Source organism: Acomys minous (assembly GCF_964271855.1).
Source record: "Acomys minous genome assembly, chromosome: 8".
In the NCBI taxonomy this organism is placed as follows: Eukaryota; Metazoa; Chordata; class Mammalia; order Rodentia; family Muridae; genus Acomys; species Acomys minous.
In genome coordinates this window covers 85,675,191-85,747,279 of record NC_140489.1, presented here as the reverse complement: position 1 = coordinate 85,747,279, position 72,089 = coordinate 85,675,191, and the positions used below count along the sequence as shown (strand labels likewise).

General features: G+C 42.2%; 2 long non-coding RNA genes across 3 annotated transcripts; one reads left to right on the top strand and one right to left on the bottom strand.

Annotated features, from left to right (window-relative positions):
* Window positions 1-28,996: 28,996 nt before the first annotated feature.
* LOC311603367 lies at window positions 28,997-46,453 on the bottom strand. The gene is made up of 4 exons (XR_014781072.1): window positions 46,286-46,453; window positions 43,714-44,021; window positions 31,606-31,789; window positions 28,997-29,257 (listed from the first exon to the last, which is right to left on the bottom strand). It is a non-coding gene; the product is annotated as an uncharacterized lncRNA (long non-coding RNA).
* On the top strand, window positions 44,023-62,283 carry LOC311603368. Of its 2 annotated transcripts, none has more exons than XR_014781073.1 (3): window positions 44,023-44,178; window positions 58,609-58,778; window positions 61,309-62,283. It is a non-coding gene; the product is annotated as an uncharacterized lncRNA (long non-coding RNA). The 2 variants fall into 2 exon arrangements; XR_014781074.1 differs by lacking the exon at window positions 44,023-44,178 and adding an exon at window positions 48,674-48,824.
* The last annotated feature ends 9,806 nt before the right edge of the window (window positions 62,284-72,089 follow it).

Genomic DNA, 72,089 nt, shown 5'->3' with positions numbered 1-72,089 from the left:
GTACAATCCTTGATTTAGTCTCCAAGCACTCATATTTCTGTCCACTGACGTTACAGCACAGAAAACAATTTTCTCCCTGTGGCTACTGTGGTTCTCCGAGCCATAAAGTCTCCAAAGGTTAGAGGAATGGGAAGCTATTGAAGAGCCCTGAGCAAGGCTTGGTCAGATAATTAACTTCCCAGAACACAGGGAGCTTGCTGGCACTGCTTGGAGCCTCACAGCCTAATTGCAACTTGACTTTGCATTCTCTTGATTTTTTTTCTCTGCTTCTTTTCTCCCTTTCACCTGCTTCACTTCCTTCTAAACATTTCTTTTATCAATTATTATTATTTATTTTTTTGCCTTTCTTCTTTTCTTTCCAAGTTCGAGTCTTTTTGTAGCTGCCTGGTAGTCCTGTAAGTCTCCTGGTCACAATAGGTCGTGGAGGTCTTGTTTTCCTTGCATTTCTGGGTGACTAGAAGAAAAGTGCTTTAGAAAAACACCTTGCTCTTTTAACTCAGGAAGCAAGTCCTTTACACTTTATGTTATCCTCAGAGTGCCTGAAAGTAGAGATTTATTTTTTAAATGTTTTTTTTAAAAACCATTTTAACTCCCTAAACAGAAGGCTGTTTTTTGTTTGTTTGCTTGTTTGTTTGTCTTTATGAAAATTGGCTTTCACATGAGATGAAAGCTTCTTTGGGGACTTAAATTGTTGGGGGTCATCACATGGTCCTGTCTTTGGTGTGCTCACCCTTATAACATTATGTGGGGAAGTTCCCACACGTCACACAGCGAGACACTCATAGAGATAGCTATCCCAGGGATTGGTTGCACCTCAAACTGGAATTCTGCCTTTGGTCATGTGACTTACTCTCCTCATCAAGGCTCTTTTGACCCCAAGAAGACACTTCCGACCCAAGCTGAGGAGTTTGGGCTGGCAGAGGGAAGAAAAAGCCATGTCTGGGAGTTTGAGGAATATACGCTATCTAAAAGCTTTCCCCCCTTTGTTGAAGTTACTTTTAACCAAAATGTCACTCTTAAAAGCTTGTTTCAATTATCAATCTGTCATCGGGTCTAAACTTCTGGTCCCAGATGCCTTTTCAGACAAAACAAAGATGAACACATTTGCTCAGGACTGAGGTGGAGTTCAAGGGAGAAAAAAAAAAATCAAACCGATGGAGTACAATGCCTCAAACCTGAGGCTTAAAGACACATTTCTGAAGGAAATCCATAAGTTCTACTAAAACAGTCTCATGTTTGTACATTTGGGGATTTTCTAGGATTCTCAATGGCCCAGCCTGTCATATCTATGCCACAGAAGGAGGAGAAGCTGACGAGGGGAAGATATTTCAAGCAACATCCCCCTGATTTTTAAACCAAGGTTAACAAGTTCACATAGCAAATGCTGTAGAAAGGCACTGCTATGCAATGAAACCCTTATTTGGTCCTGAAAATCTCCCCATTAGTACTAAGTTTAAAATGTCACAAGGTCAGTTTCAGAACAACCGAGACACTGTCGTCTCTCAGTAAGAACAGAGCTTTGATTTGAGAATGACTCAAATCTTATCATAATCATCAACCCACCTGTGTTTACTCTCTCTTAATTTCTAACCTCTCTGTCTGCAAAGGACAGATATGTGTGATTTAAAAATGCCATTTTTTCCAGATAGAAAAGCAATCATTTTGGAAAGTGTGCTGTGTGTGTGTGCGCGCGCAAGCGCGCACAAGGGGAAAAACTTTTTGTTGATGAAAAACTTCATGATTTAGTCATAGACTGCAGCTCTGAGCTGTGACTTCATGTTGGTTCTCAAAGTTCCTAAACTAACAAATTCTTTACATTTGCTCTTCCCAAAAGATACTTCTTAGAACACTTTGTTCATTGGGTGTCTGATGAGTTAGCTGTATTTGATATTATTATTTGTTGTCCATTTGCCTTCCCTTCCTTCCTTCCTCCCTCCTTTCCTTCTTCCTTCCTTCCTTCCTTTCTTCCTTCTTTCCTTCCATCCTTCTCTTTAGGGAACAGCTTTTCCCTCCTAGAAAATGTAATGTTGGAAGCAGATTCTATGAGGAGGAGACAGAGCATGTAATGACGCTGCAGTCCCTGGATATAAAATCGGCCAAAGCATCCGTAAGGACGTAGCTGACAAGCTTGAATATTAAAGGACATAGATGGGAAATGAGATATCAAACCGTATTTGCTTCCTCTTAAGCATTATCATTGAAGACCCATTTACTAAGGAAATGCTGATAAAGAAAGAACACAAAATAGGGTTTCCCAAGATAGGGCTATGAGTGATCATTAAAAAACATTTAGATTTCACATTTAGGAACATTAGAAAATGTTTTTCAAGAAACAATTGCCATGGGTTAAAAGAAGCTATGTATGCAGAGGCATGTATGCTGTCTCTACCTCACACCAGAGTCCTCCCTTCGGCCCTGGTCACAGTGTTCTTTATTCAAAGTCTGAAACTCAAACTCCTTGTCAAGCTCCACTCATCCAGTCTGAGAGCAAGCCTCACATTCCTCTCTCAGATTCACTTTCAATTCAGGTCAAATCAAAAGCCCAGATAACATAACCAAGTAGTCCATCAAAGCCCATAGACGCAGTCTCGGTCACACACCTATGAAGTCATGTGCTGGGCCATGAACTATCAGAAAACACAACAGACACACGGGCCACTGAGACTTCATGGGACATCTGATGGCTTGGAAACCAGCTGCCTGTTGGGAAGGACCTAGCGTTGTTCAAGACTAATCAAATCTAAAAAGGGTTTTAGGACTGTCAACTCCAATGGTTAGTAGGGAAATTTTCTGAGCAGTCATTGCTACCAAAGTGTCTGCAGTGAGGATGGAGAAGTGAACTACCTGGGGATACTGACCAGATGCCAACCATAGACTTTGCACCGCACTGAGCCCATCGTTTTCCTCTGGCCGAATGAGAGGCTTGTGTTTGGTGGTAGAGTCATATGATTCTCCTACCCACATATATGGTGCAGCTCAGTGACATAAAACTTGTTGTTAACTAGAGCTTTCAGGATTCTGCATGGGAGAAAGAAGAAAGCCCCTCCCCCACTGAGAAATCCCTGCTTTTAGAACTAGCTATAGAGGCTAAGTCATAGTCTAGCCTGTCTTCTTCTTTAGTGTGTATTGTATAGCCTTGAGCATGTTGGAAAAAGAAGGCTTGCAAATCATCTGTGAAGTGAATACAGGAAAGACAGCCTTTGTTCATCCTGGCCACTGTTGCCTCCTGACGTTTCAGCTTCTTCCTTCCCCCTTCAAAAGATAACTTTGTGTGGCTTTTTAGCATCCAGTTATTATTTTTTTTTATCAATTTCCATACTCCCAAAAGGATGTGAATATAACCTCCTCTGTTACAGAAATAAGTTCACCGGTTATTCAGCAGTTAGAAGACTGAGCATGTCTTGGTTATGATCTTATTGCTGTACTAAAATCAACTTAAAGGGAAAAGGAGTTATTTTGGCTCATGGTTTCAGAGGGACACAGTCAGGTATTGCAGCACAGACGTGGCAGCGGGCCGAAAGGCAGAAGCAGGAACAGAAACTGGCTGTTCCCACACTCAGGAAGTACAGAATAAACAAGGGGTGAGGCAGAGCTTTGAAACCTGGAGGCCCTCTTCCAGCGACCTACTTCTTTTTGTGAAGGTGTCTGCCTTCTGAGCTCTCAACAACCTTACCAAACAACTCCACCAGCTGGGGACCAGGTGTTCTAACACAGGAGCCTATGAGAGACACCTCATACTCATCCCATAACAAAGTATGATGTCTAATTTGGGCCAATAACACAAATTGGACATTTTCTGTTTCTGATGGTGGCTCTTGCTATCTTCAGAACACCTAGAGGTGAGCACTTCTATTTACTCCTTAGCTATTCAAAGAGAAAAGGGTGCCAGTGGGACTGCAGGACACAGCCAAAAGAATGGGGCACCAATGGCCCCTTCCTGCTGCAAGTCAGAGAGAGCATGCCCTTTCTCCTGAGGTAAGCTTTGTTGGCTAATAGTCTTTTTAACAATGTGGTCTAAAGAAGGAGGTGATCTTGCTGAAACTATGAGAAGGCCTGCATGGAGACTGAGTAAGAGCAGAAGAGAGAGCCCTCCTGTCAGGAAGAGATAAGGACAGCCCAACATCTACAGCCCTTCATCCAGTGCAAAGACAGGCAGGAGGCAGGATCAGTGGAAATGCAGCCTCTTAAGTGACTCTGGATTAAAATAAGCACAACTGGATGCTTTTGAAATCAAATACTTTTCAATCTGATATTACATCATGTCACTTTTGGGGGCCAAAATTACATTATTTGGAGGAACAGGATACATTTCTTTATGTTATCTTAATTTGGCAAAATAAAAACTTTTAAGGTTTTGCCAGTTAGCTCTGGGTTTTAGAGTTGAGGTGTGGTTGTTGTTTCTTTGGATTCCCTGGCTCTCAGTGCTTTGTTGTTGTTGTTGTTAAGGTCAATATTTTGTACTGAATGTGAATAGTGTGGACTTGGTTGGAATATGATCACAAGCATTTGTTCAAATATCGATGGAGATATCTTCAGATTCAACTAACATTTAAATCAGTGGGCCTCATCCAAGCAGCTGAAGGTCCTAAGAGAAAAGATCAGTAGTGCCTCTGAGAAAGAGGAAGCTTTGACACCAAATTGTCCTTGGATTCAAGCAGTAACATCAAGCTCTGTAGGGACTTTCAATGTGACATTCTCTCCAGTTAGTGTCTCTCTGGCTGCTCCCTATCTCCAACTCCCTCTCTCTCTCTCTCTCTCTCTCTCTCTCTCTCTCTCTCTCTCTCTCTCTCTCCCCACCCCATCCCTCTCTCCCTGCCTCCCTCCCTCCCTCCCCAACTCTGTCTTTCTCTCATCTCTCCCTCCCTCCTTTCCCTCTCTCTCTCTCTCTCTCTCTCTCTCTCTCTCTCTCTCTCTCTCTCTCTCTCTCTCTCTCTCTCTCAACAGGGCTATTGAAATCATGAGAACTCACGAGAGCAGCATGCCTTGCTGGAGGTCCCAGCTTTAGGCAGCCCTGATGGAAAGCTCCCTCTTTGTAATTACTATTTATTGATCCCGAGGAGTCCTTTGCCACTCTTGTCACTTTTTGGGCTTCCTTATATAATCTGTTTTCTTCCTACAGCACTGTGTTAGCAGTGTGGTAGATCCAATCTACTTCTGACAAATCCTTGTTTGGGTATGAGTATAACGTTCATTAGTAGATGAGCAAAGTAGATATTCTTTCCTGGATCGATGGGTCTCATCCAATCAGCAGAAAACAAAGGGAGTGATATCTTCCTGCTAGGGTGCCTTCAAATGAGATACTAGCATTTTTCTGTCACCAGAACTGGACATATCCTTAGTGTGATGGTTACTGTTGATAGTCAACTTGACAAAATTGGAATTCACATAGGAAACAAGTGTCAGAGGGATTCTGTACAATAGGTTAGCCTCTGGGTGTGCCAGTGAGGCAGTGTCTCACTTACATAAGGTAGATCAAGCCTAACAGAAGGCAGCATCATTGTCACTCCTTGGGCTTGGGTCTCAGACTATAATAAGGAGAGGCAGGTGGAGATGAATATGCTTCCCATGTGCAGGAGTGAAGTGCCTGAGTGCCTTGTGCTCCTGCTGCAGTAACTTCCTATACCCGCAAACTGTGAGCCAAAGTGAACCTTTCTCCCTTGAGTTGCTCTCTATGCTCTGTGATTTATTACAGAATCAGGAAGAGGAGCCGCTACATTCAATGTGAAATACCCTTGGATGGCCCTCCAGTCCCTCCTGCTTACTGTCTCACCCTAGGGGCCTCCATTAGGGACAGCTGGCAACTCCTCAGGACAAACAAAACAAAACAACATTTTATTCCTGCTTATCTTCTACTAGTTCTGTTTCTGTGGAGAACCCTAACATAGGTCCATCAGTGTGCAAAACAGCACATAACCTACAACAGAAACAGAGACATGGTTCACGGTTTCATGGAAGTCTCCAAGGGGTGATGCACACAGTGTAATGTGAGAGGAAGGTGAAGACAAGACATTGCTTGATAGAAGAGAAAGGAGGAGGAGATTGAGCTTCAGCCTCAAGGCAACCATCATCTGAGGAATGAAAAAGGAATTAATGTCCAGCTGTGACACTTCCTGTGTGAGAAACCTCACAGTATGCCACCACAGAGGTGCATTGCTCTAATCATGAGAACCTTCCTGGAACATCCCCAAGCCTAGTCCTTGTCCTTGTACTTCCAGTAGATTGTGCTTGAGATGTATCTTTAAAAAAAAAAGATTTTATTTATTTATTGTATATGAGTGCTCTATTTGCATGTAGAACTGTATGCCAGAAGAGGGCATTATATCACATTATAGATGGTTGTTAGCTACCATGTGGTTGCTAGGAATTGAACTCAGGACCTCTGGAAGAGTAGAGAGTGCTCTTAGCTTCTGAGCCATCTCTCCAGACCCAGATTTTTTTAAGTGAATTAATTTCTTTGCTTTATATCTCAATTGTAGCCCCCTCCCTCTTCTTCCTAGTTCCACCCTCCCTCTTCCCCGTATCCTCCCTCCCATACCCCTCAGAAAAGAGGATCCTCCCACCTACCCATCCCAGCATATTAGTCACATCAGGACTGAGCTCATCCTCTACCACCCTGGCCTGGCCAGGCAGCCATTCCATGGGGAAGTGATTGAAAGCATGCAATAAAGTCCAGGTCAGTCAGAGACAGCTCCTGCTTCCCTTACTAGGGGACCCACATGAAGATTGAGCTGCACACTGGGTACAACTGTGTAGGGGGCCTAGGTCCAGTGCATACGTGGTCCTTGGTATTTCAGCCTCTCCAAGGCCACCCTGAGCCCGGGTTATTTGGCTCAGTTGGTCTTCTTGTGGAGCTCCTGTTCCCTCTCTGGGTCCCTCTATCCTTCCTCCCATTCTTCCACAGGCTCTGTGCATTCTGCTTAATGCTTGACCACGAGTCTCAGCATCTGTTTTAATCATTTGCTAGGTGGGTCCTCTCAGAGGACAGCTATGCTAGGCTCCTATCTGCAAGCATAGCAGAGTGTCATTTAATAGTGTCAGGGTTGGCTCTCTTGCATGGTGTGTCCAGGCATTGGTTGGACATTCCCTCAATATCTGCTCTTTATTTATCTCTGCACATGTTTCAGTCAGGGTAAATTTTGGGTCAAAGGTTTTGTGGGTGGGTTGGTGTTCCCCTATTTCTACTAGGAGTCTTTCCTGGTTAGAAAGTGGCCTCTTCAGTTTCCATGTTTACCCCTAGTACTGGTTTCAGCTACAGTCACTCTCATATTCTCCCAAGAGCCTTCCCTCTTATAAGTCTCTAGTCAAGAGACCTCCATGTTTCAAGCCACAGTTTCTCTTCTATCTGCTAGCTCTGTGTTCTCCTGCCCCTTCCATTAGATCCCTACCCTCACTTCCTGCAGCACTCCCTCTTTTATCTTGTTCCCTTTCTTCAAACACTTCCTCTCTCTATTCTATTTCTCCTTCTCAGTGAGATTCATGCATCTTCCCTTGGGCCCTCCTTGTTATTTAGCTTCTTTGGGTCTGTACATTAGTACGTTTATCTTGTACTTTATGGCTAATATCCACTTATAAGTGAGTACCGACTGTGCGTGTCTTTCTGGGTCTGGGTTACCTCACTCAGGATGATCTTTTCTAGTTCTATCCATTTGCCTGCAAATGTCATTATTTCCTTGTTTTTAATAGCTGAGTCCTATTCTATTGTACCACTGTTTGTTTATCCATTATTCTGTTGAGGGACATCTGGGTTGCTTCCAGTTTCTGGCTATTACAAATAAAGCTCATAGGAACATAGTTGAGCAAATGAACTTGTTGTGTGATGGGGCATCTTTTGGGTATATGAAAAGGAGAGGTATAGCTGGGTCTTAAGGTAGAGATATTTCCAATTTTCAGAGAACCCTCCAGATTGATTTCCAAAGTGTTTGTACAAATTTGCCCTCCCATCAGCAGTGGAGGAGTGTTCCCCTTTCTCCACATCCATGCCAGTATGTGTTGTCACTTGAATTTTTGATAGTTATAAGATATATCTCAGATTGGTTTTGATTTACATTTCCCTGATGACTAAGGATATTGAGAATTTCTTTAAGTGCTTCTCTGCCATCTAAGATTTCTCTGTTGAGACTTTTCTATTTAGCTCGATACTCCATTTTTAAATTTGATTATTTGGTTTGTTGGTATTTAATTCCTTGAGTTTTTAAAATGTATTTTTGATATTAGCCCTTTGTCGGATATAGGGTTGGTAAAGATCTTTCCCCAATCCATAGGCAGCCATTTTGTTCTGTTGACAGTGTCCTTTACCTTACAGTAGCTTTTTAGTTTCATGAGGTCCCATTTATTAATTGTTGGTCTTAGAGCCTGAGTTGTTGGTGTTCTGTTCAGGAAATTATATCCTGTGCCAATGAGTTCAAAATTCTTTCCCACTTTCTTTCTCTTCTAATAAATTTTGTATATCTGGTGTTATGTTGAGGTCTTTGATCCACTCCACTTGGACTTAAGTTTTGTGCACAGTGATAGATACGGATCTATTTGCATTTTCCTATATGTAGACATCCAGTTATACCAGCACCATTTTTTAAAGATGCTATCTTTTTTTTTTTTACATTGTATGGTTTCAGCTTCTTTGTCAAAAATCAAGTGTCTTTAGGTGTGTGGGTTTATTTCTGGGCCTTCAATTCAATTCCATTGATTGACCAGTCTGTTTCTATGCCAGTACCATGCAGTTTTATTACTATTGCTCTGTAGTAAGACTTGAAATCAGGGATGGAGATACCTCCAGATTTTTTTTATTGTACAGGATTGTTGTAGATATTCTGGGTTTTTTGTTTTTTCCATATGAAGTTGAAAATGGTTCTTTCAAAGCCTATAAAGAATTGTACTGCTATTTTTATGGGAATTGCATTTAATCTATAGACTGCTTTTGGTAAGATGGCCATTTTTACTATGTTAATCTTACCTATCCATGAGCATGGGACATCTTTCCATATTCTGATATCTTCCTCAACTTGAAGTTTCTTCAGAGACTTGAAGTTCTTCTCATATAGGTCTTTGACTTGTTTGGTTAGAGTTACAACAAGATACTTTATATTATTTGTGGCTATTATGAAGGCTGTTTTTCCTCAATTTCTTTCTCAGCCTGTCACTTATATACAGGAGGGCTACTGATTTTTTTTAGTTAATTTTGTATTCAGCCAGTTTTCTGAAGGTGTTCATCAGCTGTAGGAATTCTCTGGTAGAACTTTTTGGGTTACTTATGCTTACTATCCTATTAGCACATGTGCAGTAGCAATACCTTGACTTCTTCCTTTCCAATTTGTATCCCCTTGATCTCCTTTTGTTGTCTTATTGCTATAACTAGGACTTCAATCACTGTTTTGAAGAGATATGGAGAGAGTAGGCAGACTTATATTGTCTCTGATTTCAGTGGAATTGCTTTAGGTTTCCATTTAATTTGCTGTTGGCTATTGGCTTGATGTATAGTGTCTTTATTGTGTTTGCATATGTGGCTTATATCTCTGATCTCTCAAGACTTTAAACAGGAACGGGTGTTGGATTTTGTCAAAAGCTTTTTTCAGAATCTAGTGAGATGATCATGTGGTTTTTTTCTTTCATTTGTTTATATGGTGGATTACGTTGATGGATTTTTATATGCTGAAACATCCCTGCACAACTGGGATGAAGCCTACTTGATTGTGGTGGATGATATTTTGATGTGTTCTTGGAGTGGGTTTGCAAGTATTTTGCTGAGTCTTTTTTGTGCCAATGTTCATAAGGGAAAATGGTCTGAAATTCTTTTTCTTTGTGTGGTTTAGGTATCAGAGTGACTGTGGCCTCATAGAATGAGTTTGTCAATGTTCTCTCTGTCTCTATTTTGTGGAATGGTTTTAGGAGTATTGGTATTAGGTTTTCTTCAAAAGTCTGGTAGAATTCTTCACTGAAACTGCCTGACACTGGGCTTATTTTGGTTGGGAGACTTTTAATGACTACTTCTATTTCCTTAAGAGTTATAGTTCTATTTAAATTATTTACCTAATCTTGATTTAACGTTGGTAAGTGGTATCTGTCAAGATCACTTCCCCTTGCTTGGGAGGCCTTGTGGCACACAGAAGAAGAGGAAACAGGATGTCCTCTCTGGGTGAGACCTGATAGGCTGTGGTCATACGGTGGGGGAGGAGGTCTCCTTCTGTCAGAGGCCTAGTGGAGGATAATAGGGCAGAAGAGGGAGGGAGGGTAGGAATGGGAAGATACAAGTGAGAGGATGACAGTTGGCATGTAATCTGAATGGATTACAATAAATAAAACACAAGCAAAAAAAGAAATCATTTCATTTAAATTTTCCAATTTTGTGACATATAGGCTTTTGAAGTGTGACCTAATGATTCTTCAGATTCTTTGATTTTCTCAAAGAACAAGCTCTTGTTTTATTGATCTTTGTACTGTCCTCTTTGTTTCTATTTCAATGATTCCAGCCCTGAGTTTGTTTCCTGCCTTCTTCTTCTCTTGGGTGGTTTTTCTTGTTTTTGTTCTAGAGCTTTCAGGTATGCTTTTAAATTACCTGTAGGGACCTCCCCAATTTCTTTATGAAGGCACTTAGTACTATGAACTTTCCTCTTAGCACTGTTTTAATTGTGTCCCATAAGTTTGGGTATGTTGTGCTTTCATTTTCATAGAATTCTAGAACGTCTTTAATTTCTTTCTTTATTACTTCTCTGACCCAGTAGTCAATGAGTAGAGAATTGTTCAATTTCCATGAATGATTTCCATTTGTAGGCATGCTGTTGTTTCTGTTGTTGAAGTTCAGCCTTAATCCACACTAGTCTGATAGAATACAAGGTGTTATTTCAATTTTCTTGTATCTATTGAGCCTTGCTTTGTGGAGAAGTATGTGGTTAGTTTTGGAGAAGGTTCTATGAGGTGCTATTACTTTTGTTATTTCTCTGTTTAATGTCTGTCTCAATGATTTCTCCGTTGGTGAGAGAGGGGTATTGAAATCTCCTCCTGCTAATGTGTGGGGTCCAATTTGTGATTTAAGCTTTAGTAACGTTCCTTTTATAAATATGGGTGTTCAGAATTGGGATATTATCTTGGTGGATTTTTTCCTTTGATAAGTATGAAGTGCCCTTCCCTATATATTTTGATTTATTTTGGTTGAAACTCTGTTATTAGATATTAGAATAGCTACCAGTTTGGTTCTTGTGTCCATTTGCTTAGAAAACCTTTTTTTCAGACCTTTATTGTGAGGCAAAGTTTATCTTTGTTGTTGATGTGTGTGTCTTGTGTACAACAGAATGATGGATCCTGTTTTTGCAACTGTTCTGTTAGGCTATCTTTTTATTGGAGAATTGAGGCCATTGATGTTGAGAGATATTAATGACCAAAGTTTGTTGATTCCTGTAATTTTGATGGAGGTGGTGGTGGTGGTAGTGGTGGTGGTGTGTGTGCGTGTTTCCCTTTTTTTCTTTTGCTGGTACCGAGTTATTTATTTCCTGTGTTTTCTTGGACATAGTTACCCTCATTATGATGGGGTTTTCATTCTAGTATTTTTGGTAGGGTTGTATTTGTTGATAGAAATTGTTTAAATTTGGCTTTGTCTTGGAATGTCTTGTTTTCTCCATCTATGGTTATTGAGAGGTTTGTTGGGTATGGTAGTCTGGCCTGACATCTGTGGTCTCTTAGGGTTTCAAGACATATGCCCAGACCCTTCTGGCTTTTAGAGTCTCTGGTGAGAAGTAGGTGTAATTCTGATAGGTCTCCCTTTTTATGTTACTTGACTCTTTTCCCTTGCAGCTTTTAATATTATATCTTTGTTCTGTAGATTTAATGTTTTGATTATTATGTGGCAGGAGGGTTTTCTTTTCTGGTCTAGTCTAATTGGTGTTTTGTGTGCTTCATGTATGTATATAGGTATCTCTTTAAGTTGTGGAAATTTTCTTCTATGATTTTGATGAAAATATTTTCTGGTCCTTGGAACTGGGACTCTTCACTTTTTTTCTATTCCTATTATTTGTAGCTTAGGTTCTTACATAGTATCCCAGATTTCCTGGAAGTTTTGTGTCAGGAATTTTTTTTTTTAGCTTTAACATTTTCATTGAGTGATGTATCAATTTCTTTTATTGTATCTTCTACACCTGATAGTCTGTCTTCTATCTCTTGGATTTTGTTAGACATATTTGCATCTGTTATTCCTGTTCTTCCCTAGATTCTCAATTGTGCTTTCTTTATTGCTTCTAGTGCTATTTTCAGGTCTTGAACAGTTTTGCTCATTTCCTTTACATATTTTATTGTGGTTTCCTGTATTTATTTAAGGGATTTGTTCATTTCTTCTTTAAAGGCTTCTGTCATTTTCTTAAGACAAGAATTAAAGTTGTTTTATTGTTCTTCACTTAAGATATCCTGGGCTTGTTGTTGAACTATCCTTGGGTTCTGGTGTTGACATAATATATAGGCTCTTGTTATTTGTGTTCTTGCACCAGCCTTTAGCCATCCGGTTGTCTTTGTTATTGGCTGATGGTCAATGGGTGCCCCCAGCTTCTGGGAATGCATGCAGGGGTGATGTCTAGTAGATGGAGTGGTCAAGGGGCCAGGCATAGCTCACCTCTGCTGTCTTTGATTTGAGGCCTGATGGGCCCTGGGGGCTCTATGCCTCTTTCTTCTTCAGGTGGCCACTTAGGGCTTCCAGTAATCAGGGGGTACTAGAATGGGAATAGAGTATATCAGTGAAGGGGGTGGGGTCTCTCTGTTCCTAGATTTGCCAGGACAAAAGGGCAGGCTGGTAATTGTGGTTGATGGTGTCTTGCCTGGTAGTCCCTGGTGGCCACTGACTTGATTTGCCCAGATGGCAGCCAAGGTCGTCCAAGGATTGAGGTCCTGGACAGAAGAGAATAGTGTGTACAGGGGATGGGGCAAATCTCTCTGCTGCTATGCTTGCTGGGAGGACAGAGCAGGCTGGGATCTGTGGTCTTACCTGGTAGTTCTGGGGTCCACTGGCCTCCAAGAATGTAGATAGGGGTGAGGTGCAGTAGATGGAGGGTGCAGGGAACTGGGCATAACTCATTGCCACTGTGTTTGTTGTGATTCAAGCAGGGGGCTGACTTGTAGAGATATACCTGTCTTCCCCAGGTATCTGCAGTGGGATGCTGGACCCAGTGAAATAGGGTACATAGGGGATGGGGTGAGTCTCCCAGATCTTGAGATGTATCTTTGAATAAATTCCCGATTTCTTCTGAGACTTCCCGTCTGCACCGGAGACTGGAAATGAAAATGTATTATAGGATTAAGGTGACTAGTAAGTCAGATTGGTTTTTTTTTTAAATGTCTAGCACATTCAGCAATTATGTAAATGTTAGATTATTCCACTTCCCTGGTGTTCCTTCTGGAATCAGATGATAGAACAATTCTACCCTGATCTGAGTGCCTGAGATATAACTATGTTTGAGTGCTTACTTTTTCCCCCATCTGGCCTTGTTACAGTCCATGCTATGAAAGGGCTTGTTTTTTAACTGTCAAACTCAGCAAAGTCCTTACCTAATACTATATTTTTTACTCAAAAAAAAATTAAAAGCTTCAAACTTCCTCTGTTTATTTGATGCCAGAGAAGAGTTCTTATTTTTTAAGTCTGACAAATTTCTTTATTTTTATGTTTTTAATTTTAGAAAAATATTTTAATTTCTTTTTAAAATTGGAGCTATCAGTGGTTTTGCAAGTCCTGGGTCCCTTAATTATCTTATTTTTAGAAAAATTTGAAATGATCATGAACAAATAAAACCTAGCAAAATCATCAAATTCCCCTATTGCATGCATACACACAGCACGGCCTATATGAATTCTGTTATCCCCACTTCCCTTAGGGGACTGAAGTATCAACAAGTAAGTGGAATCCAATGAAGAACCTTATAGATGGCTTCTTCTTTATCCCAGCATGCTCTTTATGAAGCAGGGGCACCTGTATCACTCAGCATCAATCTGAAGATGCCAGTATGTCATGGGGACCAAGCTGCCTTCACCTAGACTGTGCTCTGGGGTCACCTGACCGCCTTCCATCCAGGGAGAACAGTGTGCATCGTGCTTCCTCTGCAGTGAGGCCTGGTCGGTCAGTGCTGTGGACAGTTTATGCTTTGACTCTGCCGCTATGCTAAGAAGTAGTTGGTTGGGAAGACGAAGGAGGAAGGAACGAAGGGAAAGAAAAGGTTGAAGAAGGAAAACTTCAAAGGTTTTGAACAAACAATGGGTGGTTTCTGGGTCACTGTTCGTAAGGGAGCCCAGTCAACTCTTTTACAGTGCCTATATTTCCCAGAGTGGTATGAGGTTGCTTTGAGATGCTCTGCGGTTGGAGTGCGTGGGTTCATAAGGCCTTGTATGTTAGCCGAGCTCCCAAGGGTGTGCTGCCCTTCACACAGCAGAGACGAAGAGAAATTAGATGTAGCTGTTTTCATCTGCCCACCAGACTGCTCCAGAACATGACAACAAGAAAGCTCTTCACTGGTCTTCTAACTTCCTCTGTGAATATATATGGCTTTTGGGTGTAAACCTTTTTAAGATTTACTTATTTTTTATTTTTTACATATGGGGTGTGAACTTTTTAAATTGAATTGTGCCCTTGGTCAGTTCTTGGAAAAAAGAGTCTTAAAATTGAGCCTTGTTATTTAGCAATTTAAAACACGCAGGCAAAGATGGATTTCAATACTATGCAGAGCTCTATTCATCAATTTCCCAAGCTCGAATTATAGTTCAATGAAATATATAACTTAACAAATAGTGTCCCAGTTTGCTTCTGTGATGAACACCATGACAAAAAAATCAACTAGGGGAAGAAAGGCTATATTTCATCTTACTAGCTACAGTCTGTCATTGAGGGAGGTCTGGCCATGAGTTTGGACAGAAGCCATAGAGGAATGCTGTTTGCCAGCTTGCTCACTGGTTCATGCTTAACTAGCTTTCTTATATAGGTTAAGCTTTCCTGCCTAGGAATGGTGCTTCCCACGGTGAGCTGAGACACACCCACCCCATCAATCTTCTCCAAAAAAAGAATCCCTCACATGGCTACATGCCAATCTGATGGAGGCAATTTCTCTATTAAACTTCCCTTTTCCTAAATGCTTTTAGATTGTCAACTTGCCAGTAACTCTAACCAGGACAGATGCATATATACACACTGCATATATATGCTATGTGTATAATAAATATATGACTGTGTGTGGGTGTGTAAAGCTGCCCCACTAGGAAATGTTAACACCTTACTTTTTCACTGAGGTTTCCAAATCATAAAACTTATATCAGTATCATTTTCAATGTCACCTTTAGAGTTTCTTTTAATTTTCACCCTTCATGGGAGAAAGGGCAGCGTTAAGTGCTTATACACCATGAATTCCCATCTGAATTTCTAAGAGGCTCTTTTACAGATGGAGCAGCATTGGAAGCTATCAGCACATTTTACAGGTGACCACTGCAGGTCTGTGCTATTCTACTTTTTGATTAGTTTTCAGATAATAGATGTATGTGCCATACTAGTGACCACTAAACAAAGCCAGTTGTCAGAAGTGTGAGGGACAATGACATCAGCTAAAACCTCTTGCTGCCCCCCTCTCCCACCATCCTAGTGCACTGATTTGGACTAGCCCTTCTTTTTTTCTACTCTGAAAATCACATTTCAATGAGCACCAGCACCCACCTCTCACAGCTGCTGCCTCTATTTAAGACAGAGTTTTTTTCCCTACAGACACAGCTCTCCCTGGTCTTCTTTTGCTGGTTTTTTAAAGCCTGCCCACGGTTTTCACAGGCAGAATGGGCTTTTCATCATCAGAGAGCTGTGTAACCCCAGATGTCAGTCTGTACTCACTGGTCTATAGTCTTGGGAGTGGACATTCTATCCCATGTTATAGAAGTCCCTTGGCTCCAATTTCTAGTGTAGAACTATGCATTCAAGACTTTATTTGACTTAAAGATTTTAACCTTTCACTCCCATTTTTATAGCAAAAACATTGAAAAGAAGAAACCCACGAGCACACTCTATAGTCCAGGGCCAGCTGAGATCGTATCTTTTTCTTTCTTTCTTTCTTTCTTTCTTTCTTTCTTTCTTTTTTCTTTTTTCTTTTTTTTTCCTTCCCCCCCCCCCCCAAATAATCAATACAAAGTCCTTTAAGTTTCCAGGGCCCTTTAAAGTTTTGGAATTATGGATACAGAATCATGCTCAGATCTTTTCATGGCTCTGTAGTCTCTGAAACACAGGTCATTCCTGCCTTCTCATGAGTTAGCTCTGTTGGGGGACAGAGATTCCTGCACCATAGAGCGTGGTGGCCTCAGCTGTAGATCTTAACACCTGCAACTTAGCAAATCCCAAACCATGGAGTCAGAGCCCTGAGGATCAGGCTGTACAGTATGAACAGGTATGCCCCACAGGGCCCCTAGACTGGTGCACCCCTAGCCAATGGTAATGACCTGTACAGAACTCCTTATGCTCATCTTAAACCAAACAGCAGGGTTCAGTGTCTTAGTGTAAAATGTTACCCACTTCAAGCTGGGTAATTCTATTTTGTTGATGAAAATCTCTGGCTCTTTTAGGTGATGGTTTTATTTCAAGAAGTCACTGAGATGGGTGCACTTAGAGATCTGTGTAGGGCTCATGGAAAAGACCAAAAAAATGGACCCAAAAAGACTATTGGTGAACCTACCCAGTGATAGAACAATACCCTTTCTACCCAGCCTATAATTTACTTGATTTTTATACTGGCTGAAACTTGGAGAATGTTAGTAATAGCAAACAATATCTATGAAATGCTAACTTCCAGACATGACATCAACTCACAGCTGTGGTTGTCTGTCAGTCACAATTCCAACATGTGAGGAGGCCCTAAAGCCGCACCCCTGGTGGAAGAGCTACTGGCAATTGATGGCTGTGGAAGGAGAAAGAGTCACTTTTCTTTGAGGACCTGGTTTCTGGTAGCTGAAGTTGCCCACACCCTTCAGGATGGCTCCACACACATGCACATATGGGCATCACTAATTGGACTCAGGGTGTTATAAATAGTAACAAATAAAGAAAGACATGAAATTGGGAGGGAGATGAGGTGGGACTCACTATGGGAATTTGCAGGAATGTGGTCATGGTGACATGATAGGATGAAAATACATTGTATACATTTCAAAAAATAAATAGAAATATTTTTGAAAGAGTAATCAGAGACTAAGATAATTAAACAACCCAAAATTCGGTTACCAAAGTTAATGATTAGTTTAAGTCATGACTCTGTCACTGTGATATCTCTTTCTGTATCATAGATCCAGGCCTTTATGTATGACTGGACCAGGCCAGAGGAGGAAATTTTAACCAATGATTCAGAAGACGCAAGCATTCCACTGGTGCAGTTGTCCTCAAAGGGAGTGCCTTTGAGCGCCTACGAACAAGCATGGCCATGGGAAGGAAGGGAGTGGCATGTCCGAGAATGTTCATGAGGAAACAGAGAGGAGGTGGTTGGCTTTAATAACTGGCTCAGTAGGAAGGCTGGAGGTTCTGGTTAAATGAAGCAAACTCCAGAGTCAGCCTGGGTTTACATCCTGTCTCCGCCTCTCTTCACATGGTGTCCCCGTATACTAGCCAATCTCACTAGATTTGGCTTTGTCACTGTAAGACAGAGATGATGGTCCGTGAACATGATGATATCGGATTTCAGTGTTAAAAGCAGGTAAAAATTTATTTTCTGATCAGTTGGTTCAATTTCAATTAAATTTATAGTTATCTTCATACAACTTTGTTTTCCATATATGTTTGTATTCAGCAAACTATTGAAAACTTAATCTCGTTAGGGCAGCATCTAATATCTAAGTGTTTTAGGAAGCATCATGAGACTGGGCCATGAGATCTGGGTCACAAGCACTCACATTCCATCCTCTGTAAGGACATCTTATAGATTGTCCCTGTCTCGTCTAGCTATTAAGTGCAAACACCTGGAATTTATCTATTTCTTTTCCATTTCATGAGTCTTCTTTTTATTTACTCTTCTGTCATACAACCCCACAACACCATTTTGTTGTTACATCATTTGACCTCCAGTCTACAAAAGAATGTTACTAACTCACTCATCAGAAATGTGTATATCCCCAAAATATTTTTCTCCCCTTTTCTATATGTATATTTTCACAAAATCTCTTTTTATAGCTAGGAGAACCTGACATTAAAAAAAAAACACCAGCAAATAAAAAAGTGAAAGTTCCTGAACTTTGTTTGCTCCCATCCTTCCCTCCCTCCCTCCCTTCCTTCCTTCTTTCTTTTTTTCTTCTTTTTTCACTTTTGCTTTTGCTAGAGGTAACTATTACATAGTGCTTTGTAGGTTAAATTTGCACTAAGCAACAGCACCCCAGTGTCATTCCAGTGTCCGTTCCAACTGAAATATGCTTCTGGGTATTTTTTTTGCACAAGTTTTATTTCCCCCAGAAGCTCAAAGCCCAAGTTCCCTTTGACCCTAGGAACACATAGACTCCCCTAATGGTTCTTATGTGTGCAGCAGGGACTAGAGGTGTGCTCTCTAATCCATGAGTGGACTATAGGGATGGAGAAGGGGACATGGTGGCAAGGACTCTGCAGAGCAGCCAGCAGTTCCAAAGACAAAGATGCCTCACAGTCTTGTTAGTGAGATTCACTCAGGTATTCTTTGACATCTGGTGTAGTCTCAGCCTGGCAGATACTAAACAGAACACTGCTGTAGAGTTTGTATTTCAGTTTTGAGATCTCAGAGCCCCTTCTAAGACTCTGAACTCCAGGTCCTCATCTTTGCAGCCACTTTAGAAGAGGAAAAGGGGCTTAATGCATACCAAGCAGCCCCTGTGTGCTGGGGTCTCCATTGATCTTGTCTCCTGTGTTCCTCCCTCTGGCGAGGGGCGGGGGTGGGGGGGGCGAGTCACTACCACCACTGCACAAAAGAGGAAACTGAGGTGAAAAGTTGTTCAGCCAATCTTCCCAGTGTTCTTCAGTCACAGAGAAGCAGGACCAGGTGTCAAGGTGTTACCTTATTGCCTGCATATTACTTAAACTGATATCATAAGAGAAGGCGGGATTCATTACTCTTGACCATGTTAGCAAGGCATTCAGATATGTTATCCTGACTTTTTCCTCAAATGGCTGCTGATGGAACAAGGACAGGTCAACTCCCTGGGCCCATCCTTTTATGGCAAGACCTCCACTTGCAGCCCTCAGAGCTGGTCAAGGACCTACTTCCCCTTTATCATGTTTTATTTTGACGATGCCCATCCCTGTTTATAGAGACCTCAACTCATGTCAAGGCCTAAGAGAAGGCTGTGGCGACAGTCAGGAGCCCAGGCCTTGCTTTTCCAGAGTGGAACCATGAAAAAGGAGGAAAGCCAAGGATGTCTTGAGCAGGTCTTTGGGGGCACAGTGTGCCATCACATTTGGGAACATGTTGAGTTGAATGGCACTTGGGTGGGCAGAGACTTGGAGTCTATCCTTGACAATCAGGAGCTAGCAGGGTAAAGAATAGCCTGGAAAGTATGGTTGCATAAGGTGTGGAGTCACTGTTGTGGTGTGGTAGAGTGTTGTATAGCACAGCAGAGGGCCAAGGACAGTGTAGCCATGTGTAGTCAGTTACATGCTGTGCAGTGTGACATGAGAACGTGTTGTGTGCTGTGGGATTGGGTGCATTGTTGTATGCTGCAGCTCAATGCGCCACAGTCTGTGAGGTTCAATGTGACATTGCACGTAATATGCTAGAGTGGCAATGACACAGTACATTGCATGGTGCAATAAGGTGTATGGCAAGGTAGAGGTGGGAGAGATGAATCACATTACGCCTGTATATTGCATTGCTCCATTTCAACCAGTATATTAGCATATATCCATAAAAAAAACCACATCTAGTCCCCAAACACAAACAGTTATGGTTATAAAAATGTGTAAAAATATGATGCATTGCTTATAGTTGTTACTAGTATTCATTTGCAACTCGTTTGTTTATCACTGCCAGCACAGAGACAGTAGCAGGTGTCAAGATTAAAAATATATTAGGAAAGAAAAAACCCGAAAGTGAGAAAATTCTCTTCATTCATTCCTTTTAGGATTGTCATTGAAGTAAAAAAAATTAAAGTAACTCCATTGAAGCAGAAGACCACCTCTGTTTAGACCACACTGGAAGCTAGCTTTAGAGCCATGAGCAGCCCCCTCAGATATCAACAGGTTTGTGGAGAGCTCTGCTGGATGAGCATGCTATTGAGACACAGAGCTCTCTCTTTATCAAACTTATCACACCTCTACTAGGTGAATTATGCCTGCACAGACTCTCTAGTAGAAAGGAGTTTGATTTGTGGTGTGTGTGTGTGTGTGTGTGTGTGTGTGTGTGTGTGTGTATGTGTGTGTGTGTGTGTAAAACAATGCTCATACAATTCTCTGTCTCACATCTCCTGTCAAGTATTCAATAGATTCCATGTGGCATTAAAACAATATTACAGAATACATTTTGTGCAGAATGATTTTGCCCAGCATAGGCCAACACTAACTGTTCTGTGCTTTCAAGTGTGCTAACTTAAGCCATGGTATTTTGAGGGTTGTGACTATGAAATAGTCCCTATTCTAAATTGGGTAGTTTTAACTCACTCATGAGAGATTTATTAGGACATAATCTCTTGATAAGTCAAGTAGTTACTGTATTTATTTCTTTCATGTTTCTCCTTCCACTAGAATATGAATTATGAATTCTCCTGCTTTGTTCAGTCTCACATTGACCTCAGACAATCTGTAAATACCTTTCAACTAAATTAACCAAGTGCGGTGTTTTTGCTTGATCTTCAAATTTCTTTTAACCATACACAGTTCCCTGTTTGTGTCAAACTCGCTTCATCTCCACGAATTTTGTCAAAAAACTATCCCTATGAGACTTAAATCCCTTCTGATAAATCTGGTCACACAACCATGCCTGGCTGAGCCAGCAGCCAGACCCACCCACTTACTCCTTTAACTCTCATGAGTCGATGTGTCTTCCAAATTCTGTCATCTTACCTATTTCGCCAGCTCGAGCATCTGTCTCACAGATTCTCATAGACTTTTGGGGAACCTCACATTTCAGGAGAAGTAGAACTGGGTTCATAGTTCTGTGCTGACTTCAGATCACAGATCTGAGTCTCAATTTCATTCCCTGACAATCAAGGTAATGTTGCCGATACATACTACCCAAGGTTCTCTAGAGTAACTGAAACAAGAGGTCTGTCCTCCATGTGGTCAGGCACGTCACCCTGACAGCTCTACCCATTGGTACCGATTTTCTGTACAAGTTACTATTCTTGTTGCTATTATCAAACACCTAACAGGAAGCAACCCAAGGAGGAGAGGATTCACTCCAGTTTCTATACGGAGGGAATTTACCCATAACTTCAAGGAAGATGCAGTAGTAAAAAGGTGAGGCAACTGGCCACATTGCACAGCAGTCAGGGAGCAGATTGTGATGGAAGCTGGTGCCCAGCTTGCTTTTCCCTTTGTACTCAGTATAGGACCACAGCACTTGGGATGGTCCTGGCTGTATCAGAGTGAGTATTCCCTACTTGGTTACACCTTCCTAGAGATACCCTCATTGACAAATCCAGAGATGTATCTCCATGGTGATTCTAAATCCAGTTGAACTGATAGTGAGGATTAACCATCATGTCTACTAATTTGAAGTTTATCCTTACAGCAACATCTAAGCTGCTTTTGACAAAGTGCCCAAGCTCCGTAACCTAACCATGCTGTCACATGCATGTAACAAACCCTGACTCCTCTAATGACTGAAACTGATTTACATGGTCCAATGAAATCTGTGAGACACATTGTAATCCCTAATGTAATATGACCCACTCTGTTCTTTACACTAGCTGGGTTGTAGGCTTTGTCACATAGGTCACCTCTAGATAGGAGACTGGGAGAACAGTTTTAGTGGCATTTGAGCAAAAGTTGAAAAATGACCATTCAAACATAAACTTTTCCTTTCTTTGCACAACATCTGATTTCCACACACCTAATTTCTATGCAAAGTGCTCTTAAGAAATCATCCACTGACACATTAGTTCCTTTAGTTTGCCCTCAATTTTTTTATGTTCACATCTTTTGTACTGTAAAAGTAGGCACTTAACGCCATAATCTATAACTATAGCATAATGCAATCCATCTCTTCCATATTATTGAGATGGAGTCAACATTTTCAAAATCTACCCACATTTCACTAAAAATTGCTGTAAGCCCACACATATCTTGAGTCAAAATTAGGAGCACAAATGGTGGTCTCATTTTTTTTCACACATGGTAATTGGTAATTTCAATTAAAGCTAGTAGCCCTGATATAATTTTCCTGGACCTGCAAATTAATGGCTGCTGTAACCTAGCAACAGTGTAGGAAAATGGACTTTTATTTTGTCGAGTGTCACTTAGCTGCCATTAGCCATGCCTGCTCTGCACTGTGTGTAAGTTCACGTACTGCAGCAGGTTTTTGTGAAAGAGTGAATGTGTGAGTAATGTGAGCTCTTAGTGGCGTGTTTAGCTATTCATCCTTCCCTGGGACTCGGCCATTTAGCTCTTGAGAAAATTATAGGATTTTTATGTCAGTGAAAGAAAATTTCTCAAGCTTCCACTATAGACTGTGGTAGGATTATATATACTGCTGCTGCCATGTTCTTAGTAACACTGTCAGGCATTGCAAATTCTGCAGCATCAAAGTCAAGTAGGTGCCCTGGAAGGAGAATACTGAGATAGGAAAGAAATGAATGTTCATTTAAATGTGTATATAATCGAGAGAAGGAAAAGAAAAGTAACCCAGTTAATGCTGAAGGAAGATGTTAAGAGGGAATGGAGTTAAAGGCAGAGGCTTAGATAGCTCTACTATGGCTCACTGTGTTTACATTACTTTTTCCATTAGCTTATTTACTCACTTTACATCCTGACTGAAGCCTTCTTCTTCTTCTCCTCCCCTATATCCATCCTGCACCCTCCCCTCCCCTTCTCCTCAGAGAAGGTGGGAGGTCCTCCATGGGTACCAACCCACTCTGGCACATGAACTTGATGCAGGGTGAGGTGCATCCTCTCCCACTGAGGCCAGACAAGGCAGACCAGTTAGGGAAACGGGATCCAAAAGGCAGGCTTCAGAGTCAGAGAGGACCCATGTTCCAGTTGTTGGGGGACCCATATGAATACCAAGCTGCACATCTGCTACATATGTGTAGGGCACCTAGGACCAGCCCATCCATGCTCTTTGGCTGGTGGTTCAGTCTCTGTAAGCCCCCATGGTCCTGGGTTAGTTGACTCTGCAGGTCCTGTGGAGTCCTTGATTCCTACAGTTCCCTCAATCATTCCCTCAACTCTTCCATAGGACTCCGCGAGCTCTGTCTAATGTTTGGCTGTGGGTCTCTGCATCTGTTTCCATCAGCTGCTGGGTGATCTTAACTATTTTATATTATTGAGATTTTCATGCATGAGTAATCTATGTTATTCCCGCATCTTTTTGCTCCCACCCCAACTCCTTTCCTGTACTCCAACTCCTTTTCATATTCATGCTCTATTTTTCTTTAAGTACGGTTATCACACACATACAAATATCCATCTATTCACACACATATTCATACACACAGACACACATATATATTATACACACACTCACATATAGACACATTCATAGATGCACACATTCACACACATGTTCACACACATACACACACTCACACATTCACACACATTCATATATACACACTCATACATTCACATATGCATGCACACACAGATACATACACACACACACATACACATGCATACATGCACTACACTATACCTTACAAATGAGCAGATCATTCTTGACCCAGATCCAAAGATAAAGATGTTGAACACAAACACCTTCCTCAAAAACAGACCCTCACCCATAAAGTGAGTAGATCTTCAGTATTTATGAATAAAGAAGATGGCACATTTCAAAAAGCCAAGGCTGGGTTTTTGTAATAAGTCATGGAGAATAAGGTTTCAGCCACTTCCAACAATGGCAAGAAGTGAGGACCCAAGCCTTCAAGCCATGAGCATGTGTCTGCACATTCCTACCACTCCAGTGGAGTATTCTGAAGCTGCTCGTCATATCTATTGCCACAGTTACTTGAGGAAAAACAAGATGAAGCATATGAAGATTGAAGTCAATAAATCATTTCGCTCCTATAATTCTTAGATAAGGAAAGAAACTTTTCTTCTCTCTTCCGGAATCTTTCTCCTCTCAGACAGCCATGTGTCCCTGGCACAGCATCTCTGATTCTCTGATAAGGCTCAAACTGGTAGACAGCAGCTCTTACCTCAGCTAGACAGATAGAAGTCTCCTCATTATAAGGAAAGCCTGGGATCATATTTATACTGCTGGGGGCCTTCCAAGGCAGGGGACAGGAACACACAAAGTCTCTTGATTCATGGTCATGGTCAAAGAAAGGTACAAAGCCAATGCAGACACAAGCAGCAATGAGTCATTTTGAAGAAATCTTTATTTTTACATTTTAATTTATGTGTGTGTTGGTTATTCTGTTGTTGCTGATTGCTTGTAATTTGGTATAAGCTAGAGTCTTCTGGGAAGAGGAACCTCAATTAAGAAAATACTTCCAGCCCAGCATGGTGTCACAGGCCTTTAATCCTAGCACTAAGTGGGGTAGAGGCAGGCAGATCAATAAGAGTTCAGCCGGATTTATAAAGGGAGTCCAAATTAGCCAAAACTACACAAAGAAACCTTCTCTCAAAACAACCACCACCACCACCACCACCACAACAACAACAACAAAGAAAAAAGAAAGGAGAAAGGAAAGAAAAGAAAAGAAAAAGAAAAAAGAAGAAAAAGGAAAAGAAAGAAAACAAAATACTTCCTTCATATTGTCTGTAGGCATGTCTATGGAGCATTTCTTTGATTGATGATTGATGTGGGAGTGCACAGCCCACTGTGGGTGGTGTCACTCCTAGGAAGGTGCGCCTGAGTGTTATAATAAAGAAAAATGGGCAGTCCAAGAGGAGCAAGGCACTAAGCAGTGTTTCTCCATACTCTTTGCTTTGGCTTCTCACTCCTAGTTCCTGCCCTGACTTTCTCAGTGATCAAATTTAAGATGGAAGTTAAAAATGAAATAAGCCCTTTCCTACCCTATTTTATACTGGTCATAGTGTTTTACCAAGCAATCTAGGACCATGTATAACTCAGTTATGTTACTTAAGCGTGTTTTTATTTTTATCCCAGGTGTGGGATATGGGGTTGCTTCATTTTCCACAGCAGCTGACTATTTGCCTCATGCAGACTCTGAGAGGGGCATGATCTTGCCTGCCTTGAGAATAGCCTGTGGCATTGGAGCCTAATCACGTCACAAATGTATTCCTTGAAACTTAGAGATGGTCAAGTGCTGGGGTTCCAGGGATCATTTTGTCAGCTGAGTTTTGATGTAAACAGTGACAGATTAGCCTACAATCTGTCTTACATTAGGACCATGACAGTTTGTCACAATGATGAAGAAGTCTTGAATACCACACAAACAGTGAAGGCAATACCTTAGCCCCCTCTCCTGTTGCTTTGATAACACATTCTGACAAAAACAAAACAGGAAGGATTAGTTTGTCCCACAGTTCCATGGAACAGTCTACCATGGTGGGGAAGCCAAGATGGGAAATGCCTGAAACAACTGGTTTCTTGCATCCAAAGTGAAGAAGCAGAGAGAGATGCATGTCAATGCTTGGTGTCCTCTCTGCATTTGATATAGCCGAGGATCCTAGCCCAGGGAATGATGTTGCCTTGGATGCTACTACTGTGGACAGCTCCTCCCATTCAATTAACATAATCAAGATGATCCCCCACAGATATACATAGACAATTCTACATTTCATCACAGTAACTATTGAGGTTAACCACTGCAAGTCACTTTTGCTTTATGGAAGGAAACACAAGCCCCACACATGCTAGTCAAGTGTTCTACCTCTGAGCTACATCCCATGACTGAGGATAGTTTTTGAATTCTTCCTTCCTCAAAAAGTCACGAATCCTTTGGTGTGCACAGTGTGCCATCGCCTTGAGCATATAAGCCTGTGGGGCCCTTCCCCGTAAGCCCAAAATGACATCAAACAGTGTGACAACTTAGCTCATTGCTATTTGCTAGAATTGATCTCATTCTCCATCCAGAGACACCAATTTGCCAGAGAGTCCCTTGGAGACTGCCCCACCCCCAACTAGTTCATGGCCATCAGTGCCTGGGTCTGAAATCAGTGCTCAGGCCAAGTGACTCAGGCCTGCAGTATTCATGACAATGAGGATTGATGTGAAGGAGGCAAGAGCAAGATTCATGGATCTCCTTACTCAGATGATTTACAGAAAGCCAGCTTTTATTACCTAAGAGCCAGCCACGGACATGTGCTGGGCGCACTGCAGATAAATGCCCGGGGTGCTGCTCTGTGGGCGGCTGCCAGGAATAAGGGAGAAGGAAGGGGGGGAGGAGGGACAGAGAAATGATTTTATAGATGAGACACTTGTCAAAAATGCAGGGAACTACATGCTCCAGGAACAGCTGGCGATGATGAGCTACAAAAAAAAAGAACCATTTGCAGGCTACGGACAGCTGGAGGCCCTACCACACTAACTACTGAGTGGGCAAGACTGATTTATGGACAGGGTGCTAATGGCGAAGAAATAAAGATTGATTTGCACTACAGCACATTTGAGAGAAGAGAGGGAGGGAGCTCGTGGATCCTGACAAAGGCCTCGCTGAAGCCTCTCACAGGACAGAGGCTGAAGTAAGGATGTTAGATGAAGGCTGACCCACCGTCGTGCATATCACCTCCACATAGAAGCAGACAGAAGCCAGTTGTAGGAGGATGCCTATGTACCGGCAATGGCGCTTGCACTATGCCAGTCCTGACATCCAGCCTGTTTTCTTCCCCAGTTCTCACTTGATGAGCTCTTTTCTGCCTGCAGTGGGATGAGTGATGGCAGAGAGAGGAAAGCTCCACTTGGCCATATTCCCAGGTTCCCAGGTGAGAGGAAGAATGCATTGTGTGTCTAGAGAAGAAAGATGTGATGCTCACTAGCCTGAGGATGGATCAGAGCATCCTGACCTCTATGCCTCCCAGGGCAGCTAGTGTAAAGTACACACATTCTTGATGAACCCAGGCAGCACCTCTGTAGTAAATGAGGGGGAAGACTTGTCCCACCTACAATACTTTCTCATGGTGCACACGTGTCCCATTTGCTCCACTTTCACTGAGATGTGTACACTTCTTAAATGAATAACAGGATTGTTATTTTCTGGGATTGCTGTGTTATGTGTTGTCTGCTTCCCCCATTAGCTCATTCAGAGCAAAGCATTAGCATCAATTGTGTTTTGCACCCAATATGAACCTAGTAAGCACCTCTTGAGTGGTCTCATCTATTCATTCATTGAAAAATATTTTTTAGGGATGGGGCTATAGCTCAAGTTGTATGGTACTTGTCATGCATATATGAGTAGACTACAAGTTGGAATCCCCAGAACCATGTGAGTCTGGCATGGTGATACACACCTATAAGACAAGCACTTGGGATGTGGAGGCTACTTATGTCATGAGTTCAAGTCCAGCCTGGGGTACCTGAGAGCCTATCTTAAGAAGGAAGGATGGAAGGGATGAAGGAAGGAAGAAAATTGACTACCATGTACTGGTTCCTTTTATCTATGAAAATATCCAGAGTCTCTTTTACTTCAACTTTTCACCTAAAAACAGGATGCTAGACTGTATCTCATGGGTGCTGGCCCTTGAACTTCTGTGAAGTCTCTTGTTTCCCTGATTCCCTTGAGGAGTTCTGGGATTGCAGCTACACACTACCACATCCAGATGTATGTAGACCCTGGGATTCAAACTCTGACCCCATACTTGTGTCTCAGGTGAGTTTTCCACAGATCCACCTCCCCAGCCCAAGGTTACAATTTTTGATTGGAAGAGATTTTTGTAATTTGCTCTCATAGCTTCCAATCGGTTTTCTGAAGGGGACGGACAGATGGTGGTCCTCTGTAGGGGTATGATGTCACTCATGCCTGCCTGATCAAACATCTGATCAAAGCTCTTGAAAGGTGACTCTGTGTAAGAAGTAGCTGGCTCAGCTAGAGACAGAAACCATTGAGTGGTTTTTTTTTTTGAGGAAAAAAAACATATTTCAGTATGTAGCCAGAGTGCTTCTGGAGTGCTTTTTATTTCCTCATGAAAAAAATTAGAAACCAGGGAATCAAGGCTTAGATTTAATAGAAATGATGGTTTTATGGATTCATCAAGTACATTCTTAGATGAATGTGGCTCTTTCTTCATGCTGTTATTTTTCAATGGCAAATATAGCTTGCTGTGAATGCTTTGATTTGTGCCTAAGTCCCATGACTTGTGCTCATTGCTTTGAAAACACTCATGCAAACATCAATACTACGGAAAAGATAGAGGATACACTAATGTGTTGTGCAGTAATATGTGGGGGGCGGTGGTGTCTCAGGGATGGAGAGAAGCCTACGGATCTCCTCTTGAGAGTCTTCAAACTCCAAAAAAGCCCCGTGGCCAGCCTGATTTGTCTTCTACTCAAGGCCTGACATGAGATTTCAACAATCCAAGGGGCTTGCTGTCATCTCCTCTTGAGTTTGGGGAATTGTGTTTTAAACAAGGTAGAAGGTGAGGACTAGAACTCATGACTATCCTTACACACACACACACACACACACACACACACACACACACACACACACACACACACACCAAAAAAGAAAAAAAATCTCAGGAAACTCAGCTGTGTCACTGTGTCCCAGGCATCTTCCCAGTAAAGACTTTTGCAATTATTTGGTGGTGATTTTAGCAAATGCTGGATTTTGTTGTTGTTTGTTTCTTCTTTTTTTTTTTTTTTACAATGAGTGATAAAAATGTGCCAATATTTATTGTACCCAAAGGAGTCAAGAGTTTCCATAGCAGAAGTGAGCCCATAGTGTCTGGACATACGCCCAAAAAAAAGACACTTTCAAAGTAGGAAGACCAATGGCTTTTTAAGGTAATGTGTAAAGATCTGGACAAAATAAAGTATTTACAATCACCTGGAAATTTTGTTGAACAATCCCTTCCTTTTCGAGGAGCATATCTAACAAGGGAAAATCTTCTTCATATGTGACTCACTGCAGCAGATTGACCATGAAAGACACTATAAAGCTCGGAGTGGCTTGTGACTAAAGATCCAGCACTGTCCAGGATGAGGCAGGAGATTCATTGAAAGTTCAAGGTCACCCAGGTACCACAACAGGCCATCTTGGGCTACAAAATGAGACCCTATCTCAGTAAACAAACAAATGAAATTATAAGAATCTTGTTTTCTCCTATGAATAAAGACTAAATAAGGAAATCTATAATATGCAAATCATTCTTCTGGATGACTCTCTTTGTCTGCAGGGACACTTGCCATAATAAAAACTCACATGTAACAGTGTAATGAATGTATTAATTATAGTTTTAAAATATGATAATAAATATTTTTAAGAATGTTCCAATACCAGTGTCATAAATACTGAGGAGAACAGTCTACATGTATGAAATGTGAAGGATTTTGTGACAAAAATATCTGAGGCCTGTAAAGACATGACACGGGGGAGGGGGGCTGTAAATGTATGAGTTTGAAAGTTTGAGATTCTAGTTATGTGGATTTGTAGATGGCTCTGATGATGAATGTCTCTTCCTGTGGTATTAATATAGGTTTTAAAATAACATTTTTATGAAGATAATAAAAGTTCTCATGAATTATCACTAACGTGAGAAGCATTTCCCCAGCATGTACGTCGCTCCATACTTTACCAGGAAACTTACCTAAGGTTGCTGATGGCTAACTAAATGCAAGCCCCTGTCCCAAGCAATGCATTTTCAACAGTTTATACAGAAATATCAAGTCAACCCCATGAGGCACACCCCAACATCCACATTTTTTGATGAAAAGTTAAAGCAAAAAGGCTCTAGCTATATTGATAGATAAATTGCAACTGATAAGAAATGGTAAACTGAGGCAGCAGACTGAATAAGCTGAACACAGAGCTAGCAGCCTACAAAATACAGCAACACAGGCTGGGATATTGTTTGGTCTGCTTATTCTGTGTGAATGGGTGAGTGATTGTGAGTGAGTGTCTGTGTGTTCTTAGTTATACACATGTGCTCATTCATGCATGCATGTGAATGCATGTAGAGGTGTGAGGTCCACATTGGCTGTCTTCCACTGTTATTATCTAACTTATTTTTTGAGACAAGGTCTCTTATTGAACCTGGAGCTCACTTATTGCCCATAGTGGCTGCCCAGTGTGCTGAAGAAATCTGCATTTCTCTACCTACACAGTGCTGAGGGCACAGATATGTACCCCCACATCTGGCCTTTGTGTGGATATTGGGGTCCAAACTCAGTCTCTCCTGCTTGTACACACAGGCACTTTAGTGACTAAGTCATCTTTCTAATCTTTTTAGGTCCCCTTTTATCATTGCATATTTTGCAATTAGGCTGCTTATTTGGCGTTACAGGAAAGGTAGCCATCTTCTGATGCTATGGGCTTTCTTCACTCCACACTGACCATGGGCTCTCTCCTGTGCTCTTGAGCTAATGCTTGCCACATCCAATCCACAGCATGTACACACACACACACACACACACACACACACACACACACACACACATAAGGGGAGGGCTCGTCTTTTTTTCCCCATTAAACCATTAAGTGCATATATTCGTTGCATATGGGCCATTAGATATTTCACATAAATAAGCACAGTTCTCCTTCTAGGAAACACCAGAATTTTCCTTTCAGTCTCATTATGTTCACTCTGACTAATGAGAATTTAACAGCACAGCCTCGTGGCGCCTGAAGAAGGCAGCTGATGAACCAGCCACCTCCTTTAGCTCTGGCTGCCGCCTCTCAGAGTAACTCTCCTGTTTGAACTGTGGGCAATTACCCATGGTCTGTCTGCCCTTTGGTCCAGGCACCTCCCATATGGCTTTGATTTGGAGGCACTCAATTTATCAAAATAGTTTGTTATGTTAAAAACTATTTGATGTCAAAGAAGCCATATGTCCCCTTTTATGTGTGTGCTGTTCCTGGACTAGGGAACCAATTTGCCCATTTTAAACAAGGCTGAGGCCTACAGAGACTTGAGTCAGCACAGTATTAACCAGCAAGAAAAGTCCATTGGAAATGCATACATTCTGCTTGGTGGCCTCAGAGGTGCTGGGAACAGAGGTACCTAGGTCCTTGGGGCTTTCCTTCACCATGAGCATCAGATTCTATGAGGGCTTGGTCTATCAGTCAATGAGCAGGTTGAGTTCCAGTCTCCTGCTTTAACACAGGAATTTTTTGAGTCTTTAGACCATGCTTTGAGAGCCTAGTTTCTCTAAGTATACTGTTCCTTTAAGGCCCTGAACACCCTATGCTTTCCTCCTTTAAATGGCTACTGTGTGCTGTCTTCTGTGTTCTGCTTCTTCCCCTTGCAAATTTTATGCTAAATGTATCCCAGCTTAGTGGTCCAATTGGGTGGTATCTTTTCTAAGCCTTAGAGCGATTTTCTCCCTCCCCCCCCCCCCCGCCCCCAGCCCGCAACACCCGGGTGCTGCTGTTGCCTTGCCCTGGAATGACCTGTTTAAAAGCAACGGATGGACCTCTCTACACACTGGCAGGCATCTTCAGACCATCTGAATGGACTTGGATTCTTCACCTTAGATCCAAGGCATGAGAACGCACTGGAAGTCTCACTCCAAAATGAATCTTCTGTGCGCAGCTTTAAACCCAAAACGGTTGCTATGTCCAGCAAGAAAGGAATCTACACGTAATGAAGAGAGAACAGGAGGAAGAATGGGTGGGAAGAACCAGGGTGCCTAGGCTAAGCCACGCCCCACTTCAGTTTCCAGTTCTTAAGGAAGCCAGCACTGCTCACTATCTCAGCTTTGCATCTGGATTTCCTGATAGATGAAGTTTCTGGCAGTGTGGAGCTCTCGGGCATGAAATGGAAACATAATAGGTCCTCTTACAGAAACTAACTCTTCAGCTTTCTGGGAAACTTCCTTTACCCTTTTACACCAGAGAATAACTGAGACCACCGAGAAGCTTCTATTGCGAGCTGGGCCTTATGGTTAGGGCACCATCTATATTACAAAATAATCTTTTCAAAATGTGCTTTTGATTGTTCCTCTTAAATGTCCTGCACCTGCTGTGGAGACCATGTGTGTGTCTCTAACAAATTTATATTAATATACCAAGGCTCCTAAGGCCCACCAGGTGTGTTCAACCTGTAAATTGTAGGCCCCACACACACCCTCACAAAACTGAGGCAATAGAAATTAATCATCGCTCACCTAATAGTCAAAAATGCAAAACATTACGAGGTATTGTGTGTGTGTGTGTGTGTGTGTGTGTGTGTGTGTGTGTGTGTGTGTAAAACCCAGTTGCAAAGTTCAAACCCGAACTTTGGTGGATGGCAATGTTCTATTGCAGTATCAAAATGTTGGCACAGAATCCTAGGATAGACCGGGAAGCGGAGCAAAAAAAAAAAAAAGTTCCCACTCTTAGTTGAGAAGCCATGGCTGCAGGAGAGGGAGTGTCAGTTTCCTTCAGGGCCTGGGCAGGAAAGGTTACCCATGCTCTAGCAGACAGCCCTGAGTGAGGGAGTCTGGAGGGACCTCTGTTCCCCATATCTGCGTGCATGAGACCAGCTGGTTTTGCCAACTTACCACGGCTAAAAATATTATTCTCACTTGTATACATGAGCCCCTGTGGCTTTAGGCACATAGTGACAAACTTCAGAGGTCTGTTCTATTTCTCTGTGCAGTGAGTGTATACAGAGGGTTGTATGTCTAATGTGTTTGCTTGTGTGTATGTGTGTGTGCATGTGAACATGTGTGCATGTATGTGAACATGTGTGTGTGTGTGTGTGTGTATGTGTGCATGCATGCCTGTTGACTTTTGGGGCTGTGGAAGACAAAACCAGTGTTGTATATCTTTTCTCAATTGTTGTTCTTATTTGTTTGATTCATTTATTGATTTATTCATCTGGCTAGGCTGACTGTCCAATGGGCTTCAGGGATATGCCCTTCTCCACACTCCCAATGTTAGTTACAAGAGCACATCACTACCGCCAACTCTAGGTAGTCTCTGGGGATCCCTGCTTAGGACCTCGTGCTTACCCAGCAGGAACTGTATTGGCCCAGAGCCCTATCCCCAGACCTCCGTGTAGTCTCCTTTTTAAGATCAGAGCTCAATGGGTGAATATGAAGAAATCCCATTGTAACCCTGCCTCTTTGCTGTCTTCCAGTCTTGAGAAACAGAACTACGTTTTAACCCAGCAATTGCTTTTGTCTTAATGTTTGTTGGGTATTTTTAAGTATGTTTGTTGAGTTAGTTAGGGTATGTTCCCAGCCACAAAGTTTCCTCAAAGATTATACTGAAAGTCCGTTTAAGAAACTCATTTCAAGCCTAAAATTGCACAAATAATCTGCTATATGTTTTTACTCATAATTTTGTCCCTCATTTACCCACTTAATCTATTTGGGGTTTATTTTAATTTTAAAAAGGTGAAGATGGTATACAATTTTCCCCATATGGAATGCCATTTTTTAAACCATCATTTTACAAACAATGAATTGTATTGCCTGGAACATGTTGTGCCACATATGAGAGATTATATCTTGTTTGTCTCTTCTTTGACTGTGACTTGATGGCAATTCTTTCTTTAAGACTTGTCTTGTTTTTAATTATGAGCATACGTTTGTGTCCATGTCAGCATGTACACCACATGTACAGGTAGGTGCCCATGGAGGATAGAAGAGGGCATCAGATCCCCTGGAACTGGAGTTGCATGTGGTTGTGTTCCCACTGTGGGTGCTGGGAATCAGAACCAGGTCCTCTGAAAGAGTAGCAAGCACTCTTAATTGTAAAAACGCCTCTCAAGTTCCATGGTATTTCTTAATTAGTATGGTAATGTTTGCAGCCCCAACTAGAGCTAGTACTTTCCAGCTATGGGTCAAAAATGCTGAGCAGATGCACATATCCACATGCTAGAACCTATTTTGTCTTTAAACGTGTATGTAAATGTATATGCAGACAGATCAGTACCACACTAGACCTCTACTCTGGAAGGAATAATGTTAGTGATGTCTTCCCCCCGGAGAGTATCAGTCGTAGAAGTTTTGGTTTCTTTAAAAACTCAGTTACGTTATGCAAACATGGTTTTGTTTTAGTCCCAGGTATGGGATATGGGGGCTGCTCCAGTTTGTCCATCACAGATGATAGCAGCCGTATCAGAAGGCAGGTGATCTTTGTTAACAGGAAACTGTGTCATGGTGAGGCATGGTTTTTGCCAGTTGGAAAACATCTTGTGTGGACTCTGAGGTTTCCTTTGCTGTTGCTGGCTGAATATACTGACAATGGAGATTGGTGTTGTGCCCAAAGAACCCAATGATTCTAAACAGCAGGAAATAGCCAAAAAGAATCAATGTTTCCTCCCTATTTACCTTCTTTTTCTCGTCTGGTGTTGGAGATCGGGTTGGAGAAGAGAGAAGGAGATATAAGAAACAAGTGAAATAGGCTTTTAAATGTCAAAGCCTACAAGTGTCTCATTCAGGAAAGTTAGTAGGAAACAGTGTCCCTTCATGTTCAGAATTCTCTCTCTCTCTCTCTCTCTCTCTCTCTCTCTCTCTCTCTCTCTCTCTCTCTCTCTCTCTCTCTCCACATGTGTTAGAAATAGTAAGGAGTATTCTGTGGTGCAACTGTCACTTCTGAATTGAAACACTCATTCCTAGAGCACTAGGGAGGATGATAACGCTCAGAAACTCCTGAAATTTTAGCAATCACAAGGCTGCTCCCCAAAGGCACACAAGCAGTTGCTGCCTGCAAGCTATGAAGGGAGCAACAAGCAGCAAGGGTCCAGTCCAGCTTTCATGGGTCTGTGTGAATGTTGGGGTCAGCTTTCATGGGATGCTTTTGCCTTTGAGTACCCCATGAGCCTGTGAGTAGACTCTGCATACCCATAGGTTGACTAAGTTAGATGTGTGAGCTCATTTATTTGATCAGATATTGGTACCCTACCCTGAATGAATACACCTTTGTCCACATCTTCCCAGGAAAAGTCATACAATGTAACTTTTTGGTGTATTAGTTGATTTGTCTGAATTATGAATTAAACATTGATTTTTAAAGTAAGTTTGTCAAAGGAAGATAGACAAGTCACAAACCCACAGACCATTCAGTCATCAATATAGTTTATTTTAAACTTGCTAAGAAGGAGGAAATGCTGCCTACAGCATTGGGTAAAATGATAGCATTAAGGGGGGCGCTCACTTGAATAGGAAGCTACTTTGTGTCTGTCTTTGAAATAATTTGAAAATAAACATTCCTCTCTGAGAGCAGATGGCGGTCAATTTTCTGATGGCCCCTTTTTTTCTGAAATAGGAAACCACACTCCCTGGCCACATTTAGTTAATCTGTATATGTTTTCAACATGTTGTGCTATGCATAAGGAAGTGGACCCCTCCCACTATAGTCATGCCTCAGCAAAGAAAGAACAAAGGGCTTCCTTTCAACTACAAAGCCAGAGCAGTATGCCTTCCCATATGCAGTGGCTGGGAACTCAGTTATTTGGTCAAGGGGTTTGGGATGATGACTGTCCCTGGATAATAAGCTGTCTTGCCAAACTGGGCAGAGTCATATTTTAAAAGAACTGAGAAAAGTTAGAATCCACAGCAACTATTAAAAACTGCTGTAGTGAGGAAGAATGGGTCATCCTTCTGCAAATAAAAAGAGAGACAAGAGAAAGTAGCTATGAGTCCTTGGTCCTCAGGAGAACAGAGCTGCTTGTCAGTTCCACAGCATCTTCTCATTTGTCCATAACAATGCTGACAGGGGCTGAAACCACAGAAATGTATGTTTTTTTGCAGTTATGAGGGGTGCAAAGAGTGAGATGAAGACACGGTAAGAATTCTAGTTTACTCATGATAAATTTCTCCCTGCATCTTCAGGCAGTGAACAGAGAATTCTGACTTTTCCCATAAGCCACAGAAGGCACTACCCTAGGACCCCACCTACACTTCCCTATCCCTTCAGGTCCACACTTTAAATCCCATCATATTGCAAGTCAGAGCGTTGGCAAGAATTTTAGCTGTGTACAGGTATTCTACCCAGATACTCTGGCCTTTTGTAGGAGTATTCACCATGTTTGAGGTCACAAATGTTTGTGTGTCTCTGTTAGAATAACTTCTCCTATTGTCCTGGTAGTCCATGTGCATAGTAAACATATTGCTTCTAACATGGTTTATTCATTGCACTCTTAAGCAGGGAAAATTCTACTTCAGTTCTAGAATGTTCTATGCTATTTTAGATATGTTAATAGTATCACATTACATTTGTGGAAAGAACTGTACTTTGAGTCTCACTAAGTTTGTTGTCCACTTAAATATCTGTTCAACAAAACTTACTTTTTTCTTTACTACAGAATTTTAATGTTGGATTTTTGGACCTCTGTAAGTTAGCAGCTCATAATTCTTATCATAATTTTATTAGTGACAGCTTAATTTCTCTTTCTCTCTCTTCCCTGATTTGAGAAAACTTAGGAAAATAAATGTAATAATTTTTAAATTTATGATAAGGAAATCAACATATATGTGGCCCCACTCTAACAAGATGTGTGTGTGTGTGTGTGTGTGTGTGTGTGTGTGAGAGAGAGAGAGAGAGAGAGAGGGGGGGGGGGAGAACACCCTGGAGAGAGAAAGAAAGAGATAAGAAAATGAAATGAAACTTCTCCTTAACTCATGTGGTCCAAATTTTAGTCTCCAAAAAGATATTTCCAAACTCTGTATTTTCTGTACTTATGGAAATTACCATACTTGGTAGCAAGTCTTTTAGAAATGTAGCCATCAAGCCAAGCATTCTAACTTGATATGACACTTGATTAGGACGACACCAATTCACAGACTGGAGCCCCTGTGAAAATAGAGGACCACAGACAAAAACAGATTTCCTTACCTACTGGGATCAGTAGAGGTAGAGGCTGGAACACTATGTTTGTGCTGTAGGGAGCACTAAGAACTCTTAGCAACGCCAGAAGGTGAAAGTGGCTGAGAAGATCTGCCTCTATAGAGAATTCAAAGAGAGTATGATACAGCTGATGTCTTTACCTCAGACTTGTGGACTTCAGTATGACAGGGCAAGACAGTCCAGAGGTTTTCCCATCTTGTATTTTTGCAGAGGCTATTTTGGGTTTAACTAGAATTTGATTTCCTTGTTGGAGAATCCCATGGAAAATTATCCGGCTTACTTATCTATCTTAGCTTATGTTAAACTGCTTGCTTGTGCAAAAACCTCTCTGTGTAGCTGCAGAGGAAGGATGTGGCTTGTGCCTTTAAAAGCTTCCTCCTCTAACCCAGTTGCTCTCAACCTTCCTGATGCTGTGACCCTTTAATACAATTCCTCATGTTGTGGAGGCCCTCAACCATAATTTTTTTTCTTACGGTTACTATTGTGAAATCATAATTTAAATATCTGTGTTTTCTGATCTTCTTAGGTAACCCCTGTGTCATTTGATCCCCAAAGGAGTTATGACCCACATGTTGAGAACCATGGCTCTAAATGCTTGGGGGCTACAATTAGGTCCTAAGCATCTTAGTCTAGTCTAATCTGGCTAGAACAAAGACTTTCAATTGCCTATAAATTGTATCTGAGTAGTCATTTCTATTGGGCTTGCCATAATACCAGAATCATAGGGAAGGACATTTCTGTTACTGTACACCATTGAGTTTGGGGTAGTGACCCTGGGTGATCAATGACCTAGTGACAGGAGGCCTTTGAGGAAATCACCTCCCAGCCCTACTTCGTGCCACCTCTGATATTGATATTGATATTGATACACACACACACACACACACACACACACACACACACACACGTATATACCTCAAGCAGAGTTGCATGTGAAAACCACCTCCTGTTCCTCACACAGCGAGTCTGACACAGGCAGTGCTCTTTCTTCTCTAGAGCCAACAACTGTGGCTATGGGGACCTGGTGAGAAGCACAATATTCCCACTGTGGGAGAGCTTCCTTTCATGGGTTTGCCTCAGCCCACTCACCATCTGTGTAGATAATGGGGACGACAACAACCGCCTCTATTTTTATAAACAGGAACTTGGTAGTAAATACTCTCTATACTCCTGAATTTGTATGTGCTGCGTTTTTGAATTGCTGGATATTTGAATTTGCATGTATTGTGTATTTGAATTGCTGTGTGTTTGAATCCAAGGGCGCTGTGAATTTGAATTGTTGTATACATGAATTTGCATGTATTGTGCATTCCCAGTGGTGCCTTGAAACTAGAAGATAGCCATAACTAGAAGATACAGCTCTATTTTTTTTTCTTCCTAGTTTGAGCTGAAATCATTTTGCTTCTCTAAAAATTTCATCAAACAACTGTAAAGACACCAAGTCTTCAAAGTAATACATCTCTAAGTATTTTATTAGCCGAGGAAGTATTAGATCAACTCCCTACTTGTTTTAAAAATATTTAGCTAAAACCATTATGAATGACTAAGTGGGAAAAGGTTCCTGGAAAACCCTGAAAGAATCAATTACTCAAAAGAATCACTCCAAGAGGGTTGGGGGAGATGCTCTCTTTGTAAAGTGTCTGCTACAAAAACATGAGAGCCTCAGTTAGGATTTTTAGCAACCTTGTTAAAGACTGGGTAGTGGCATGAGTCTGTACTATCAGAGATGGGGAAGCAGGGACAGGAGAATGGCAACCTAGCTGAATCAGTGACCTTCAAGTTTGGTGAAAGAACTTGCCTTGTAATGTGGAGAACAACAAGAGAAGACATCTAGTGTCAACCTCTGACCTCCACAGGCATGACAGCATATACACATTCATATATAAATGCATGTACAAGCACACATAAAATTTAACATACAGACACACACACACAATTCTGAGAAAGACCCTGGTTATTCCATGAAAATGCTAATGGAATATCTATATCTATATATATGTATATCTGTGTGTGTCTCTGTGTGTGTGTGTGTGTGCATGTGTGCATCTTTTCTTGAATAGTGACATAATGATGCATGAGTCTTTCTCTGCTTGTTTTTGTTTTGAGTCCTGGGTGTCTAACCAAAGGCCTCCCATGTACCAGACATGCACTCTACCCCTGAGCCTCACTTACACTTTGCTTGTTTGTCTCTATAGACAGAATAAAAGATTGAATACCAAAACAAAATAAACAAAGAAAGCTACAAACCCAGGCATTTCATCGACTCAGTTCCAAGGCATGGCATTTTTATTCCCATCAGGTGGACATAAATTCTTTATCTCATAAAGGAACTACTAGCATTTAAACATTGGAGTCAACTTCCCACTATTCAGTGGCATGGCCAGAGTGCTGACCTCAGTCTCTCTAATTCTGAGTTTATCACTATTCTACCATAAAGCTTTTTCCATCATTTAGTCTGAGCTGTGGGTCATCCTAAAAACAAAAGCCAGTGGCAAAAATCAGTGCCTTGTCTTCTATATCTTAGTATTGAGATTTATTACAAAGCCATACTATTTCACTAATTAGTAACAAACAACAGAAATAATCCCTAAGAGTATAGTCTTTGTTTTATTTGTTGGGATAAAATTTGTTCTGGATTGCTTTCTAAACATCATGACCAAAAGCAACTTGAGGAGAAAAGGGTTTATGTGACTTATATGTCTTGATCACAGTTCAGCTTTGAGGGGACTCAGGGCAGGAATTTGAGACAGGAACTAGACCAATAACTGAAGTAGAGACCATGGAGGAACACTGTTAGTTGGCTTCTTCTCCATGACTTACTCAGCTTGCTTTCTTGTACACTCAGGACCACTCGCTCTGGCATCACAGTGAGTTGGGCCTTCTCACATCATTCACCAATCAAGAAAATGGCCTACAGACTTGCTAACAGGCCAATCTGATAGAGGCATTTTCTCAGTTGAGGTTCCCTCCTCCAACCTGACTCTATCTGTGTCAAGTTGATATTAAGGCAACCAGCACCAGCACCATCAACAAATTAAACCATGTGTAGATACTCCTTCCTCCAATCATTTCTACAGACTGTAATATTCTCCAGCGTGAGTGAAGAACAGGAAAAGAGGGAAGCAAACAGGAAGACTGTGGAGATAGAAGGTTGTTCACATAAAAACTCAACACAGGTGTGCCCTATGCTTACTACAAACCATTTCCAAACAGATGGAAGCCTTAATGTGAAAGGACAATGATACTAAAAAGTTTAGAATGTTTTTATGATATTAAAGTCATAAGAAGACAGAAATATATTGTACAGGCTTGGCGAAGTGCACCTGTGCTTAAAAGAAATTGGTGCTCTTTCAGAGGACCCAGGTTCTGTTCCCAACACTCACGTGGTGGCTCACAGCCACTGGTAATGCCAGTTTCTGGTGATTCCAGTTCCTTCTTCTGGTCTCGGCAGGTACTGGACACAAAGGTGGTGCACATACACACAAGCAGACCAACACACACAAAATAACAACACAAATAAAACTATATTTCACTATATCGAAACTGACTGTTTTTGTTGACCAAATTATACGATATAGTAAAAGGATAAGCTATAACTTGGTAAAGACTGGTTGCAATATACAAATGCATGGAAGATTATTACCAGGATATGTTTAAAATGTCCGAGGGGGGGAGGAGAGAGAGAGAGAGAGGGAGGAACAGAGCTGATACATATATGAACTCAAAGAGACTGTGATAACATGTAGAGCACCTGCACAAGTTCAAGCAAGACAGGGTCTGAGCACTGAGAGGGGAATCCAAACAAGATTCCCCCATCCCTAGTCAAGAAGCTATCTCCCATTGACAGCCACTTACAAAGGAAAAAATAGTTTTCTCCAATGGAGTCTCACTGGGTACACAAACAACACTTAAGGCTTGAGCCCATGCCAACAGTAGATGGCCAACACAAAACAAACTCAGTGGTATCTGAGGGATATTTCTGTTTGTTTGTGTGTATGTTTGTCTCATAATGTTTTGTTTGGATTTTTTTTTACCTTACTGGTCTTTTGTTTGTATGTTATGTTTCTGATTTTGTGTTTTTATGAGGTAGGGCTGTGTGTATGTGTGTGTGTGTGTGTGTGTGTGTGTGTGTGTGTGTGTTTCTTGTACTTTTTCTTTATTTATTTTTATTCCTTTAAAAATGTACCTGTTTATTTTCTAAAGAAAGAGAGAAAGAAGGCATGGAGTAGAAAGGGTGGGATGATGCGGACAATCTGGGAGAAGATGAGGGAGAGAAAACTGTGATCAGAATATATTGTAAAAGCTATTTTCAATTATAAATAAGGAGAGAAAAAAGAAATCATGACAGACCAGTGAAAACCCTAATATATTACTATTTAACACCAACAAGACAGACAGGGAAATTTGAGGGCAGCCAAGTCTCTTCCTATGAAAGATGATGCTTCTTCACTCACCAGTGACTAGATGATTTGCATATCACTCACCAGTGACTAGGGAGGTATGATTTGCATATCTAATATCTCCAAGTCCACACACACATCCAGACTAGACAGACTTAGCACAGGGGAGGAAGGGAAGCATGCAAAATTTAAAAAGCAGCCATAACAATGTCAATCAAATACAGAGAGTATTTGTACAGGTTGGCCGTTTATAATCTAGCATGCCTGTTAGTGAGCACACACCTTAGGAGTGATGAGTTTGAATAGTGTAATGTTTGGCAAACTCTCTAAGAACACAGGTACGTATGATCTTTTGGGAAGTGTGTGGAGGGACCCAGGGCATTATACCCAGGTCGTTCCTACCCTGCCTTCAGCCTGATGCCTGAATTTCATAGACGCAATTGCAGTTTTTGTGGAGCCTGCAGCTTCAGCTAGGGCTCAGGCAGAGGTATAAATTCATGTGGCACAGCATAGACTTGAGCATCGCTTGCCCTCTCCTTCACAGTGGTTTATGTCCAGTTCGTACTTCCTTCAGGACTTCTCCCTGGGAGCTCTTAAATCCTCAGGCAAATAGGCCAGAAGCCAGTTCCTTCCACTCCCCACTTGCTTTGTCACATGACTTAGGCTTGCTTCAGAGGATTTAGACACACAGCAGGTAGCATATGGAGATGGGGAAATCTGAGTTTTCACAGGGTGAGGCTTTCTGCAATATTTAGGTAGGCATGTTGAATTGCTGCTCTTGTTGAGCAGTGGGGTGTATGCTTGTTACAAGATTGGCTTGTGTAGCGAGAGGGAGGATGGGTCCCCAGCCTAGCTGTTCCAGAACAGCACAAGGCTGCTGCCATGGTCATTTACTACAAGTCAGTCAGGGTACCATCTCCCTATCCACACTGTATTCACATCGATCTGCTCCCATAAGCAACCAGTAAAGAGGATGTGCATCTTACTGGAAGCCCAAATGTCACTTCATCACACACAGTGGTGTGTGGATAGGCTTCCTGCTCCCTGACCCCTGGTTTCAGACTCTGCAGCTGAGCTAGGACTATAAAGTGGAAGAAAAATCAAAAGGTGTAGAAGTATGCCTAAGGTACTGAATTTCTGACGGTGGCCTATAAAGCAGAAAATTGGTGCTGTGGGTGTGCTGTGGATATGCTGTGCTGTGGGTGTGCTGTGACTGTGGGCAGGCTGTGAGTGTGCTGTGGTGTGTACTGTGAGTGTGCTGTGACTGTGGGCAGGCTGTGAGTGTGCTGTGCTGTGGGTGTGCTGTGACTGTGGGCAGGCTGTGAGTGTGCTGTGGTGTGCTGTGGGTTGCTATGGCTGTGGGCAGGCTGTGAGTGTGCTGTGGTGTATGCTGGGAGTGTGCTGTGACTGTGAGCAGGCTGTGAGTGTGCTGTGGTGTGCTGTGGTTTGCTATGGCTGTGGGCAGGCTGTGGGTTTGCTGTGCTGTGGGTGTGCTGTGACTGTGGGCAGGCTGTGAGTGTGCTGTGCTGTGGGTGTGCTGTGACTGTGGGCAGGCTGTGAGTGTGCTGTGGTGTGCTGTGGGTTGCTATGGCTGTGGGCAGGCTGTGAGTGTGCTGTGGTGTATGCTGGGAGTGTGCTGTGACTGTGAGCAGGCTGTGAGTGTGCTGTGGGTTGCTATGGCTGTGGGCAGGCTGTGGGTTTGCTGTGGGTTGAAGATGGGTAGCGAGAGATGCTGATGTGGAATGATTGGGGACAGTAGGGACAGTGGACTTGGGTCATCCTCAAGAATACTCAGGGGCTGTCCAGGGTACAGCACTAATGACGGGAAGGAATAGAGTCCCTCCAGGTCTATTAAAGGAACTGTCTGTCCCCTTACAGGGCAGACCATTAGATTTGTGAGATTTTAAAAAACACTTTCTTTGAGATTATGAGTTAAGAAAATGAAAAAAATAAAAAGGACTTTTAAGATTTAAGATTGTTAAAGTAATTTTTAAAATTTAACATGAAATGTCATGTGACTTTCCTAACATACCACCAATCTTCTGTGTATTACCATTACTGAGGAATTCTTTTGAGAACTATTTTGACTCTAAATACAAATTAGCTTTCTCTAAACAAATGTTCTACACATTTGTGAAAATACTTTTGTATATAGTACACATTTAGGATAAAAACTTTTCTATGAATATCCTGTTTTGATGTAATACTACTTCCCCTGAGTGCATATAATATGGCCTAAGCACATCTAGGAAACTCCCATCCGAATAGATAGGTGTTTTCTTAAAAACTAAAACCATGACAATATTTAGGGGTTACCTACTCATGACCCCTGCTTGAGGACTAAGATGGTCTGGGGGGCTCCTGCAGAGTTTAGGTCCAGTGGTCACATCTCTCCTGGCTTAGTTGTGACATCCCTTCATGACCTCAAAGGACAGAGGGGTACGTTGTGACGCCTCTTGGAGTGCACAATGTGGATGAGGGTGCTGTATGTCTCTCTTCTAACCTTCAAGCTGCTGCCATGCTGATCCTCCTGAGGTATGGTTTGAGAATTGGCAGTAACGAGCAGAATAACCCTACCCCACCGGCAGGTTCCGATCCTCCAGCGTTCCATTGTTCTTTTTTCAGAACCTAGAGGAAAGAGCCACAATGAGACACAGGAGGTAAACAAAATTCGCAAGGCTGCAACAAAGAAAATAAAAGTTACAAGTCTCAGGAAGTACCTGAAACAGAGAGTGAACTCACCGCCTACCCTTTCCATACAGGGTTATAGGGATAACTGCTGGAGGTAGGAAACTCTCTTGCTAGAGGAGCTGATTTTATGGGCAGCTAGGCAATTGTGCCTGCAAATTGTGGAGAAAGTCTTAGAGCTGCAGTTCTCATGAGGTGTTTGGCAATAAAGCTGCCTACGACACACTCTGCTGTGTAAGTCAGTCCAGTTGTATCTGGTTCAGTAAGCTGGATTTCTTTGGCCTGTTGTAGGTACCGTGATGGAAATGGCACCTCACAACTTCCCAGGAAAAATAAAAGAATAGCCATCTGCAGATGCACTGGCCTTGTAGTCACCTGGACCAAAGTTTCCTTTTGAACTAAAATTGAGTTGAACTTTTATCAAGCCCTCTCAGGGCTTGCTAACTATGTATAGCTTGTTCCTATGCATAAAGGGGCACAGACATGTATGGACAGAGTCAGACCCACAACCCAGATTGGGTTATACAGAGTCCTCCTATGTGGTCTGTGACCCTGGGTACTGCAGGCCTTGGCCAGTGCACAGATTTTACATGCTAACCTGCAGCAGTCACTCATCAGGCTGGGTTCTCACTGTGTTTAGCCGAGCAAGTGCCTAAGGCACACTTTCTCTTTTTGCTTTTCTCAGATTTTCTTGCATGAATTGAGACTGTGATCACAGGTTATAACTATATGTGGGCCTTATGTTTCTAGAAAGACAGACCGGCAAACACGTTCCCCAACCCCTTGCCTAAATTTAGGGAGAGGTACTCCATTTGATCAACTCCGGGTTGTACCCAGCACAACACTTAGTGAACATACAATGGTTTCTGAGAGTGGCCTCCCTAAGCCACCTCTGACTGCCCTACTATGTGCCTATGTTGCCTTTCTACTTCCACTAGTAAGCAGTCTCCTATTCAAGACAAACACTCTCTGGCCTTGATGGAAAATCTCCCTGGGTGCATGCTCTCACCCAGCTTCTGAAGCCCCTCCCAGTTTGGTCCTATTTCCTCTCCATCACACTCCTGTTGGGAGAAGAGGCAGCATCGCGGACTGCCATGAGCTCAGCGAGGCATCTGTCTTGCTCCACTACAGATGGCTTGGCACCTGTTTCTGCAGAACCTGCTTTCCCAGAACAGCTGGCCTTTGCCATCTTTCTCAGCCCACAGCCATCCAACTGTTCATCCTCATTGGTGACCAGCCTAGGGCATGATGCCTTATAGTTGATGGTGCTCTCTGTTGACTGCTTTGCGATCTAAGTTAGTTACACTCACCCTGCAATTTGAACCCTATTCCAAGGCAACATTCTCATTCTACCTGCACCTGGCAGGTAGAATGCATGCGTGTGTGTGTGTGTGTGTGTGTGTGTGTGTGTGTGTGTGTGTGTGTCCTGGATCCACAGCCCTAACGTTCAAGGTGTCACTAACCCACAGAGTCCAGATCATGCCAGCCCTTTGGTTCTCTGACAAGTTCTGAATTGAATAACCCCACACATATGCTCTTTGTCTCGAATCAGTGACCTTGAAATGTGGATTAAACTCTTTATATTTGAGTCCTGAATCACCCTGACATTTTCTGCCACTAGGATTTTTCCCCATCTGCCAGCTCTACTTCTAGCCTGTTCTGTGTCAGCCAGCTCTTCCTGTTTGTAACAAAGCACCAGAGACAACCTACTTAAGAAGAGGAATGGTTTGTTTTGGCACAGTTTGGAGGTTTTAGTCCATGGCTAGATGGCTGACTGGCTCTGGACACCTTTGGTCCTTTGGAGATGTGACTTATGGCGATTTGAGTGCATAGTAGAGGGAGCTTCGCACTCCATAGCTGGATGTAGAAGACAGAGAGAGGAAGCTCTTTTCCTGTCCCACTATTTCCTCCAAGAGTACAACTCCCAACTACTAAGTATCTTCCTTGAGGTCCTGGTGCCGTGGCCTGACTCTTCCTTCTTGGGCTAGGAATAAGCTTTAGCTTGCAGGTCTTGGGGGGAACTTTTATCCAAACCTTAGCAAGCCATTAGTCCAGCAGCCAAAGTTGAGAATGTGGCCTGGGCCAGTGAGGGTCTTGACAGGTTCACGCCGGGTGGGTGGGGAGGCTAGCTCTTGTTACAGGTAGAGGCTTATGAATGCTTTGGGGGTCCACTAACTCATTTGCTCTGCTCTTAAAGGACTTACAAAATTCAGAGACCTCAGAGGCAAGTGCTGTGGCTTCCAGGTCCATCTGGTTGAATGGATACATTTAGCTGTGAATCAGCTGTACATAGGAAACCTCAGTCATCTCTATACCCCATATCAGCAGGGACAGCCTGACTTCAGGGCCAAACGCTCCCCCATGTGGCATGACTTCAGAGGCACTGCTGTGGTCACATGCCTCACTTGTCCTCATGCCCCTCCCCCACATGGCTACTGAAGCTTTATGTCTCCTACTGATAAACAAATTCTTTCCTCCGGAGTTCCAACCACGGGATTCCAGTCTGTTACAGACACCCCGGCCCCACGAAAGTCAGAGTTCTGAGGGTGGGGACAGCATCTTCAGGATGAACTTTTTTCCAGGTTTCGGGTCTTATTCACAACTTTTCCAATTTCCCTGAATTTGATGATGCTGTGGTAAAATTTGGTAACAAGGCAAAACCAGTGCTGTAAAGAGATGGCGAATGATAAAAGTAGGACAGAGCCAATCCAAGTGGGGAAAGTGATGCTAATGAGAGTCCTCTCCAGGCAGCAGTTTTATTTCTCAGCATCAGCTGCCTCATCAGCAGGGCGAGAGGATTCAGGTTCCCATCCTGAGACTGACACAATTGTTTCTATTCTATAGAAGAAGTAGAGCTGGAAGGACTTTGAGGGGAGGCGGGGGCGGGAGGGGGTGTTGGGAGCGAGGGGGCATTCCTTTGCCATCTGTATGGGTCACAGTTCACCTGAGCTCAAATCCCAGGGCTGTCTGGCCCCTGCTTCTTCTAAAACACTAATCCACTTGCTTTCATACCTGTGTGCAGATACATGCCTGCAATCCAGCATTGTATGAGGAGGTTGAGACAGAAGGGCTCTTGAGTTCAGGGCTGGACCAGCCTGAGCTACACAATGAGAGCCTAATTTAACAAGCAAGCAAGCAAGCAAGCAAACATATAGTTCATAGTACTGGAAGTCAACTTTGGATGCACAAGCCATGCCTACGAGTATTAAAGGAGGAAAGTGGCTGGGTTCAATCCAGGAGAGAGATCTTGCTTGTATTCCTGAAAGGGCATGTCATCTTCCTCACATAGGGGGTTCTGGGAAATTAATCTCACTTTACTAAGAGAGTCAGCAGGAGTCCAGCATTGACAACACAGGTACATTACATGCTCATCAGAGCAGTTTATAGCATGGTGGTGTTAGCCACATTTATGCTGTGTGTGACTTTTTTTTTTTCCCTAAAATGCCTCATTTCAATGCTGACAGATTGGTTGACATCACAGTGTCTGTGGTATGCAATGACAAAATGGTGTGACTTCTGTTACTACTGTTACTCAGACTATTTCATGAAAGCATTTGATTGACAAAGAGTACTTGTGCAAAAAAAAAAAAGTGTTTTCTGTGAAGGATGGGAGAGGTGGCTCATGTGGTATATTATTAGTTAGATGATATTTAAAGACATTTTCCCTCCGTGAACTCTCACAGGATACCGTGGGCCAAGAAAAGGGGGCAAGCATAGGCCCAGCCAAATGCTTCCTCATGCAGTAGCTTGTTTTTTTTTCTCCTATCCCAAATCTCTAAACTAATTTCCATATCTTAGCAAGGAATAAGACATGTAATCCCAAATTTTATACATTTCAGATCTTTGTGTTTTCAAATAGTGCATTTCTTTTGTCTCAATGTGTAAACATCAAAACTCATATGGTAGCTTATGGCAAAATGTGTGTGATGGCTGGAGGTCACTCTTTCATTTCCTTATTGTCCTCCATGGTTCCTAGTTGCTTGAGATCCTTGCAGAGAGATGGCAGGGATGGCCATAGTGTGATCGTTGTGCCAGGAGGGTATTTGCTTTCTGTTAGAAGATTCTAGCAAAAGGCTTTGTGTATTGAAGGGCTTTCTTCAAATTAGAAGAGCCGGTTGTGCCTTTGGCATTTGAGCTCAGCAAGAAGCACTGAGCGGATTCCACAAGCTGAGGTTCCCAGGCACCTGCAGGTGGAATCCTTGTAGTGGGAGAGGGACTCTTATCTGCTTGACCTCCCTTGGCTCTTGTCCTGAATGTGAAAGCTCCTGTCATTCAGCCCAGCGACTTCTGCCTGTGTACCACAAGCTAGCCCCTTTCAAAGCAAGGAATGCAGAAATCCCTGGGCTCAACTGAAAATTAAAAACACAGAAGAAATCTGCTTAGACATCTAAGATACCATGAAGAAAACCATTTAGACAAATTCATTACTGTGCATATGCACATTCAAGGGCACACATGAGTGTGTCCCAGTTAGATATCATCTGTTTTATTTCTACTTATAGAAGAGTGATGAAGTTAATCATTTACACATTTTTGGCCAACAACCACAGATATCGTAAAATACCTGGGGACAAAGACAGGGGAAGAGAGTCCTCTCCTCCGATGTGCAGACTGTGACCACAAGTGAGGCATGGAGAGGCAGTTCCTCCATCATTATCTCTCACTCCAACCACAGTATCAGCCTTCACACCCCTGATGCCAAAGGAGGCAAATTCATGTGGGGGCAAAGGTTTGTTCTGGCAGGTGGGTAAGTATAAGAAAAGAAGAGATGGGGCTGAGCAGCAGGCCAAAGGCCACCCCCACTATCTGGCCTTAAAGTTCCATCTACTAGTTTTCTTCCCCCACCCACCCATGATGTGGTCTGGATTGGTCTTCTCCCTAGAACAGACAAAGGTTTTTTTTTGTGGCTGTCCTCATGGGCTGTTACATCAGAAGCATCAGGTACCAGGTTATTTAAAATTATAGCTTTGAGGTTCCTAGTGGTAAGGCACTGATACCATGTGGGTTGTCCTGACTCAGGGCCTGCTTCTAGCTGGATGGAGTCTACTGGGGTAGCTGTTATTTTTTTCCTCGGATATTGTCCTTCCTTTTCCTAGTTAGCCTGACTATCTCTTCTCCTTCTAGGAGCCATCTTACGTACCCTCCCTGCATTCCCAACTTCATCATTTTGTTTCTAATATATTTTTGACCCCAATGTCACTCACTCACTGTGCACCAACCAGTGCCAGTCATGGAGGACAATGAGTGATCTTTAATATCAGCAATCTCTCACGAGAACTGTATTCTTTTTCTTAGCTAAGGGAGCTGACAACATGCTTTATCTAGCATTTCTTCTGTCCACAGTGGATCACTGGCAGAGTCAGGACTCAAGTCCATGAATTCTCAATTTCATGCTAGTACTTACCACTCCTGGCCTTCTCTAGCACTTTGAGAAGATCACACCTCTGTATCCCCAAAACTCAGCAGTCTCTCAGTATTTACACACACACACACACACACACACACACACACACACACACACACACACAGAGAGAGAGAGAGAGAGAGAGAGAGAGAGAGAGAGAGAGAGAGAAGAAGAAGAAGAAGAAGAAGAAGAAGAAGAAGAAGAAGAAGAAGAAGAGAAGGAATTTGTGGTATGCTTTAGTTTGAATATCTTGATAAGCCAGAGACTTAATAGAAGTCTGAGGCGTAGAAGCAACGCTCTGGAATAATGGTTTCATTTTGCTGTAGTGTTCTTGACCACTCCCTTGAGGTTAACGTTTACATCCTGTGGAGAACAGGGAAAAGTGAGGGAACCTGTTCTGTGAGTGGAACGCAGCTCATTGTGCTTAAAGTATTGCTTTGGTGGTTTCTAAACTCTGGCTCCTTTTCTTTGCAATATTCTTTTTTCACACTGGTTTATGCTAGCCTTACTTAGGCTCAGGACAATTCCTTCATCGTATTGGTCTCCTTCAGAAGGCATACGGCAGACATCTGTACACTTCTTTCCTTTGTCCAGAGATAATCACACTTGTGACCCGATAAAAATAAAACATGGATGCAATGATTCATGACCAGTGATTCAGAAGTAGGGAACGTTCTACTTCAACTAGGAAGAGATTTGCAAAATTGCTTTGAAAATATTGATGGCATGAGTATTTTAAGTAAAAAAAAAATAGGAAGGAGATATTGAGTATGTAGCTATAAAGAAAGAAAATGGAAAGTAAAATAGACAGATTAATGGGGAGGGGAGGACATGGTACAGGAGGGAGTCTGAGGAGTGACAACTCACACTCAAGGGACACACGGAAGCCTATGACTATAGAAGCCTCTTAAAATATCTACACATACAAAAGGAATCTAAATGAAGTCACAATATAATGGGGGAGACAGTGCCCTGGCTAGACATTTTATGTCACCAAGTAAACTATCCAGTTCCAGGAATCGGTTACATCTTATTGATTCATTGGCCAAAGGAGCCCCATGGAAAGCCCCCAAATGACACAGGCTATTGCTGAGACTACTGATTTCTCTCCATAACATGATGTTAAAGCACTAGTGCTCAAGATACAACTGGCTTAGACCGTTGAACACAGAGAAATTGAGGTGGTGCCTAACTAGAGGCTTCACCTCTACTGATCAGCATTTATGGTGCTAGAAGGGACTTTATGTGCTACCTGAGGAGAAAGGTAACCATACGTCTCACCCAGCTACAATCCCTGTGACCTGCAACAGCAATTGTTCTGCAAAATACACTGCTGGAATAATGGCATGAATGTTATGGGAACAGCCAACAACTTTATGATTACATGTAAGATATACTCCATGAGATGGAGCCCATTCCTCTCTCATCACTGACATCTTTTAAGTTTTATTGAAAAATTGTTTCTAAGTTTGTTATTTGTCTTTAGGATAATATATATATATATATATATATATATATATATATATATATAGTGTGTGTGTGTGTGTGTGTGTGTGTGTGTGTGTGTGTGAGAGAGAGAGAGAGAGAGAGAGAGAGAGAGAGAGAGAGAGAGAGAGAGAGAGAGAGAGATTTTTAATCAATTTTCAAAACTTTAATTGTTTCATTAGTTGAGTCCATGAAGCAAGATTTTTTTGTGTGTGGCTGTGCAGATTGGATTTATGAATTGTGTTGCAATGGTCTGGTGTGTTTACATGAATGAAGAGTTAATATATTATTCATTTCTGTCCCTTCTCCTTTATGCTATCCCTATGAATATGTTGGAGACACAAGAATAATCTAGCACTAGTAATATTAGCATCATGAGTTGTATTCATGAGCATTACAGTGAGTGAGGCATGTCAAGGACTCTATGATTACCAATCTCTGTGTCTTTCATAACTACAGTTGTGTAACACAGATGCTAGCCCTTTCCCCTAATATCACCTTAAGAGTATTCATATTCATAACTTTAAAGCCATCTTTAGATGAACATAACAGAGAAATTTGTAGGGAATATGGAAGACTAACAGGGGCAAGGGATGGTGAGAGTAGTCAGTATACATTGCACACATTTGTGCAAAAGTCTACAAATTTAATTAAAAAAATATTTCCAGAGAGATACATACAACAAAACCTGACTCAATACAAAACAGGAAATCTAAACAGGAGTGTGTCAAAAAAGAGAGACCAATTATAATTTTCTCACAAAGAGGATGGGGTTGTGGATCAGTTGATACTGAACCACATAAAAGCAGCAATAACCACCTGTAGTTCCAGCACTTGGAATATAAAGACAGAAAGGTCAGAAATTCAAGGTCACCATCAGCTACATAGCAAATTTGTCAGTTTGGAAACCACGAAAGTCCATCTCAAAGAAAACAATTTCTAACAAAGCTAAACTAGAGAATGAGTTCTCTTGGGAATTCCACAAACATTTTAAGTGTTTGTTTTCTTTGGGGGGAGGGTTCTGTAGATCCTCCATCCTGGAAGAGTCTCTAGTGTTTGGGGAGGATTCTGTGGAACCTCTCTCTTGCTTCTCAGTGCTAGTCTTGTTATGGAGTTTCAGAGTGAAATTTCCTAAGAAAGTAAAGAATAACAGGTGTCCCAAAAGCAGATGCAGACCTATTTGGAGGGCATCATGGAGTCTTATTTTCCTAGGTAGCTATAGTTTAGGTCTGCTGTCTTATATTACTAGTTTATATTGATTAATAGGATATATAGCAGATCTTTGACAATGACCTTTTATATTCCAGCTTGTAAAGCTACCCTCATGAGACCTGATAGACTGTGATCAAATGGTGGGGGAGAAGGCCTCCTCCCGTCAGAGGTCTAGGGCAGAAGAGGGAGGAAGCGGGGAACTGGAAGATAGGAGTGAGCGGATAGCACTCAGGATGCAATGTGAATAAATTATAATAAAAATAGGTAAATAAATATATAAAAAAGAAACCAGACCAATTAATGAATATCATACAGCCACATGATCACAGAACAAGAGAACAATTTTTATTATAATGTCTTTTATACGAAAGTTATAGTCATTATTTTTTTTAAATTTTATTGATTTATTCATATTACATCTCCATGGTTATCCCATCCCTTGTATCCTCCCATTCCTCCCCCCCTCCCATTTTCGCTTTACTCCTCTCCCCTATGACTGTGACTGAGGGGGACCTCCTCCCCCTGTATATGCTCATAGGGTATCAAGTCTCTTTTTGGTAGCCTGCTATTCTTCTTCTGAGTGCCACCAGGTCTCCCCATCCAGAGAAATCTCAATTGAATGAATGTTAGCAGTCCATCCAATGAAATGAAATCCATTCACAAAGGACATCTGATAGACAGAATTGTGGTCACAGTCCCCAATAGAAACATTTGGGCAATCTCTTGAGTTATAAGCTGTAGTAGTTACTGTACTTGTAGCATGATCAAACACTTGACAAAATGGCTTTGGAAAGAGGGGATTGCCTTTGTTCCTGGTTTGTGGGTAGAGCCAATCATGTTTGGGAAGGTGTGGCAGTTAGAGTGGCTCTAGCTGCGACTACAGGGGTGAGAGGCAACTGCTCACATCACATACACAGTCAGGAAGCAGGAAGAGACAAATGCAGATGCTCCACTGGCTTCCACCTTTGTCTTCAGTTCAGAACCACAGCCTATGGGATGGTGCTACCTACAGCTAGGCTGGATTTTAGTACCTCCTTCAAGCCTCTCTGAAAGACATGTGTATAAGAATGTCACCTAGGAGGTTCCCAACTCGGTCAGGCTGACAGTGAAGTTTAACCAGTGTACAAGCTAAGGGCTGCTTCAAACTAAGTGTACTTGCTGTTTAGGCAATGGCTGGCAATAGTAAAAATGTGCATTATTAAACCAGACATATTCTCAAACATAAAAGTAAGGTTGACACTGCAGCACTGCAAGTGGCAATGTGTGAAGATAAAAATAAAGTGAGCTAGAATTGAAAATGAAGATATTTGTCTAATCATTTATTTATTTACCATCTGTCAATTTGTTATCTATTATTTAATCTATACATCATTTATAAATAATCTGTCTTCTGTCACATATGTATGTATTTATCTATCTATGTCATTATCTATCTATCCATCATTTTTCTATCTATCCATGTATGTATGTATGTATGTATGTATGTATGTATGTATCTATCTATCTATCTATCTATCTATCTATCTATCATCTGTCTGTCTGTCTGCCTATATTTTGTCTGCCTCCATGAACTGGATAGCATCCCAATATTTAAAAATGTTTTTGACAAGATGGATGGAGTTATTAATGCATATTTTGACACTGTTATAAACAACTGAAAAGCAATTTTCTTCCAAGTGACTCTTATGTGATGTCATGACAGATCAAACAAGGGCAAAAACTCCATCCAACTATAGGACAGAGCAATGAATCTCGGTGTAACAGAGGATGAAATGTATGCTCAGGAACATGGTTTTCTATTCTGTATTGTGAGCAAAGGTTGAGAAACTATCATTTGTCAAGTATAGGTATGGTTTTAAAGAATACTATGTGTGGATATATAAAGAGTGCTAAAATGGCTTCCCTTTGAACATATAGTATGAATCTGTTTGTTTTAGAATTGAGCCAAAATTATCTCACACACATGTGCATATATGAAACTATGACAATCTTCTATAAAGGTTGATGTTAAAAATATTTATGAAGTGTAAACATGCTAACTCTTGTGCTACGTTTTATAGAGAGAATGTTTCCTTTTCTCTGACACTTAATGACTGCTGGGAGATGATGGATAAATCTCCCTGAGACATGATCCTCCTAATTGGTTATCCAATGCCAAGTGGTCAGCTGTAAGACTCATGACTATACGATGAATGACACGGAAGGACTTAGTAGGCTGTATTTATATACTTATGTGTATATAAACACATAACATTAAAGAAAAGCAGACAAAGAGGAAACTCAGCGTTGGGTGGGTGTGGAAGGAGTGGGGGTGGAGTGAATATGATCTCAAAACAACGTATGCAATTCTTTTTTTTTTTTTTAAGATTTATTTATTTATTATCATGTACACAGCTCTGCCTGCATGTACATATGCAAGCCAGAGAAGGGCATCAGATTACGTTATAGATGGTTGTGAGCCACCGTGTGGTTGCTGGGAATTGAACTCATGACCTCTGGAAGAACAGTCAGTGCTCTTAATCGCTGAGCCATCTCTCCAGCCCTGCAATTCTTAAATAATTAATAATAATAGCTTTCAAAGCCAGGTGTAGCACATGAGTGTGGTTGAGAGCTGACTGAGGAAGACATCCTGATGTTCATCTTTGTCCTCCACATGTGACCAAACAGGTGAACACACACACACACACACACACACACACACACACACACACACACACACACACAAATGCATACACCAACTTTAGTCATAAATATGTGCCATAATGACATTTTCTTCAACTGCCCAGTAATTACTAAGTGAAGAATAATTTTAGTCATTATGAAGAGCTCTAACTGAACTCTGAATTTTTCTTTCTTTCTTTGGCTTGTGCTGAAGACTGTGGTGGGTAGCTGGGATCTTACCTGGCATTAGTTTGACCCTCATGGACCTGTATCTGGGTTGTGCTAACATTCAACATCCATCTTAGGACCCATGAAATGGAATTAAGCAAGCTGTCAGGTTGAAGGTCAGATGGTTATAGGAAGTGACTGCAAAGCCAGAAGGGGCCAGTAACGTGAGAGTTTTTATTGCTGACATAAAGCTGAGAGTTACAGAGAAGAGCTACATGTGGTATGTGTGTGTGTGCGTGTATGTGTGCGTGTATGTGTGCGTGTATGTGTGTGTGTGTGTGTGTGTGTGTGTGCGCGCGTGTGTGTGTGTGTGTGTGTGTGTGTGTGTGTGTGTGATGCATGTGCTCACAGAGAAGCAGGAAGACAACACTGGGCGGGCGTGCTCCTGTATCTCCCTCCACCTTGTTCCTGTGAGGCAGGGTTGCTCATTGAATCCGGACCTCGCCATTGTTTTGACTAGCAGCTGGCCAACAACATTAATCCTCCTAGCTCCCCCTCTGCACAGCATAGGAGTTACAGACACAGCTGTTTGTGCCTGTCATTTCCCGTGGCTTCCAGGGGTCCGAGCTTATGCCTTCCCACCTGTGCAACTTACATGTTTGTGCTTGTACAGCAAGCGTCTTCCCCACGGAGGACAGGCCCCAGGCCCACAGTGAAAGTGTGATGAACAGAGAAGTGGGAGTGAATCTGGCTCCATAAAGTTAAGACTGAACCCCAACTCTAAGAGAAAGACAGCAGCGTGGAGAGAGGCTGAACGTTATTCCCTTGGTGATTGTTTCTGGTCCTGCCTCTTAGTAATTGCAGCCCGCAAGCACCCAGTGTAAGAACCTACTGCAATCCGCAGGAAATGGTTCATTCGCAGCCTCTGGGTAAGAAAAAGATAAAATTGACTTTGAAGTGGCAAATCTTGTTATAAATTGAATTCTTCTGATCAAGCAGCTTTTGGTCATTTAGAATTCACTTTGAAAAGTATCCGATTGCGAGCTCCATAAAACGCAGAAGCCTGAGTATCACTGTGACCTCAGGGGAAAAATTGTGCACCGAATAAAATTGCAGATTTAGCAATTTTTCTCATTGTTCCACAATCACAGACATACTGTGTAGACAGGCAGCGGGAGTCAGAACAGCCTGATTCTCCTGTCGGTTCCTCAATCAGGTGATCATTTTGAAAAACATCTATTTTCCAAGAGGGTCCTTGAGGCTCATTGTAGTCCAAGATGCATCGCCAGTGGACATCCTCTCAGTGTGTTCATAAAACTGGGTGTGGTAGCAGAAAGACGATTAGAAATTACACAAAGGCTTGGACACTTGGGGAAATCTTTTCAGTTAGGATGGATCCAGAGAATGCAATTTGAGTTTACATTGACCTGCCAAAACTCATCAAACCTGCAAAATTTATAGTTATGGATCAAGTTAGCAATCAATGATAGATGCAAGGTTTAAAAATCCTGCACATTGTGCCAATTAGTACTGTATCCTATCATCTATCCTATCTGTAATCGATATCTATCAATCCATCTTCTAGCATCTATTATTTGTTTATCTACCACCTATCATTTGTAGCTAGCTACTATATATCAATAATCTATCTTCTAGTATGTATGCATGAAAATATGTATGTATATATGTATATATGTACATATCTATCTATCTATCCATCTATTTTTCTCTGTCATCTATCTACATTATACATCTGTCTGTCTGTCTATCTACTGTAATGTTTGTTATAAACGAGACCTGGGGAGGTCAGTGCCTTATAAGTTTGCTACCTATTGTTAACCAAGGTTGTCTGGTTGATTAGAGAGTGACTGATAAAGGCTGAGCACATCTAAGCATCCTTGATAAGACCCTACTCCTCAGGTGTTTGCATCAGGCTTCTGAGCTTAGCAGACCAATTCTGTGTGCTTGTCACTGGTGACAGACATGAGACCAATGGCCACCCAGAGCCTTAAGTTCTCACTGTGGGACTCACTTCACCACATCTTCCACCTTAGACTGATCAAAGAAGACCACAAGGTGAATACAATCAAAAGGTAGAGAAATACACTCTGATTCCCCAAGAGGAACTCCCAGACCCACATCAAAGGGCTCAGGCACAGGGTGGGCAAGGAAGCCAGGATTGAAATCTAGAAAGTTCTTATGTGTGAAAAATCATACATGGTGATGATCACAGAAGAGCCCTGTCAATGACCACATTGTCCCTAAGCAAGCACTTCCTGACTCATCAGAAATTATACTACAACTTAATTTAAAAGCTGCATAGAGCTTGGTGCAGTGGCTCATGCCTTTAATCTCAGCACTCTGGGAGGCAGAGTTAGGTGGATCTCTGTGAGTTTGAGGCCAGCCTGGCCTACAAAGTGAGTCCAAAACAGCCAAAGCTACACAGAAAAAACCCTGCCTTAGGAAAAAAAAACTATATAGAAGTCAGCCATGTGCCAGTACAAGTGAGTAGTAAACAGGTACAGATGAAGGGAATTTTCATGGAAAGAAAAATAAAATCTAAATAGATAAAGGACTTCACAATGAATGATCTTTTCTTTGTGTTTGTTTGTTTTGGTTTTCTCCCCATGGCCTAGAGGACAAAGGTAAGCAGAGAGCATCACATAATAGTACAGAGAGGAAGTCACTCAAAGACAGAGGGAAGGCAGGCAATAAGGCATCTGAAACGTAGGTGATGTCAGCCATAACTGACATTTAACTGTCAGAGAGGGCTGTAGTGTTTGACATGAGGAGGCAGACACACATGAGACTTGTGCGACACGTGAAAGATGGCAGACAGACACACTGAGATGGGACGCAGGAATATGAAAGACAGCAGACATATTTGAGACAGTAGACATAACCCATGTGAGATGGCATGTAGGCAGCATGCTGACACTTGCTTTCTTTTATTTACCGGGCAACTAAATATATGCTGCGCTCTGAACGCTTCAAAACACTGTGAAGTATATATTTTGGTTGCATCTTGGACGTACTGTAGCAGAAACTTGTTTATAAAGAAATTTAGGGCCCTGTGACATCCAGGAGACAGTTCCACCACCGATCCCAGAGTTCACAGTGGAATCTAGTGTCAGAGTCCAAACTCAAGAGCAGGGCTGACTACTGTAGGGAGCTCTACAGCAAAGAGCTCTGCATATCCGAGTATGAACCTGGGCCTGGTCAGCCACACAGACTAGTGATGAAAGCTTATTTCCTATGTTTTGGATACATGCACTAACCAGAATAAAACTTTTTAAAAAAGAAATTATGTAAGTAGGAGAAAGAGCAATTAACAGATGTCAATAATGTTGAATTTTAAGTGCCAGGTTTGCCATTGAAATTTGTATGGGACTTTGAGAAAGCAATTCTATCATTCTATAACCTATAAGTAAAAAATGATGTTAATTATGGAATTTCCAATATTTTTTTGGCTTGAAGTTCATAGAAGTGAAAACATAGGTAAGTGTGTAGAGATGACATCTATCTCTGAAGTTATATCCAGAATTATTGTTCTTTTCTCTCATTCTCTCTCTTTTTTTTCCTTAAATCTCACCACAGAGACAGATGACTTTAACACAAATAAAATAAGATACATGATGATAATAATACTGATGTTCATGAAAGCAGAAAGTAGCACTGCAACACAGCAGCAACAGCAGCAGCAGCAACAACAACAACAACAACAACAACAACAACAACAAAAGAAAATGAAAGTCTTAAAGTTGCAGGTAAGTATGTGGCTTTGGGGCTAGAGAGTTCAACAATTAAGAATGCTTTATGGGCAGCTCAAAACCATCTGTTTCTCTAGACTAGAGCATCCAACAGTTTTTTTCTGGCCTCTGTGTGTACTGCACATACTTGCATATTACCCCCACATAGTCATACATAACCAAAATTAATAAAAGTATGCTTTTTAGCAAATGAAGTTTGATTTTCTTGGGTCTATGTCAGAATCTGAGTGTTTAACTCTTTTGAGCTAATAGAACTTCTTATATATTTATATAAATAGATTTTTATCAATTTTTAGAATTATGGGTCATAATTCATCTCATATTTACAGTTTTATTTTCTTTTAAGAAATATTATTAGTGTGTAGTCATTTTACTTCATTGTTCTTCATATTTTTTCAATTTTGGGGTTTAAACTGCATAGTTTTTATTAACCTGTATTCAAGTTCCCTGGCTCTTTGGTCACCTCAGGTCGGCTACAGAGGGCAGGGGGAGGGGCGATTAGAAAGCTGTAAAACTCATCCTCTGTGAGAGAATTCTGCATCATCTGGGAGATCTCCCCCTTGATCGTTGCTTTTGTCAGAATAATGAAAGTTCCCAGAGCCATCATTGCTTCCACAGAGCGATGGAACAACCTGCTACCCTGTGTGTACCACCCTCATAATGTAGCACTTACACACTGAAAGGTTTAATGTGGTGGTCACATCCCAGAGATGAGGTAAATGGGCATGGTAATATTTGAAGGGTTAATGTCCTCTTTCCAATTTTCTGTAATTTACTCCTTTCCCCACCTTGTTAATGCCATGTGCTCATTTTCACATTTAAAGCAGCAACAGATTCTTTGGTTTCTGATGATGGGTGCTCAGCAAAAATAGCTGGCTCTTAGTTAGCTTGAGGAAAAAGGAGAAAAGACAAGTAAGAGAAGAAAAGCTTGTATGTGAGTCGCATGTGAAGACATCCCAGTCATTAGAGTCTGGCAGTAAGAAGAGGACTGACTCAAGAAATTTTTATTTCTTCTCATGGTGATGTGTTCCAGGCTTTCAGCTGTCTCCCGCTGCAGGGACAGGCCATCAGGACTCTGTCACACTGTATTTCCTTTCCCTTGGCCCCCAAGCTTCAATCACAACCTTAACTGAATATTTTGTCAAGTTTAACAATTCAATTTGGGTGAATAGAATCTTATATTTCAAGCAAATTGCAAGCCCTTTGTTTCAATTACTCCTTTGAGTGCCTGGTGAAATAATTTTCTACTTGCCTGTTTTTTTGACTCTGGACCAGCATGAACTACATGTTACCCAGTGATGTTTTGTATACTAAGGAAACAAGTAACTACAAATTCATCCATAAGGGAGATTACCATATTTATGTGTTTTAATATTCAAATAACAGCTGGTTGGCTGCTTAATATATTACTAGTGGAGTTTGCGACACTGGAAATGCAAAAGTGAGGTAGACAACCATGCTCTTTATTGAGATCCACTTACTTATAGAAAGACTGACCACCAGACAAACTGTACTTAGTTGAACTAAACTAAACCCAACGATGAAACGTGAGAAGCTTGCTCTGAAGGAGGAGGGGACTGCCTATATACTCTCTCGCTTCTTCGCTTGTGTACTTTTTGCTTCATTTTCCTTGTATATCATTTCATGTCCAGTTTTCCCTGGTGATATTTATGGTTTTTTAATCCATGGGTAACTTTAAAGGAATCAGAATTCCGGGTGAGAACGGTCCTTACATGTGTCAAAGTTCAATTTCCTCATTCTAGGTTGCGAGAAAATCCAAAGGAGTCGAGAGGGTAGCTGGAGATGCCCAGTTGGTCAGAAATAGAATCATCTATGGGGTTCCTCCACCCTTAGACTCTTGCCCTGTCCACTTACACTTTGAAGTCTAGACCCTGGAGCAGCAAAATGTGCCTGTACTGCTCATTGCTTATGACAGTCTCCCGTCCTTGTGGTTAGTCATCCATCCTGTGTAAACCCCTCAAATGTACTAGAAACTTTGGCAACCCAGGAGCATTATCTTTCTTCTCTAGAGTTTTCCTGTTTGCCACAGTCCTATTTGGGGTATGCTAGATTTAGAAGGACATGGACTTCTTCCAGGCATAGCACTTAGCTAGAAAAATTACTTCTTCTGAGGTCCAATGAGAAGTTCAGCAGTTAAGGTGCCGGCTGCTCAGCCATAGAGTTTAGATCCCAGGGCATCAGCAGATCTGCCAGTGGTGAAGGCGGAGGAAGGAGCCTCACTGAGCCTGTCTGGAAAGAGAGCTGAGATGATGACTCACACAGCCCCACCCTATTTCCTCCTCTCCCTAAGCACAGGGAGGACCCAATGGCTCCTGCTTGGTCTACTCAGAATGTCTTGTGAAGATTAAATTGCTCTTTGCCTGTGATAATCAAAACCCTTGTGGGTGGAGCAAAGGCTTGTAACTGCCAAAAACAAACTAAGAGAGTCCCTTTTTAATGTCTCCAAACACCTTCTTGCATTTCCCCTTGCTGTCTGTGTCTGTTTTGTGTTCATCTTTGGTTACAGGTCAATGAGGTATTGGCTTTATGCTTCCGTTAAGTCCCCGTGTCAACTTTCCTGGCTCCATACAGTCATCTGCAGGATCTAAGGAGAGAATCAATCTGGGCAGCTCATCCTCAGTTTGGAGCAAGAAATAAACAGGAAAAGGAGAGGCTTCATTGGAAACAAATGCCATTCATCCGCTGAGGATGTCTACAATGAAGAGGATTACCCACAATTCCTCTGCAGACACTATTCATCTGTTTATATTACTTGCATTTTTTTGTTACATAACTGCTCACAGCTTTTTTTGATGGACATATGTGCATATTTCAAATGTGCTAACGCACACTTAACTACCTCCTGTGTGTTATGTTGTGCTGTGTGTTCAATGTTCCAGTAAAACAGCACCAACAAAAGACTAGCTACGAAAGACTATCCCCAAACTTCAGAACCCATTATGTGAACTAGAGCTCTCTTTCGCCAGTGAGTGAGAGAAATGTCCAGCAGATGCGAACACGCACTTGTAGCATCTTCAGCCCAAAGCTGAAACGTGCCTCACATCTTTGTGAGATTGATTCACAGGTGCTGAAGATGAAGGGCGCAGTTTCAGGGCAGACAGGAGCACCCACGATGAGGCTTTGTTTCAGAAAGCCTTTCTGGAGTCAGGGTAGGCCAAATTCTTCCCCTTGTGCAGAGTCACTGGGCTGCTTCAGAAAGCAGTGACAGGCATATTGTCACGCTGACCTTGGCCTTCTTTTGTCTTTGAGTCCCTGTCACTCAGCCGAGACTCCGGTCCCCATTGCTGAGATGAGGGCTCTGCAGCCTAAGAACCCTTTGTCTGCTTTTGTTCGGAGCAGGCAGGGAAGAAATCAACCTCCTCACTCGTACAGTGCAGCAGAAGCAATAATGAATGAGTGCTGTTCGAAAGAATAACTCCAACAGGACTCTCAATGCATGGAGAAATGTTTATTAATTAAATGATAATAAATGTTGCTTAGAAACCGGCAATTTTTTTCTTGGCTGATAGGACAGCGGGGTCATTTGTTTTTCTTCTCGGTCGTTGCCAGCATGGAAATCCTTGCTTCTTCCTTTTGTCCCTTTGCTTTCCTGGCCCCATGAAGTGTGGTTTTTAATGGCAGGCCCAGGCATGTAGTCAGCCTGATCATGCGCAAAAGAAAGGCCAGTGAAGAAAAACAGGCAGAGCTTCGTGGAGATGCAGAGGCTGCAGGGCAGAAGACCTGTACATGTGAGGTTGACCATCACTTTCATCTCGGTGAACTGTCTGCTCTGAGTAGGTCACAGGCCTGTGCTCGCTTGTCAGAATGTTAGAGCCAATCGGTGGGGCCTCACAGTCACACAGTAGACCTGGACCCATTTATCAAACAGTGTTGACACAGTGTAAGGCCCCTCCTCCCCCAAATTCAGATCTAGTCCAAACAGAGCTATGGAGGAGACAGCATTGCAGCTGGGAGGCAGCCTCAGGGGAAAGGAGTCAGTGTCCTGTATTGAGTGCTTTAGGTGTTTCCAAGCGAAGGGTTTTTAAAGCCCAATAAGTTGTTTGCCATTGTATCCCCTTCCTGTTATCTGGGTGTCACACCCATTGCTTGTATTTCCTTTGATGTCCAGTCTTCAGGAATCCTCTCGTAAGCAGGGTCTGCGTTGGCGCCTGAGTGCTCCAGCCTAAGGAATGGCTGGTTCTCTTCTGTTTGCGCTCACTACCTGATTCTTTTATATCCTTCCATTTATTGCCCCTTTCTCCTTTAGTCCTTTCCATCTCCTACCATCCCAACCATTCCACAGCCACAAGACTGTTTGCTCTACTCTGGGTCACCTGACTGTCTCCAAAAGTTGACAATTGCTTTCTTGTCTGATGCAAACTTAAAGGCCATCAACCTCCAGGGGCTGCACATGAGCAGCCAGGCCCCCAGAAAACCAGGATGGAAGTCAGCACTGCAGGTTCACTGGCCTCCAGCGGGTTGCTGCTGTGGACTGTTTCTGGAGAAAAACACTCTGGGTGTGCTTCTCCACATCTTCTGTGGGAGCCAACGGTTGCAGGGCTTGGGGAGCAATTCTGAGTTTTGGGGAGCAATGCTTGGCATTTTCAGTATGTTTTCCTGAAACATTTTGAGATCTGGATATTATATTGCCCCAGGAAGGCAAGGGATTGGAGCTTCTTGATGACACAGTTATGTCTCTCTCTCTCTCTTTCTTAACTCTTGGGGGATGAAAAGAGAGGGTACAGAATGGGGACAAGGTTACGAAGACATGAAAGTAAGAAGGACCATGAAGCAAAACCACATCCTTTCGCCATTCCTCAGTGAGGTAACTGGGCATCATCAGCAGTGTAATCGAAAGGACTTTGGCCTGGGTTTGAACATGAAGAGTAGATCTCGAAGCTCTTTGAACACAGAGTGCCACCACACACCCCACAATGCTGTGATACAGAGCTGTGCCCAAGGAGGACCCCTCCCTCCTTCCCCCTTCAGTTCTGGTGAGGTCACACTTTTCAGGGATGTTTGCTGAGTTGGGCTTTTTGCTCATCTCGTGCTGGGTGTTTGTTTATTTGACTTGAATTAGAGGCATCTTCATTTTTCTTTAACTTCACTTCTTCCCCCTCCCCACCACCAGTTCTTCCCTCAAACAAACCTTTCTTCATTAAGGAAAAAAAATACTCAGCAGTTAGTGTGACTGCTCATGAAAAACAAACTCTTCCTATGGGGACTTAGAGGTCAGCAGGGAGAACTTTCCACTGCCCCTCACACATTATACTTCCCCATCAGAGGTGTAGAGCACCCAGGGAAAGCTTTTCTCTGTGCACTAGACGTTTATTAAAATGATGGATGAGGCTATGCTGGCATCCTGGCCTGTATGGAGTGGTCTTCTGTGAGTTCACTGCCACCCCTGCTTGGAAAGGAGTCCCAAAGAAGGGACTCTGGCCAGCACTGCCTGTATTGGCCAAGGTTACTGAGGTACTTGGAATCCTCCACGTGGAGTATTCCAGAAATTTCTACTTGATATGTCATAAACTACAGATATTCTGACCCCCCTCCGTATGGATCATTTTCTTGTGATTCATCTCCAGAGAAATGGTCGATATATTAATTTTCCTAATGGAACTCAGGGCTGACAAGGAATAATGAGGAGGCTTCATAATGGCCCCATTTTCCATCTGTCCCACCACATGCATGTCATCTCAGACCCGGCCAGGAATAGGAGGCAGCACAGCGTCCTACACATCACCAGGTGTGAACGTATGTCCCAGAGAACCCCTGGGGCCAAGAGACTTCATACAGCCCAAACACAGGAGAGGCATCCTTGCTCTGGTTCTGTAACATACCCCTCAAATTCCAGGCACCAGAGTAAAACAAATGCCCCCACTTGATCTTTTGTGGTACACAAATGCTGTGCCAGCCCTTACTGTGGGTTTCCAAAGCATGAAGAAGGGTCAGGATCTGCTTCTGAGTCCGTCACGCTTTTATCACATTAAATCTTTCATCCCACAGCAGACGATAATAATAAAAGTGACTTCTCTGTTGTTGGGGAGATTCAAACAAGAGAATGTGACAGGGCTGGCATGATGCCAGCAGGGGAGAAGTGACCAAGGCCCTGTTTACAGCTGGGAAATCCTAACACCAGGGGCTGCTTACCCTCTTGGGTACAACTGCAAACAGAAGAGTAAGTAGAGTCTTGAGGAAGCGGCTGTGCTTTGGAAGGGCAAAGGGCAGGGCTGAATACAGCCTAGAAGAAGCCTGAATCAAAAGAAAAAATAGGTGAGAGAGGGCAGAGGGCAGTCATGGCATGCCCTGGGGACTTCAACGACTCAGAAATGAGCTGCTATTTTCAACTTGGAAGGCTTCCCTGCCATACCCATATCAGCTTTATCTTCAGACCGTGGGTTAGATTCTCAACATTGACAGGCCCCGCGTCATTCCTCCCCTGTAGAAGACTCACAGGAGCGATCTCCAGGCCTAAGTTCCCACAGTCCAAGCATAGTCCTGCTCAAGGTTTTTCCCCCGGACAGTTGTCCACATTTCCACACACAGAGGTTAACTTTCTGTGTAGTGAGCATCCAGGGTAATGGTGGTGGGTCTTGGGTGAATGTGTATATGTGCATGCTGCGTTGAGGAGGCAATTTCCCTCTAATACCTCAAAACTTACCAGAATAGTCTTCATTAGCAGCCATAGTCTCTTACATCTATATCTAAAAGAACTCAGCCAATGATCAGAAACCCATCTGAAGCAAAATACTGCGTTCTTGTAACTTTATGTGTAAACGCCAGCAGCCTATGTAAGAGAACATGTGCACGGTGAGGTATATTTGCATAATGATAAAATAACAGGCATTTCTGAGAAGACTATTAAATACTGTAGCAGGCTAGAATGCATATGAAGTCCCAGCAACCAGCAAGAGAAAGAGGGTCCAGACACGGCCTAGGCACCGCCAGGCAAGTCTCTTGTTCTCTGCATTATAAGCACACTTCATGTTACCACTAAAGTTGAATCTAGCATGAAATGTCATTGCACTGGCAAGTGCCTGAGGTGTGATGCCAATGTTCGTCTAGACCCACCCTTCTGTGGTATCAGGTGATTTCTCTAGGAGTGGTTAAAGTCAGGATCAGGCATGGAAACAGCCTTGCTCTAAGCCACCACATATTCATTCAGCCAGTCACAGTTATCCAGGAAGACAAATCTCAGTCCTTACTCTACACCACCAACAAAGTCACCTGTGCTGTGGAGCCTCCTAGAATTCCAGGCAGGACAGAAAGAGCCCAGATCTTGTTTTTACACTTTGGCTTTCAAAGCAGGGATATTATTTAATGAATCATTTGATCCATTCACAGAGTGAGTAACATGTAGTGAGAATTTTGTGATTTTTGGCTTCTTAAAAACAAACCCACAGAGATATTATGGGAATATGTTATTTTAACCCCAGGTGTGGGGTACGAGGCTGCTTCACAGCAGCTGACTATGATTTGCCTCGTGCTCTAGCAGAGGCATGGTTTTGCCAGCTGCAGATGGTTTCCGCGAGTGTGTGATATTTGGAATTCTGGGAACTTTTCAGAGGATATATAAATGCTAAGGCCCCGAGATGCAGGGTTGTTGTCGTTGGCTGGTCAGTGGTTGAATGTTGTTGGGAAATGGGGGTTCACTCTGATGTCTCATTTCTGAAAGGGCTGCAGAGTTGGCTGTGCACCTGGAAAACATTGTGGGTGGAAGCAGAAGCACTTGGGAGGCAGAAAGTAGCACTGAAAAAGGGACAATTAGAAGGTTCAGACCCAATGGCAGAGAGAGAGAGAGAGAGAGAGAGAGAGAGAGAGAGAGAGAGAGAGAGAGAGAGAGAGAGAGAGATTCCCCCAGGAGGAAAGAGGGAAAAAGAGATTATTGGAAAGCAGATTGTGGTCCAGCTACGTACTGCACACTTTCAGTTTCCATTTCCTGCAGCCCCTGGGCATGGCGAGGAGCTAGATGGGCTGCCAGGAGGAGGAAGGGAAGGATGAGGGGGAGGAGGAAGAGGAAGAGGAAGAGGAGGAGGTGGCTATGCAGGACAGCATGGTTATACAAAGGAGGAAACAGCCTCTTTTGAGAGAAAGGGTTAATCTTGAACCAACTGTGCTGCCACAGAGATGGAGCAGTGGTGGATCCTGGTTGTGAAATCATCATTAGCTTTCCCAGTAGTCACACAGCACTTAGTCCTAGCTACGAATTGAGGTGTCAGGGTGGGTTGGTACCCCTTGGATGCCTTCCTTTCCCTGGGAAGAAGGAGAGAAGGGAATGGGGGAGGGAGTGTGAGGGTGACACTGGGCAGAGAGGAAGGAGGGGGCTGGGATCAGCTGTAAAGTGATCAAATAAATAAATAAATGAAAAGATAAATTAGTCTATATAGTATAAGGATGTGTTAACATAAAAGATGGAAACCCATCAAAGTTTTATGTCTGGAATGCAGATTTGCTTATGTTTCCACAGGAAATAAAAAGCTGTGAATACCATCAAATTTGATAAAGATTTAAATTCAGTAGGAAAGGTCTCCTAAAAACTTTGGCTATTTCCAAAAAGCACTAATTTATTGAAAAGCTATCTGTTTATAATTTCCTAGTACACACAGCGTAACTAATGGCTGAACACAGAAAGGGCACAACATTGTGATATTTTAATTTTGATTTCTTAAAAAAAAACCAACAGAGAAATAGAAGGCTGGAGAGATGGCTCAAAGTTTAGAGCATTGACTGCTTTTACAGAGAATCTGGGCTCAATCTCCAGCACCCACGTGGCAGCGCACAATTTTCTGTAGCTCCAAGATCTGAAACCCTCACACACATACTTATATGCAGGCAAAATACCAATGCACATAAGATAAAAACAAATAAATCATTTAAAAAACCAAAAATAACATGGAAATATTATGGGACTAGGTTTTCGTTTTAATCCCAAGTGTCCGGTATGAGGCTGCTTCACAGCAGGTGACTATGATTTGCCTCGAGCTCTAGCAGAGGCGTGGTTTTACCAGCTACAGATAGTTTCTGAGAGTGTGTGATGTTTGGAATTCTGGGAACTTTTCAGAGGATATATAAATGCTAGGGCCCCAAGAGGCAGGATTGGTGGCTGGTTGTGGTTGGATGCTGTTGGTCACAGTTTGTCAACTAGTTGTGTGCAAAGAAAGAAGAAGAGAAAATGTTTCTCTACAATCTAGTATTACCAGGTTAGTGAGGGTGGAAAAGAGTAAGAAGCCCACAGATGTAAATGTAAAATGTCATGTTCAGTACCATATGTCACAGTATAATGTATAACTTTTACAGTCAGGGTTTATCATTGTTATAGTTTGATTTTCCCTCTCCCCCCAAAAAAACACTGACAGATTTGTTATAGACCTAGTCTCCAGTGCCTCAGAGTGTGGCCCTATAAAGACTTTATAAAAGGGCCTTTATAATGTTATCAAGTTAGATAAGGTAAAATTAGGAATACAGGATAAAGAAGAAATCTGGATACAGAGGAGCAAAGAAATAGATACCATGAAGACATGGCAAGAGGATGGTTCATTGTCAGCTAAGGAGAGGGGGTTAAAACAGTTTTTATGGTGGTTTTTGATTTGTTTGTCATACAGATTGTGGTGCTATGTTTTAGCACCTAGGCAAATTAATGTAACTGTGGAGCAGGCCTAGTATGGACCACCCATGTGAAATAGTACAGTTTAAGTATTTTCTTTCTTTCTTTCTTTCTTTCTTTCTTTCTTTCTTTCTTTCTTTCTTTCTTAAAGTATTTTCTACTGTGAGTCCTGCTATACATATTTGGAATCATAGTTACAATTCAAAACTAACATCAACAGTTCAAACTTATGGCATTAAGAATGTAACGCCCAAAACATCTCATCAAACAGTATTCTGAACCTTGAGCATGCTCACAGACATATTACCTTGGAGAGAAAGGTACCAAAGTGTCAGGTACAGCCACTGTGGGAAGTCCTCTGTGGATGGCTCTGGGTTTGCTGGTCGGCCTGGTTCATGTTCTTTCTTCTTCTGTCTGTTTTTCAACCCATTGGATCACCTGTTAGAAAGTCATGAAAGGTGTTTGTTGTTGTTGTTATTCATGTGTGTGTGTGCACATGTGTATGCATCCATTTCTGTGTGCATGCACAATTGCTAACACATGGTTTTGACTTTGTATGGGGGTCAGAGAATAGAGTCAGGTTTTATTCTTCAGGCACCTATCACTTTCTGTTTGAAACTGGAGCTCTTATTGGCCCAGTGTCTTATGAAGTGGTCTAGGCTAGCTAGCCAGTAAGCTCTAGGGATCCATCTGTCTTGACCTCTCATCATGCATTGCTCAGATTATTGCAAAGTGCTTGGCTTTGTCCTTGGGTTTTAGAGGTAGAACTCAGGTATTCAAGCTTATGAGGCACAAGCTTTGCCAACTGAGCTGCCATCTTTCCAGTCCATGAGGCTGTAAACATCTCTGCATCTCTCATTCTCTGTCTCTGTGAGTGTGTGATGCTCTCGGCTCTGGATGATTCTCTGGAATCCACTGAACTAAATGATCCATGAAATGTGAAAAACAGCTATTCTCTTTTTAAATACTTCAGAGTTCACTTATGTGTTTCAGATTTCTAGAGCTCTGCAAACAAGTGTGTGTTTGTGTGTGGATGTGCATGATAGTATGTATGTACATATATGCATTCATGTATGTTTGTGAGTATGCATGTACATGGTGTGTGTATGTGCACATGTATGCATGTGGATGTATAAAGGCACATGTGTGTGCATTTGTGTGTGTACATGTGCATTGTATATTTGTGTGTACATGCATGTGTGTATGTGCGTGTGCATATTTGTGTGTGTACATGCATGTATATTTGTGTGTATGTACATGTGCATGTGTCACTGTATATTTGTGTGTGTGATTATGTGTGGGTATTCATGTATAAGATATGTGTGTGTGCACATGCATGCATGTACATGCACATGTTTCTGGAAATCTCTGAAAAATCTTTTCAAAATAAGCAAAGTCAGTAGGAACCGGTAGTGCATAAGCTCTAACCTGAGCAGAAGGCTTGGCAGGCAATGTCATCCATGAACAAAGCAGCCAGCATCCTCCCTCTGGAGACAAAGCACACCATTTCTGTGACATGCTTACTCTCCATCTGCTCAGAGGAGAGGAGTGGCTCTCCCATATGCCTTCCCATTGGACTGGGCCTGCCTGTGAGCGTGCCTTGCCCCACAATACAGAATTGAGCGTTAAATAACTTTAGGCTGTTCTCATGGAAATAGCATATGGGTACTAAAGGAGTCAAAACAAATGAATACCTTGATTATTTTTGTTCCATTTTTTGGTGTGTGTGTGTGTGTGTGTGTGTGTGTGTTTGTTTTAATAAAAGTGCCTGCCACTGATCATTGATAAGGCTCTAATGATTTTTGGAAAATCTGTTTTTCATTTTTTTCTGAAGAATTCTCAAGTAATACCCATTGAATTCACTGTTAAAATTATATATTCATGAAAAATTTAAATATCCCCAATTATGCTATATGGTCATATTTTCCACATAAACATAGGCATTTATTTCCTTTCGCTGTACCCAGAGCCAGCACAATATGTAATTTGCAAGGCTATTTGGCAACTAAGAATGATTAAGACCCTGCTGTTTGCAGTTAATATGGTGCAGAACTTCAGTTTGGGGCCAGGAAAGGAAGTTGGGCTGATCCTGAACTACTCCTCTGTTTCTGAGTGTGAAACTCTTGTTGATATCATGCCTAGTTTGGTTGACTATTACTGTGGAGATGAAAACAGGGAGAATAATTATTTTACTTAATACTTCTTCATTATATCCTTACTTTTCATATTTGATGGTAAAGTTTTTGCATTAAGGGGAGGTACTGGGTTTAGCTGGACAGGGGACTTGACAGTAAGTAGGCCTGGGTGTCACACCCACCAACTGTCAAGAGCCACATCATGATCACAGACCCACTTATCCAGATAGTGATATCACCAGTGCTTGTTCTATGGACAAAGAGAGTAGAGCTGCCCATTACCATATCCAGGCAAAGGAAGAACTACAAAAAAGCTGAGTGAGCATATGGGATGGACTGCTGCCTTTTGGTTGGTTGCTTTTGTTCCCTTAGGGAAGACAAATAGCAGTCCTTCAGATTAAATGAAAATAGGAAAAAGATCAGAGTGGAAGCAGAAAGGCTTAACAGATGGGGGGTGGGTCACCAAAGCATTGCTCAGTGTTCTGGGAAAGTCCTCAAGATTAAAAACAAACAAACAAACAAAAACAAAAAACAAAAAACAAACAAACAAAAAAAACACCCCACCAAACTGACTGGAGAATAAGGACAGGTCTCAGCATTTTGCCAATGCTTCCTGCTCAGTTCTGTAGACAGGAGGATGGTGACATCCTCCATGGAGGTCATGGCCCCTGGTCAGAGGTGTGGTTCTGGCCAGATTCTAAAAGTATTGACCAACAAGAACAAAAGTCATCTAGTAGGACTGTTCTCGTGGATTCCAAAACCAAGAGCAAAATTGAATGAGTTCAAAACAAACACAAGGCCCTGCCTACCAGCAATAGATCTGTCTCTAACCTTCCAGGATAATGGAATAAGACAACCAAAATTGTACTAACAAACCAGTTGCTAAGAAAGATAAATATGGACTAATGCTGGCATACTATTAGGACTCATACTATGGTGGACAAAGACTTGATAGAAAGAGAAAAAAGACAGAGACTTGGAGGATCTACACACAAGTTACAGTCCTACAAGACACCCTCCAGTGATCCAACCCAATTCCTCCAGCTACTTCCTAGTTTCCATAACATCCCAAAACAGCTCCACAAATGGGCTCAGCTCTTCGATGGTTGTGCACCTTGCAAATGTTTAGCTCCTTTGCATATGTGTCTTTCTTTCCTCCCTCCCTCCCTCCCTCCCTCCCTTTTTTCCTTTTTTCCTTCCTCTTCACTCTACCCTCTAACAATGAAACATTATTAACAGGCCTCTGAGAGAGACCCATGATTTTCAGCAGCTTAGGCTTACATTTTGTGGAAGGCATGTCACCCTCTCCTGAATAGGTTTTCAGTGGGCCTAGAGGTGATGGACTTGACCTAGCTCATCTCCCTGCCTAGAGCATCCAAGGCTTCCTTCAGGCAGAGGTGTGTCCTGGTAGGGTGAGGCCTCATTTAAAGCCATCAATCTCTTTGTTTGAGGAAATTACAAATGGAGTATTTTCCTATATTTTTCATATATGTTGTGCCTTTTAAGTACAAGAAACTGAACACCACTTAATACATTGAAATGTGGCCACGGATAAGTTGAAACTCTTAT